Genomic DNA, 72,089 nt, shown 5'->3' on the forward strand with positions numbered 1-72,089 from the left:
GTGGAGAAGATTAGAATGTCTGTTCACAGCCACCCTGGTAGCATCTCTGGATCCCAAAGTTCACTCCTAACCCCTCAGACACTGTTCCCACCACCACCTCAACCAAGAGAAAGGGGGGGATCTCTTGTTGACCTACCTTTCCAAGACTTAAGCACCATTTCCATGTCTCTCCCCACCCCAGGACTACCTGAAAAGTCCAAGCCGGTAGGACGAGGACCACAACCACCGGACTTATCCCATCACAGAGGATCTGCTTCAGGTTACTCACCACTCCCATCACCCCCTGCCCTTATGAAACCATTTAGCTCAATACCTGGTCACGTTGTCCTATCGAGACAAACTTCTAAGTTGTCCATAACTCAGACTGGGTCCTCAGGTGGGTCACCTGTCCATGGATCTAGTGACAGGTCCACCCCTGGGACTCCAAGCTTGCATCCCAAACTCCCATCAAACTTGTGAGAATGGATTGCACCCTCCTGCGATGAGTGAGTAACGTTTTTTTAATACGTCAAAGACACTGACATTTCTCACCAGAGAAGGAGGGTGTATGTTCATACTTGGATTTCTATCGGTCCAATGACTTCCCTATTTGTTATGCCAAAAGAAGGAATGGACTAACAAAACTGACCGAAGAATGAAGGTGTGACTTAAATTTGTCTTCCAAGTTCTGTCAGTAATTTTGCAATATTATTGTCTGATGATAAGACTGTATAGGGATATGCAAATTATGACTTCCAAAAAAAACAACAAAAAAAAAACAAAAAAGTAATAATTCTAAGGGACGTATGTGTGTGTTTGTGATTGTGCGTGCATATGTGTGTGTGCGAGCGATTGCTATTGTCATGTTATAATAGTGTGCTCTCTTTAAAGGGGGGAGTTATGCTGGGTCAGGGAAGCAAAGCTACATTCTTCGCACTTCATCAGTCGGGCATCATCTGTTACTGTTAAAGAACATGCCGTACAGGTCTCTCCGGGCAGGTGGCACAGATATTTACACATATACAGGTGCACAGAAACATTCACACATGCACAAACAAGCCTAGCCCTCAGCATCCCAATTATCCAGACCTAGTATGATCTTTCCGCTAGACCTTGACCCCATACATACAGTTTAAGTCAAAAGTTAACATATACCTTGATCATACAAAATGCATGTTATTTTTTATTTAGTACTTATCTGAATATGATATTTCACATAAAAGATGTTTTCATATAGTCCACAAGAGAAAATAATAGTTGTATTTATAAAAATTAGGCTTCAAAAGTTTACTTTTTTTTTTAGTGATAGTTGTTCATGAGTCCCTTGTTGGTCCTGAACAGTTAAACTGCCTATTTTTCTCCAGAAAAATCCTTCAGGTCCCACAATTCCTTTGGTTTTTCAGCATTTTTGTGTATTTGAACCCTTTCCAACAATGATTGTATGATTTTGAGATCCATCTTTTCACACTGAGGACAACTGAGGGACTCATACGCAACTATTACAGAAGGTTCAAACACTCACTGATACTTCAGAAGGAAACACAATGCATTAAGAGCCGGGGGTGAAAACTTTTGAACAAAATGAAGAGATGTACATTTTTCTTCTTTTGCCTAAATATCTTCTTCTTCTTTTTTTTTTTTTTCATTTTGTGTTTTCCAGAAAACAAAATAAGTGAAATTTACCCGGATCTACAAATTCAAAAAGTTTTTACCCCCACGGCTTTTAAAGGAGAACTCCGGTGTGATATTGACCTAAAGTGTATTGAATCATGATACCGAGTGTGAACGTACCTTGCATATCTCATCTCGGTTTGTGTCCTGCTGTCCGAAATCTGGGGTTAGTTAGCCGATGCTCACAACAGGTTGTCAATGAGAGTCAACAGGGCATCGGAATAGCCATGTAAATAAATCACTGTTTTACGCCATTTACGAGGCACAAAGTAGCTCCACACTTCATTGGTAGACTTCCAAGGGCCCTGACATTTAAAACGAGACATTGAGAACTCAGAAAAAGCACCGGTAGTTTATTTACAATTAGATTTATACAGACATTTTCCACCAGGAACAGACCGGTCGCCGCCATCTTAAATGTAGTCACGATAAGTCGAGTGTCGAGCACGAAGAAAACTAAAACCTGATACGTTGATAACCTGATAAATTCCTTGGTGCTCGACACTCGACTAATCGTGACTAAGTTCAGGATGGCGGCGACCGGATTTTCTTTTCCAGGTACTGTCTGTATAAATCTTCTTGTAAATAAATTACCGGTGCTTTTTCTGAGTTCTCAATGTCTCGTTTTAAATGTCAGGACCCTTGGAAGTCTACCAATGAAGTGTGGAGCTACTTTGTGCCTCGTAAATGGCGTAAAACAGTGATTTATTTACATGGCTATTCCGATGCCCTGTTGACTCTCATTGACAACCTGTTGTGAGCATCGGCTAACTGACCCCAGATTTCAGACAGCAGGACACAAACCGAGATGAGATATGCAAGGTACGTTCACACTCGGTATCATGATTCAATACACTTTAGGTCAATATCACACACTCCTTTAATGCATCGCATTTCCTTCTGAATCATCAGTGAGTGTTTGAACCTTCTGTGATAGTAGCATATGAGTCCCCCAGTTGTCCTCAATCAATGTGAAAAGATGGATCTCAAAATCATACAGTCGGAAAGTATTCAAATACTGAAAACCCAAATAATTTGTGGGACCTGAAGGATTGTTTTGAAGAACAGTGGGCAGTTTAACTGTTCAGGACAAACAAAGGGATTCATGAACAACTACCACTAAAAACAAAAACTATTAAAAATGAAGTGTATGTAAACTTTTGAACAGGGTAATTTTTTTTTATAAATTTATCTATTATTTTCTCTTGTGGACTCAATGTAAATATCTTTTATGTGAAATATCTTATTCAGGTCAGTACTAAATAAAAAACAACATGCATTTTGTATGATCCCTCTGATTTTGGTAAAAATACAGATTCTGCAAGATGTATGTAAACTTTTGACTTCAACTGTACCTCCTTGCTGACGAAGAGGTACTGCTCAGTATCTATGGCCTTTCCTTTTTGTAACAATACTGCCTTAGTGTCTGGACACCAGGGAACGACACTCCTCACTTCCACAAGAGAACCGAGAATATTAAGAATGTTTTGCAATCATTTTGTATGTGCTTTGTATGTGAACTTGTGCAGTACTGAAGCAATAAAACTGTATGCTTGGTTTTTGTACGTGCACGGAGGTTGAACTGTAAATTGCAGCTTTCTTCCTGTCAAACAAAAGATACTGGGTGATTGTGACAATGGCAACGACACTACTAATAAGACGCAGTTATAAAAAATAGCCCACTGTGGTTACCAAAGCTTATGAGTTAACACCTGTTTGAATTTGGGTTTGTATGTTTCATTTCTGTTCAGATGCACATTTTGAATAATGCAGTAAGCCTATACCCCACAATTTGCATGAGGTTATATATGCTTTCTGGTTGTGCAATACATGTTTTGGTTACTATGTATTATATTTCATATCTGTGAAATTTAACATTTTTAACCAGACGTACAGCAGACTAAAATAACAAAAACAACACAATAGTTAGCCTAGCGCCTGCTATGATATGCCATATGTGGCTGGTGTTAAAAGGAGGAATAGTATTTTTTTCTAAGTGTCCTTCCTTTTGAGCAAAGCTTACACAGGTGGATCATGACAATTCCCTGCTTTGTCCCAGGTTATTATATATTGTATAATTTATATGATTTTCTAATACATGTCAATGTATATATCTATTTATTGTGTATGTGTTTGTTTTGTTAATCTATATATTCATAAATTAATCTATATACTGTCATCCTCAGTCTGCAGTTACTGTCATCATGCATCGCTCGGTCCTTCCGCTCTCAATTCTCTCTTCCATTCTTGCAATATGCATTTGATTATCATATCATTATTTTAATTTTCAGACCCTGAGTTAGCATTGAAGTCGGATAAAATTGCAAGGCAAAATGCAAATGAGAGTGGTATATGTGATGTTGAATATTAATGAGTTAAATATCAAAGCATCAAAGAGCTTTTTGTTAGTATTACAGAGCACACAATACATTACACTGTAATATTTCTCTTTTTAAGGTCTGAGTGTGTGTGCGCGTGTGTGTGTGTGTGTGTGTGTGTGTGTGTGTATTTATGTTGTAGCACTTTTAATAATATTCTGTGCATTTATTATTTATCATAACCAAAGTGAGGTATCATTAACAAGTGTTACAAAGTAGCATTTATAACCCCATAAACATAATTGGTAGCCTTTATGTGTTCATAAAAGATGCTCATTCCTTTTGGTTTTCGAGAATTGTAATAATCAAAAATTGATCAGAATTTATGGTCATTGTATGGCAAAATGGTTGTGCCGTATGGCATATCTATGATGGACAAGTTGTCATTATGCATCAGTCTACACTGCACTTTTTAAGTTCATCCAAAAAACTAAAAACAAAAAAAGGTTCTTCCATCCTAACCAGCTTCCTCCTGGAAAATGTCCCGTTGAGAACTCATTGACATATTAGTGCAATGTTTTCACATGGGATACGAACAACTGCCGTCAGTTATTATTTATTTGTTTATTTATTTGAGATGGAAGACGACCAGACTTGCCATATTTGGTCAGTGTTTCACTGTATCATGATTATAATAATGATAATTATGGTAACAATATGTAATATGACTAACATGCTTCAGATTCAAAATATTACAGAATATAATGTTCATCATGAATACTGAATAATCATGTATGTACGAATATTCATGAGTATAGCTATATGATATTTCATTTGAACTATGTTAATCGATGAATAATTGTAAAAAATTAAATTTTATTGTTTTTCTTTGTTACGTCCGTGTCCTTTATTTCTCTCTCGTCCTGAACAGGTTCCATCTTGTGTAAAGTTCCTCCCCATGTTTTATTATTTTACCACATTCATTGTTTTTCCTCTTTGTTTTAAATACAACAAACACTACCCAAAAATTAAAATGCACTGAAAATTAACTCACCCTTAGCCCATCCAAGATGTAGATGAGTTTGTCCTTCATCAGAACAGATTTGAAGAAATTCAGCATTGCATCATTTGCTCACCAATGGATCCTCTGCAGTGAATGGGTGCCGTCAGAATGAGTGTTCACCCTGCTGATAAAAACATTACAATATTTTACAGTTGATGTATACAATTCCAGTCCATCATTGACATCTTATCATTCAGGCATTGTAATTGTGTTTTTGCTTGTAAACGGTGGTTCATTTCTGCATATTTCTCTTCTGATTCAGACAAGACGACTTCTTCCACTGGAGAACGCAATAATATGGATATAATACAGAGGATATAATCTAGAGATGCAGCATTTCACTTCACAAAACATTAACTGATTTACTAGAGTCATGTGGATTACTGGTCAATGTTTTAATCAGCTATTTGGACTCTCAAGGTGCGTTTCCATTACAGATTTGTGCAAAACTTTTGTGATGTTTTATAAATGTTGATAAAAAAACTGTTACGAAATGACAGCGTTTCCATTAACGATGTTATGCGACTAAAGCTTATTTTTTTCCTCTCGCGATAAGTCATGGCGATGGATGTTTGTATGTTTTATGTATGTCGGAGCCACCGCACTAGCCGTTTATTTTAAACATAGAAGACGTAGACATCTATTTTACAGGAGAGCCGGCTCTGGGACACTTGGTATAAACACATTGACTAGAGTGGCCACCATCAGCTCCGTGGACTTGTGCAGTGTAAATAAAGGTTTATCCAAGCTTTGATGGCAAGGAAAGCCCCTTATTTAAGTGTTGTGTAGTCAATGCTTGTGTAAGTGGCCACATATGAGGGTTTTTTAGGTTATAGTACATTAAAGCATGATTATGTGGCGTTTATGTACGCAGGGTGAGCTGTAAATGCAGTTTACATTGCAGTTTTATGAAATATTCCATTTTTGAATTGCCTGAAAAATCACCTCATGAGAGCGTACAAACTTTTATGCGATATATGAAAGTTTTTGCGAAATTGATGTGTTTCCATTAGGCATATTTTCAATTCGCAAGTTCAAATTGCACATTTTAAGGGTAATGGTAACACAGCTTCATTCTGACGGCACCTATTCACTGCAGAGGATCTATTGGTGAGCAAGTGATGTAATGCTGGATTTCTCCAAATTTGTTTCTATGAAAGACACAAACTCATTTACATCAAGGATGGCCTGAGGGTGAGTACATTTTCAGCAATTTTTCATTTTGGGTAAACTATTTCTTTAAAGTAAGAGCAGGTGTGGACATTATTTAACTGAATTGTGTAAGACGTCTAAAAACAGTCTGTTATGTCGCTTTAATGTTGGAAACTGATATTTGTTATTTATCATTTATTGTATTATGTATTATTTATTTATAGCTATTAGTTATTCTTGGAGTTGTTTACCTAAAGAGGGGTTGCACTTATGTCACGATTTGGTCAGTTTTCCGGATGCGCAGCCATATTGGCGATACTCGGATGTAAACAACAGCATGCTAATATATGCTATGCTATCTAAACCGTGGAAAAAAATGTGGCTGCTAAATCATATAGAGGACTTAGTAAGCAGGAAAAGGCGCAATATTGTGACAAACTAAAGTTAATAGTTTGTAAGGATACATACAAGCAGTATTAATTAAGACATCAGTCTAATATTTCACCTACCTGACTGGAAATGATAAGAACAAACACAGTGTTGTCAAGATTCTTGCCCTGGAAATCCTGCTTCACTTTGGCCAACCACAAACGCCTTTTGTTCCCTCAGACAGGTTCTGCTTGATTTGTAATAACTTTTGCTAGTCTAGTATTCCAAATGTTTTTCCCGGTATAAATATTAAGTAAAGCCCAATACAGGACAATAATTGACCATTTTCAGCAGCAATAATCAGCAAAATATGCGAGTTTCGGTCGATTCAGTGGCACTGTTTGTGTTTACATTAAGTGCCCGATTAATGACGCCTAGTGAAAAGTAAACACTCTATTGAGGGTCAGAAAGCTCTCGGATTTCACCAAAAATATCTAAATTTGTGTTCCGAAGAAAAACTAAAGTCTTACGAGTTCATAATGTTGATATATTTTAATTATATTTCATAATAATTAATAGTAATAAATTAAAATGTTGAATCGATTGACAGCCCTAATTACTGTAGCATTTCTAGCATTCGCACATCATCTCAGGCACATGGCACAGAAGGAGAGAATCACAAGGTCGCGTCCTTGAAAACCAATGCTCTGTTCTCTCAGTTATTGAGCCTTGATTCCAGCGCTTCTGACACTTGATGTAGCTCCAGTGGGGAACTGAGATAGCATCGTTCACTTCCCTGAGACAGTAGTGGATCACTGTCTTGCTCTCCATCCCCCACTAAACCGGACTGTTTAACCCCTATCAGCATCATCGCGAAACAGAGCATCTAATCTGTATGTTTCGCTCAGCGCTCACCAGAGAAGTATTCTCCTTCCTGGCTCGTGAACGAGTGTTGACAGAACAAACCAAAGGCTATTATACTTTGTCCTCCGCACTGGAGCTGATATGCTTCGTAAGAATTCCACTCATAGCGGCTTGATGTCAGCGAGCCCTGCTGGCGAATCAAAGCCTGGCTAAGCCTCACCCTATTTGCATACAAATTGACCAGCTGATCCCTGTCACTCTGACAATGCAGCCAAGGTACACCCAGACTGCAAGCCCTTGCTAATTACAGCGCGATCCCGCTATATTAATGCCAAATGGATCCCTAGTCTGGAATGAAACCTGATGCTCTGAAGTTTCCTCTTATTGTCGGCCCTTGTGGAAACTTTGAAAAGTTACCCAGTATGTTATGAATTTTAATTGCGCATCAGGACTTGCTGACTCACTCTGCATCCGAACGGCTCCTGCACAGAAGATGAGAAGTTTTTATTTAGGTCCGTGCTGTTTTTTTTTATTCTCAGCACCCTCCTCTCGGAGGAATATTCAGGGTTTTTCATTGTGTCTTTTCGCTATCCAAATGAATTAAATAAATAAAATGAATAAATTATGAACGTTTGCCTTTTGGTTTTTAATAACGTGCAAATGCAGGGCCTTGGATGTCCAATTACACACTGACCCCTAGTGGTCAGTTTAAACCCTCGACTTGTTATTAAATTATCTTTTTTATGCTCTCAAGGGGTAATTTTGAACATTACAGCTAATTGGCTACAGACCTTGATAGGCAAACAAATCAAAGCTTTTAAATCCAAGCTATTAAATTCAGTTCGCTAAAAATAATCGATATTCTTCATTTAGCATCAGGTACTGTTAAACACATTAACACGGAGAAATGACATTGGACTGACCTAAATGTCGAGAATGTGTTTTTAATACAGTCCACGGGGTGGCGTTATTGTGATTTTGCCTTGGCTTTGACCTTAAATGAAAACACAAACGCTGAACAAAACGATGTGTTTAATCGTTTTAAACAAGAAAGAACTAGGATTAAAACATACAGGGAAAAATAATGGAATTCCACAATATCTCAGGATACAAAAAGGTCACTGTAAACACAGTACAGTGCTGGTGAAAATAATTTTCCAGTTTGAGCATGCGAGTCTATTTTTGGCACTTGAATATCTTCGTTGGAGGCTGAACAGCTGACAAAATGTTTGCGTGTGAAAATATACTGAGGGTTGGGGGTGCGGGGTACAGTTCATGAGGTTGAGCTCAAGGCACCACAACAATGCGCATGGTGTTGGTGTAGCCAGATCCTGGACGCCAGCCTGTGACAACGATGATAATGTCGCCAGACTTGAAGTACTTCCGGACTTTGCCTGAAAATCAAAATGTTGGATGTGAAAAAGAACTCAAGCACAAAGGTAAATGGTTATTAAACAGTCTTGATCACATCTAAACCCACGTTTTACATTAAAGGGATAGTTCACCCAAAAATGACAATTCTGTCATTAATTACTCATCTTCATGTTGTTACAAATCCGTAAGACCTTCGTTCATCTTCAGAACACAAATTAAGATATTTTGGATGAAATCCGAGAGCTTTCTAACCCTGCATAGGCAGCAACGCAACTGACACGTTCAAGGCCCAAAAAGGTAGCAAGGACATCGATAAAATAATCAATGTGACATTAGTGGTTTAACCGTAATGTTATGAAGCTACGAGAATACTTTTTGTGCGCAAAGAAAACAAAATCAAATGTATTTATTCAACTTCAACTGTCAAGTTCTGTGTCAGTCTTGGGCCTTGAAGATGTGAATTTGTGTTCCGAGGATAAACAAAGGTCTTACTGGTTTGAAACGACATGAGGGTGAGTAATTAATGACAGAATTTTCAGTTGTGGGTGAACTATCCAATGGTATAGTTTGTGATTTCAGTACACGTTAGCTTTCAGCTTCAGCTTTAAGGCTGTTCACACAAAAAATGATAACTATAAAGATAACAATGACGATAACTATATTAGCGCATATTCTGACTTAAAGTTACTTTTATTCAACCAGCTATTTTTTTTTTTTTTTTTGAACGGAAATGACACAGGCTTCTCCCAAAAGATAATAAGACAATGTACAAGAGGCATCATTGTGGAAAAAAAATTACATTTTACAATTTCTCAGCTTTCATTTACATTTGATCAAAAAGTGGCATGTCCAAAATTATTCATACCCTTTGTAAACTGTCACAGTCTATGAGAAAAATCCAAAGTTCTATACCATTTCAAATAGTCCAAGCTGTTCTAAAGCATCCTAATTACCCTGATTAATTGGAAACAGCTGTTTTAATCAACTTAACAGGTGAAAAACAGAAGCTCTCTGCTGTTGGTTTGTGGACAGTCATGGCTAAGACAAAGGAGCTCACTGAGGACCTGTGGCTGTGCATTGTGGCTGCTCACAAGTCAGGAAAGGGCTATAAGACCATATCTAAATGTTTCGAAGTTCCAGTGGCTACAGTGTAAAGTATTATTAAAAAATACAAGGCATTCTGCACTGTGACAAAATCTTAGAGGATGTGGTTGGAAGCCAAAAGTGACACCTGTGCTGGCCAGGAGGATAGTGAGAGAGGTAAGAAAGAACCCAAGGATCACCAAAGCCATCCTGATGAATCTGGGCTCTGCTGGTGGCAACATCTCAAGGCAGACAGTCCAACGGACACTGAACACCGCTGGGTTCCACGGACGCAGACCAAGGAGGACACCACTTCTCCAGATAAGACACACAAAAGCCCGCTTGGCCTTTGCAAATGCTCATCTGGACAAAGAAGAAGCCTGCTGGTCTTCTGTTTTATGGTCAGATGAAACAAAAATTGAATTGTTTGGCCACAATGATGGAGCCTTCATTTGCTGGAAAAAAGGAGAAGTTTTCAACCCTAAGAACACCATCCCCACTGTCAAACATGGTGGTGGGAACCTAATCACAGTAAACGGCACCATGAAAAAGGAGCAATACATCAAAATTCTCAACAACAACATCAGGCAGTCTGCAGAGAAACTTGGCCTTGGACACCAGTGGACATTTCAGCACAACAACGACCCAAAACACACAGCAAAAGTGGTGAAGAAATGGTTAGCAGACAAAAACATTAACATTTTGCAGTGGCCCAGCCAGAGTCCTGACTTAAATCCAATTGAGAATCTGCGGAGGGAACTAAAGATCAGGGTGATGGCAAGGAGACCCTCCAACCTGAAAGAGTTGGAGCTCATCGCTAAAGATGAATGGGCAAAAATACCAGTGGAGACATGCAAAAAGTTGGTCAGAAATTATAGGAAGCATTTGATTGCTGTAATAGCCAATAAAGGCTTTTCTATTGATTATTAAGAAGGGTATGAATAATTTTGGACATGCCACTTTTTGTTCAAATGTAAATAAAAGATGAGTAATAATTTTTTCCACAATGATGCCTCTTGTACATCATCTTATTATCTTCTGGGAGGTGTCTGTGTCATTTGTAATCCAAAAAAAAAAACTTGCTGGTTGAATAAAAGTAACTTTAAGTCAGAATTTGCCAGAGGTATGAGTAATTTCGGGCTTGATGGTATTAGGCATGAGATGATAACCGGTTTCAAGGTTTACCGCGGATTGAAAAAGTCACGGTTTCAAAACCGCAAAGAAAAAAGTTAAACCGTTCCTAGGATATATGCATTTTTTGTGTCAAAGTGAAAGCGCAGGACTCCCTACTAGGTTGTGTGTGTGCGTACCTGCAGCGAAAACAATGCAGCCCCTCCCCCAGCGGTTAGCGCAGCATGCGCGTGTCTGTGATTGTGCACGTGGGCCGCAGTCAGTGAGACTCAGCAGTAATATAAGTTCAGGACGGCCGAAGGAGGTGAACCCCCACAACTTTTCCCCTCCGTCAAAAAAGAAGTCAGCAGTGTGGGAATTTTTTGGGTACCGCAAAAATTCTGACGGCCACGGCTTGGAAGAGGAAGGTCAACGGACATCATGTTTAAAAAGAGTCGCATGCTAATTAATAAACATTAGCTAACATCAACTAATTTCCTCTTGCACATTACTTTACAGAGTGGGGAATAGCAGACTATATGTACTAACGTTACATTTCTGTGATTGAACATTAGTACAACAATTAAGTTAAGGTGAAATCACGTCTTTGCTTTAAAGCCTTCTGTCACGTTAAAGGTGCAGTGTGTAGATTGTTGCGGCATCTAGCGGCGAGGTTGTGAATTGCAACAGTCCACCGCTCACCCCTCCCTTTACAGAACTACGGAAGACCATACAGGATTAAAATCTCGCCGTTTTTGACAGCAACGAATAGTGAGATTTCTTTTAAAACTTAATTTCCTGTCTGGTTTATTCATCAGGTAAAATGGCAGATTCTGCATTATGATTGGTCACATCACCTGTCAATCAAACTCCAGCCGAAAGGTCAGTTAATCATGGCTATGTGTGAAGTATTGGCCAAGCAAAGCCATCAAGTTTTCTCTAGCTGCCGCCAGCCTCTCTTTAAAAGGTAAGCTGCTCTGTAAATGACTTTAACTAAATCAGTGTGCATCTGTTAGTGTCACACTAGATGAAGTGCTAGATTTCTCTGGATGTCTCATTACCGATCTCCAGGGCGAAGCTGACACGTAGATCCACATCCTCGGCCCATACATCATTAGCAGGCTTGGTGTAGAGGATGGGGATGACGCCGCGATACAGGTGCAGCTGCCGGGTCGTCTGGCCATTACGGGTCACGGCCATGATAGGAGAACGTGGCCTGTATCTGGACAGCAGCTGGGCAGACCTGAGGAGACAGAGACAGGTTGACACAAAATATTACGACAGAATTATTAAAGAACTAATAATAATAATAATATTATTAATATTAATAATTATAATTAGCCATGGATAAGATGAGCATTAATGTTACACTAATAAGCACAAATTGTTATTGCTAATAGAACAGGACTGTGTTTTATTGTTTTCATGAAGCATGTATTTTAATGGTTTAATGTGTAATACATTATAAAATATAGATAAAAAAAGATTATTTTTATTATTATTACAGTATTATAAAGTATTATTTGGTAATAATAAGTAATAAAAATTAAATGAAAATAAATAATAATAATACTAATATTCTAATGAATGTATTTTAATTACTATGAATATTTTCTTTGCTAATGCTTAATGGTTTAATATGAAACAACCATATTTATAATATCTATTATTATTATTATTATAAAGTTATAAAGGTAATAAAGGTAATAATAATTCAAGAATATTATTAATAATAATTATAATGTTATAATTAATGTATTCTAATTGATATTAATAGTTTCATTGCTAATAGAACATGACTGTTTTATTGTTTTCATGAAGCAAGTATTTCAATGGTTTAATATATAACACATTATAAAATACATATTTAAAAACAACCACAATAATAATTAGGTAGTAATAATAAGCAATAATAATTAAAGAATATAAATAATAATGATTTTAATAGTTTAATATGTAACACATTAAAAACTATATATTTTAAAACATCCACAATAATAATAATAATAATACTTATTATTAAATATTATTAGGTAATATAATAAGTAATAACAATTAAATAGTAATTGTAATAATAATAATAATATATTTAATATTAATATTTTCATTGCTACTAGAACACGACTGTGTTTTATTCTTTTCATGAAGCAAGCATTTTAATGGTTTAATATATAACACATTATAAAATACACATTTAAAAACAACCACAATAATAATAATAATAATTATTATTATTATTATTATTATTATTATTATTATTAGGTAATAATAATAAGCAATAATAATTAAAGAATATAAATAATAATGCTTTTAGTAGTTTAATATGTAACACATTATAAAATATATATTTTAAAACAACCACAATAATAATAATAATAATAATAATTATTATTATTATTATAAAATATTATTAGATAATAATAAGTAATAATAATTAAAGAATAAAAATAATAATATTAATTATAATAATAATAAATGTTATATTAATATTTTTCATTGCTAATAGAAAATGATTGTGTTTTATTGTTTTCATGAAGCAAGTATTTTAATGGTTTAATATATAACACATTATAAAATATATATTTTAAATTAACCACATAATAATAATAATAATAATAATAATTACTATTTTTATTATTATTATTATAAAATATCATTAGGTAATAAGTAATAATAATTAAAGAATAGAATAATAATAATAATAATAATATGTAATGTTATATTAATATTTTCATTGCTAACAGAACATGACTGTTTTATTGTTTTATATATATATATATATATATATATATATATATATATATATATATATATATATATTTTATTAACAGTAACAATAGTAATTATTATTATTGTTATTATTAGTAGTAGCATCATTAGTATTAGTATTAATATATTATTAGGTAATAATAATAATTTAAAAATATAAATAATAGTAATAATATTCTAATTAATGTTTTATCAATATTTTCATTGCTAATAGAACATGGCTGGGTGTTATTGTTTTCATAATAATTTTTAGCTGACATTTTATTTACATATATCTAAAACATTACAGAGCCTACTAGCATCATAAAGGAATAAAGGAAGAAATAAGTTCAGCTTTTTAAAAATTTTTACATCCGGAGGAGTTTTATTTTGCTATAATGACTGACTGACTGTACATTATCCCACTTAATTTGGCTTCCTACCAAATAAATAAACGCAAAAAGTTAAAATTGGAGTTACTTTTGTAAATTTAGGAAGTGACTATGGTTCGTAAGAGACATAAAACTTTGAAATTGTCAATTATATAATTTACAGTAGCTGCCATCATACAAAATACTTAACAATATAATGATGCAACTGAACAACCAGAATCAAGTATTCCAGACATATGTGCAATAAATAGACAAATTGCAAATGCTGGCTTGAAATTGTATCTTCTCTAGTTGGAGTCAGCCTAAAAAACATACTCCTGCATATGAGCCCCAATGAGGGTGCACTTTTGCCTCTCTGCAGCCTACTGTGGGACAAGTGAATAAGGAGTTTAAATTAGCCTACAAAATGTCAAGGTTCAGGCCTGCAAAGGTCAGACCATCTCGCTCCGTGCAACGGGATGCATTTCGATCAACTACTTGGCAAAATGGAAAATATATGTTAGTGAACCAGAGTCCGTGAGTAAATGCACCTAACTAACTCTACACAAATAATAAAATCGAGTGTAAAATATCAAACATAAATATAACTGGCATAAGAAGACGTGCGTCTTACAATGCATACATATGTTTTACAATCTCATGTGCACAGCACTGAGTTGAGGCCACTGTACCTAATATTAGAACCAAGTGTGAGTGTAAATGCCACTGTAAGCCTTTAGGGTTATTGAGAGTGTTTCTGACCTTCCACTTTTGGTGAGCACAATGATGGCACTGGCACAGCACTTGAAGGAGGCTTCCACTGCACCAATGGCCACAGACTCAGTGGGGTCACGGGTCAGATGGGAAGTACGGCGAAGCTCTTCAAATAACTGCCTGTGGAACATAGCAGCCTCGGCTTCACGGGCGATCTGACGCAATATGAAGAAATGAGACAAATGAGGAGACAAGAACCTTATTATTGTATTGCCATAGTATGTCACAGTCTGATACCATTCTGGTACCACCAGTGCACTTATTTTGATGGAACTCTATTCAGTTTGACAACATTAAAAACCTTTTGTACCCAATTAAAAATGGCACAGAAACAAGCACGTCAAAGCACAGAACTTGCAAGGGTAACAAGAAAAAGAATTGAACTTAAATTTAAATTAAATTAAATGACCCCATGATTTACTCACCCTCAAGCCATCCTAGGTGTATATGACTTTATTCTTTCAGATGAGTACAATCGGAGTTATAATAAAAAATGTCCTGGCTCTTCCAAGCTTTATAATAGCAGTGAATGGGTGTCCAATAAAGTGCATCCATCCATCATAAAAAGTGCTCCACATGGCTCCAGAGGGTTAATAAAGGCCTTCTAAAGCAAATTGATGCATTTGTGTGATAAAAGTATCCATATTTAAAACTTTAGAAACTGTAATCTCTAGCTTCTGCTAACTTTCAAATGCATCTTTACAAGAGAGTAGCGTTCCAGTGGATGACGTTGGACGTAGACGCAGCGTAAGCTCTAGTGAAAATATGCTAGTCTCGCGAGAATCAAGTTTTGTTTACAGCAAAGGAAAACCAGTCTCTCTTGGCTTTTATCGAAATTGACATTTTTCGTTTACAAATCCTCGTTTTATACTTCTAATTCTTGACTGGTGTTGTTTTGCTCTCTCTCTTACACAAACGCATCAATTTGCTTCAGAAGGACTTTATTAACCCTCCGGAGCCATGTGGAGTACTTTTTATAATGGATGAATACAATTTCTTGGACTTCAAAATAGGGCTGTCACAATTCCTCGATTGAATTCAATACTCGATTTTAAAAAATCCTTGATTGCATTTTGCTTGTGTTGAGTAACCAAACTTAAGTTAATAGGTGGTAAAGATACACACAAGCAGTATTAATTAAGATATTAGCCTAATATTTCACCTACCTGACTGGAAATGATAAGAACAAACACAAATGTTGTCAAAATTCTTGCCCTGGAAATCCTGGTTTAGTTTGGCCAAACACAAACTTTTTTTGGCATCCTCTGCAATCATTTGTTATTATGCGTATTGTACATTAGCTCTATGTTTATAATACATCATATATTTTAACAGTTTTGTTTAATAAAACCACATGATTACATGCTTTTAACACTTTATCTCAACTAATTATTATTGCTTCATTGCTATTATATACAGGGTTTCTGCAGATATGAACAAGTGAAATTTAAGACTTTTTAAGACCTTTTTAATACCACCTTATATGAAATTTAAGACCTAAACCTGTAATGGAAATAGATATTATATTACATGCATATATGTAATATTTAATGTGTTTAATGTAAAAAGTAAACAAAATTTCATGGCTGTCATAAATTAAATTTATTACTACGATATACAGTGAACTTTTCATATCAGCAGATACTATTCCACACAAAATATCCCCATACAAGTATCAATAGAAATATCTGATGTAAAAAAAAAAATGCGATCCTTGTTTGGAACTATTTCCGTTGGTGAAACAGAACAAAACAGTGGAAATATTTTGTCTAATATGTAAGTAACTACTTGACTAACTATTTGTTTATTGAGCTAAAATCAATGTAACATTTGTAATTGTGAGAATTTTCAGCAAAAAGCTCACTTGGTAAATTACTGAACTATATCATGTTATAAATAAACTATACATTTTAAATTTTTACCTCAGTGTGTTTCTCACAAATAGACCAGAAATACACTATCCATTATCAATTTCTGTTTACGTTGAATGTATTAAAATAGAAATCTTTCTTGCCTTTCTATGCTTCGCTAGTTGTTTTTGTCACTTCAGTTTTAATCAGGCGGTTTGTTCGGTCGGGCAAGAAAAAAAAACATTTTAAAAGTATCTCGAAGGCTGGCGGTCAGCTAGCTCGACCTATATTTATTATTATTATTGATAACATTATATACAGAAAAGGGTAGTTTGACCTGTATTCTGCTACTGCGATTCTGTCTGAAGACTGAATCTGGCCCAACTGGCCTTAGCCAAGCCCTATATTCATTTTTTTTTTCAAGCTAAGTATCGCTAAACTTGCACTTCCTCATAGCTAAAAAGTTAAATCCATTTTACTTCTGCGGTACAATCCGAGAGAGACTCGCGCCAATAACAGAAAGCTGATTGGCTATTGCATGTTGGTCTCATTTGTAGTTTAAATACAGTAAATTATATTTGGAATAGTGAAATAAAGAACTACAACACCATGGAAACAACAAAAAGAGAATTTAAATGAGCATTAGAGGTAGCGTTACATGGACATCGGAAAAATAAGACCTGTGTAAAATTATTTAAGACCTAGATCAGCGAATTTAAGACTTTTTAAGGCCTAAAATTGTGATTTTTAAATTTTAGACTTTTTAAGACTTTTTAAGACCCCGCGGAAACCCTGTATATATGTATTTTAAGTCATTTTAAAGGTTATTGTTTATTTAGGTCTATTTTATTACCTCAAACAAATTATAATTATAATTATAATTATCAGATTACTTGAATAGATTGTCTGAATAATCAACAGATTACTTGATTAACAAAATAAGTGTTAGTGACAGCCCTACTTCAATCTCAACAGCCATTCACTGCCATTATAAAGCTAGGAAGAGCCAGGACATTTTTTAATAATCTCTCAATGTATTCGTCTGAAAGAAGAAAGTCATAAACACCTAGGATGGCTTGAGGGTGAATAAATCATGGGGTAATTTTCATTTTTGGGTATCCCTTTAAGAGGTTTGGGGTACTGCTTAGGAAGCTAAACTTACAGTATATTATTGACATGTTAGTACACTCAGGCACCAGTCAGGGCAAAGCCAGCAAGTGGCACTCTTGATGGTACCTGGTGCTGTGTGCGCACAGACTCTAGAGGGTATTCACCCTTTGCGGTCTCTCCACTCAGCATGATACAGTCGGCACCGTCGAGCACAGCATTGGCCACGTCGCTGCTCTCGGCACGGGTGGGGCGGGGCTTCTTGATCATGCTCTCCAGCATCTGTCAGTCAAAGAGACAATCAGTTTGCGCTGGATGAACTGAACCACCTCACTTGCTTTTGCATGGTGTCTGTCCTGACCTGTGTGGCGCAGATGATTGGTTTTCCAATCCTGTTGCAGCGACCAATCATCATTTTCTGAGCCAGGAACACCTTCTCAGTTGGGATCTCAATACCCAGATCTCCACGGGCGACCATGATACCATCACTAGCCTCCAGGATCTCATCAAATCTACAGAAGTAATATAAATAAATATTTATTTATTAAATATATTAAATATTTATTTAATTTTATTTTATTTGATACAGTTGGGGTCAAAAGTTTAAATACACCTTGCAGAATTTTCAAAATGTTAATTATTTTACCAAAATAAGAGGGATCATACGAAATGCATGTTATTTTTTATTTAGTACTGACCTGAATAAGATATTTCACATAAAATGCGTTTACATATAGTCCACAAAAGAAAATAATTGCTAAATTTATAAAAATGACCCTGTTCAAAAGTTTACATACACTTGATTCTTAATACTGTGTTGTTACCTGAATGATCCACAGCTGTGTTTTTTTTTTTTTGTTTGTTTAGTGATAGTTGTTCATGAGTCCCTTGTTTGTCCTGAACTGTTAAACTACCTGCTGTTCTTCAGAAAAATCCTTCAGGTCCCACAAATTCTTTGATTTTTCAGTATTTTTGTGTATTTGAACCCTTTCCATCAATGACTATGATTTTGAGATCCATCTTTTCACACTGAGGACAACTAAGGGACTCATATGCAACTATTACAGAAGGTTCAAATGTTCACTGATGCTTCAGAAGGAAACACAATGCGTTAAGAGTCAGGGGGTGAAAACATTTTAAATTTGAAGATCAGGATAAATTTAACTTATGTCTTTTGGGAAACTTGTAAGTATCTTCTGTAGCTTCTGAAAGGCAGTACTAAATTAAAAAGTATGATATTTAGGCAGAATAAGAAAAATGTACACTTTCTGTTTAAAAGTTTACACCCCTTAATACATTGTTTTTCCTTCTGGAGCATCAGTGAGTGTTTGAAACTTCTGTAATAGTCACATATAAGTCCCTCAGTTGTCCTCAGTGTGAAAAGATGGGTCTCAAAATCAAACAGTCATTGTTGGAAAGGGTTCAAAAACACAAAAATGCTGAAAAACAAAAGAATTTAACTGTTCAGGACAAACAAGAGACTCATGAACAACTATCACTAAACAAAAACAAAAAAACAGCTGTGGATCATTTAGGTAACAACACAGTATTAAGAATCAAGTGTATGTAATCTTTTGACCCAAACTGTATTTATTATTTACATTATCACTCACTTGCGCACACCCTCATGGTTCTCCAGCTTGCTAATGATCTTGATGTCTTTGCCTTTCTCTCCAAGCACCTTCCTGACAGCTTGAACATCAGCAGCTTTGCGGATGAAGGAGGCAAAAACCATGTCGACGCCCTGCTCCACACCAAAAAGAAGGTCCTGAATGTCCTTCTCAGACACTGCAGGCAGGTCAACATTGGCACCGGGCAGGTTCACGCCTTTCTTGCTGCCCAACATGCCTCCGTTTTCAATCTCACAGTTTAGGAAATCAGAACCTGGAATGTTGAATAATATTAAAACAAGGTACTGAGTCCTGCAGTGATGTTTCAAAAGGTTGAAAACACTCTTAGATATAATTACGATAGGAGAGATTTGTAACTTACCAATTTCCTTGACCTTGAGTGAAATGAGACCATCGTCTACATAAATATGGCTGCCCTGCTGCACCACCTTTGTGATGTTCTTGTAGTCCAGCCACAGAATCTTATCATCGCAATTGTCCTTGAAGCTGTCATCCAGAGTGAGCTTGATTATGTTACCTTTGACAAGCTTGACCTCCTCAGTTCCGCTCTAAAGAAACCACATACGTACACGAGATCTAAAACAGAGTTTCTAATAACATCAGAAAAAAATGACACACTGTACTTACGCCCTTAATAAGTCCAGTCCTGATCTCAGGGCCCTTGGTATCCAGAGCAATGGCCACAGGTCGGTACTCAATGCTACCAGCTCCAAAACTCTCAGTGGCATCACGAACATTCTTGATGGTTTCAGCATGGTACTGTATAAAACATGTTATTTACAGTAGAATTGAGTGTGTAATATTTAAATGTTCTAAATATTAACTGTAAGTGAGCATAAAATTTTAATAAATATGCACAAATGGGGGAAAATAAGCATGAACGAGACGAATATACAATAGTGGCCAATACTAATTAAGTAAAAAAAAATCTCATATATAAAAAATCTCATACATATATATATATATATATATATATATATATATATATATATATTGTCACAAGAGGAACAATGCGGTTTTCGTCCTGGTCGTGGAACAATGGACCAGCTCTATACCCTTTTCAGGGTGCTGGAGGGTTCTTGGGAGTTTGCTCAACCAGTCCACATGTGTTTTGTGGATCTGGAGAAGGCATTCGACCATATCCCTCGCGGTGTCCTGTGGGGGGTGCTCTGGGAGTATGGGGTCCGGGGTCCTTTGCTAAGGGCTGTCCGGTCCCTGTATGACCGGAGCAGGAGTCTGGTTCGTATTGCTGGCAGTAAGTCGGACCTGTTCCCGGTGCGTGTTGGACTCTGGCAGGGCTGCCCTTTGTCACCGGTCCTGTTCATTATTTTTATGGACAGGATTTCTAGGCGCAGCCAGGGGCTGGAGGGGGTCTGGTTTGGGGACCACAGGATCTCATCTTTGCTTTTTGCGGATGATGTTGTCCTGTTGGCTTCCTCAAACCAGGACCTACAGCAGGCACTGGGGCGGTTTGCAGCCCAGTGTGAAGCGGCTGGGATGAGAATCAGCACCTCTAAGTCCGAGGCCATGGTTCTCAGTCGGAAAAGGGTGGCTTGTCCTCTTCAGGTTGGTGGGGAGTCTCTGCCCCAGGTGGAGGAGTTTAAGTATCTTGGGGTCTTGTTCACGAGTGAGGGAAGGATGGAGCGGGAGATTGACAGACGGATCGGTGCAGCTTCTGCAGTAATGCGGTCGATGTACCGGTCTGTCGTGGTGAAGAAAGAGCTGAGCTGTAAGGCGAAGCTCTCGATTTACCGGTCGATCTACGTTCCTACTCTCACCTATGGTCATGAGCTTTGGGTCATGACCGAAAGGATAAGATCCCGGATACAGGCGGTCGAAATGAGTTTCCTCCGTAGGGTGGCTGGGCGCTCCCTTAGAGATAGGGTGAGGAGCTCAGTCACTCGGAGTGAACCCGCTGCTCCTTCACATCGAGAGAGGCCAGTTGAGGTGGCTCGGGCATCTGTTCCGGATGCCTCCTGGACGCCTCCCTGGGGAGGTGTTCCGGGCATGTCCCACCGGGAGGAGGCCCCGGGGAAGACCCAGGACACGCTGGAGGGACTATGTCTCTCGGCTGGCCTGGGAACGCCTCGGTGTTCCGCCGGAAGAGCTGGAGGAAGTGTCTGGGGAAAGGGAAGTCTGGGTGTCTCTGCTTAGACTGCTGCCCCCGCGACCCGGTTCCGGATAAGCGAAGGAAAATGAGATGAGATGAGATTGTCATAGTTATGTCAGTTTATGTATTTGGTTTCTCCCATTGTCTCCCCCCGCTAATCTGTCTGCTTTGGTTTAGTCCTTGTTATCTGTATCACCTGTCTTTGTAATTAGTCACCCTTTATAAGTCTGTCTTTGAGTTCAGTTTAATGTCGGTCTTTGCTTTATGTTTACGTTTGGTGTGTGGAAATTCTTCGTGTTCCTGATCTGTCAGCTCCTTGGATTATATTAAAAGACTTTGTATTTGTTAATTAGTGTATCGTCTCGTCTTGTGCATCACCGCACCGTAATAGTGAATGACCGACCGAATACAGTTTTCACGGCGTTTTCCCCTGCTTTTTTTTCCGTTTTCTGCTCAGTGTTTGTTTTGTATTTTCGTTATGGATAACCCCGCCGTCCTCATCCTGCTCCTGGAGTCGGGGAACCGCTCTCTCGAGGACCACACCCGAGACTTTGTGCGACTCGTTCCACTCACGCACTACCCGGACAGCTGCCTGTGCAACTTTTTCCACAAAGGACTTAACACCTCCTCCAAAGCGCGGCTGTCCGGGGAGGGTCCTCGGGAGAGCATCGCCGAGTACATCAAGTGGGTGCTGGTGTCCTGTAGGACTTCGTCGACCGCGGAGAATGACACCAGCCCCACTTCAGACCCAGAGCCCAGCCAAACATCTCCCCGACATGCGGAGTGTGAGCCCGAGCGCACCGCAGAGGAACCTGAGCCGCGAGCGACAGAGCCAGAGTCCTGCACGTCGGATCAGGTGCGTGAGCCGGCATCTACATCCGCGACGGTGGATAGCAACGTGGAGCAAGTGAGGGCAATGGAGAGCCCTGCCCACTGCAACACCGCTGGTGGTGAGCTGGATAACAACTCTGGGGACTTAATTGATTTTTTTTCTGATGTTTTGGACAATCATTCTGAGGACTTAATTGATTTTTTTTCTGAAATACCTACCTGTCACGATTCATCTGTCAGTCAGAAATTCCCACCCACCCCCCCTCTTCTGTTCATGTCTCTGTCCGTCTGGCCACCGCTGTCCCCTGTCAGCCCCTCTGCTCACCCTCAGCACCGCACCGTTATTTATATATATATATACTCATATAATACTCATATTATTTATTGAAATGCTAAGTTTATATAGCTATTGCAATTCTGCCTTTTCTCAAAATTTTGAGCTTTTATCTCACAATTCTATCTCTGCTACGGAATTTTAAAAAAGTATATCTAGTGCCCTATGAAATCTGTTTTATTTTTTTTCCAAACTTTAATTCATTTTGAACATTTTTCTAGACTTTTAAATTATTAATCAAAAAGCATGTAATTAACCAAAATCATGAAACTTACACAATTTAACAGCAATTTATTAGAAGTTAACCAAACATTTACATTCTTAAGGCCCTATAAAATACATTTTATTTTTTTTACCAAAATTCTGTTTTATTTTTTAAAATTCCATTATTTTCCGTTTTGATTTTTCTGCACTCTGTTTTAATGGTTTAATAAAAAAATGCATAACAAAAAGCATGTCTAAATAACCGAAATCATGAAACTTACACAATTTAATAGCAATTTATTAAAAGTTTAACAAAAATATAGATTTTAAGGCCCTATGAAATCTGTTTTATTTTTTTTTCGAAATTCCATTTTATTTATTTTTTTAAAATTCCATTTTTTTTTCCTTTTAAATTTTTCTATACTCTGTTTTAATGGTTAAATTAAAAAAAAAATATTAATCAAAAAGCCTGTCTAATTAACCGAAAACATGAAACTTACACAATTTAACAGCAATTTATTAAAAGTCTAACAAAAATGTAATTTTTAAGGCCCTATGAATTCCATTTTATTTTTTCCCAAATTCCATTTTATTTTTTTTTATTTTTTTTTTTTCCAAAATTCAATTTTTTTACTTTTAAATTTTTCTGGACTCTGTTTTAATTGTTAAATTAAAAAAAAAAAAAAGGAATCAAAGAGCATGTCTAATTAACCTTTAATTAGAATCATGAAACTTACAAAATTTAACAGCAATTTATTAAAAGTTGAACAAAAATTAAATTAAGGCCCTATCATTTTTTTTTCTCAAATTCAGGTTTATTTTTTTACCAAATTCTGTGTTTTCCATTCATTTTATGGATTCATTTTAATGGTTTCATAAAATTTTATTAATCAAAAGCATCTCTACTATTTTTTTTTTATTTTATTTAATTCACAGACACTAGTCCTTATTGCATTTTGATTTAAGTGTACTGACCTACTTTTGATTTATTCATCTCAAAATTTGGCGTTATAAATTCCATTTTTATGACTGGATTTCATGATTCCATCCATGTTTTCTGCATTGTGGAAATCATAGGTCCCTATATATCTCTGAGAACTGCAAGATATAATATCAAAATTGCAGGATCAAGGCTTGCGCAAACAAGCAGGAACAAGCTTCCATTATATTATATTATATTATATTGCACCATTTTTTATCTCCTTCAGAAACATTAAAAACCCTTCTTAGACTATTTTTCCTTCTTTGTTCTGCTTGTACGCTGTTCTTGCTTTTAGAAGGAAGCTAAAGTTTTATCGATTGATGGCGTGAGCTCTGAGACCTGTAATACTCTACTGAACACGATGTTGCAAAAAAGAACAAAGTGAACATGTCTTTTCGCTGTAAAGTCTACAGCTCAGTCGGCGTGATAGTCTCTGTCCTGTGTGTCCAATCGCAGACTCGAGGCAGAGACAGAGAGTATATATATAGAATCAGGGAGAGACAGGTTATGTTTCCAGTGACCCACAGAAACATTTGACTGCTTCTGATCTTAAACTGTTAGTTTCAGTGAATAAGTATGACTGGTTTAACAGCTTTACTGATAGTTAAGTCAAAATTTAGCTTTGCTTGTGCAGCCTATATTTAACTAACCTGTGGTAACATTAAATAAAACAAGACAGAGCTTCACCTCGCCAGTTTTACTTTCATTCATAAAATACAATATGCATATGTAACATGAATCGCCATAACCATTCATAAACACTCTAATTTGTATAATAACAACAACATTTATTGCAACCGCTCCATTGCAGAGCCTTTAAAAAACTCCAACGGCTCTGCTCCATCATTACTTCTAACTGGTGACACGGTGCGCAATGACAGTTGGGTAGTTTTCCCCGTCCACTTCCTGTGAAGTGGAGTACCGATGTTCCCTTATTCCCTATGCCGTTCGCAGTGCCCTTTGAACTGAACATGTTCGCTCCCTTCGGTTTGGAATCTCACTTAAGATGGCGGAATACCCTGTGAAGTCCACTTCGCAGTCCACTTACGGTCGAATGGAACGCACCTTAACTGTCCTATTTAGTCTCCCTGTGTTTGCTGTTCTTGGCTGGTTTGTTATATGTTTGACGCTAGTAGATGTAGAGGTTTTGTTACTGTTAGCTTGTTCTTGCTGTGCCCCATCCTGGCCAGCCTGTTCGTTTTCCCCCTTGAGGTGGTTTTTTGGTGTTGCTTTGTTTTATTTTTCTAAATAAAGAGCCTATACTTACTGCATTTGAGTCCTCACCTCATCTTTCCAATCGGACCGTGACTGAACAAACCAACCAAAATGAGGACTCAGCAGAGAAAAGGTTTGCATCGTTCACCAACCTCTAATGTTCACAGTCCTCTCTGCGAACGCATGCTCCAGCTCGAAACCTTGAGATCCCTCCATCAACGGGGAAGGGATCTAAGGGAATTTGCCCTGGAATTCAGGAGTGCTGCAAAGGGGCTGGGCTACAATGACTCTGCTCTGAAAGACTTGTTAAATTATGCCCTTGATGAGCCCATCTTCTGGGCAGCCCAGGCTGAGACGCAGTGTGGAGGATTCTCCACTTTTTTCGGTAAGAGCTGCAGCGCCCGCTCACTACGTTCCTGAGGCGGCGGCGCCTGCTCACTACGTTCCCGATGCGGCGGCGTCCACTCACGGTGTTCCCGAGGCGGCGGTGTCCGCTCACTATCCTTGCAAAGCGGCGGTGTCCGTTCACAATGTTCCCGAGGCGGCGCCGTCTGCTCACGATGTTCCCGATGCGGCAGCGTCCGCTCACTGTGTTCTCCAGGCGGCGGTGACTGCTCACTATCCTTCCGAAACGGCGGCGCCCGCTCACGATGTTCCCGATGCGGCAGCGTCCGCTCACTGTGTTCTCCAGGCGGCGGTGACTGCTCACTATCCTTCCGAAACGGCGGCGTCCGCTCACGAGGTTCCCGAGGCAGCAGCGCCCGCTAACGAGGTTCCCGAGGTGGCGGTGTACGCTCACAATCCTCCTTGAAGCGGCAGTAGCTGGTCACGATGTCCTCGTACCGGTGTCCATGTACCTCATACATGTTCCCGAGGCGTCGGGTCCCGCTCACGATCTCCCGGGGCAGTGCCTGCTCCTGAACTCTGCCCTGTCCCTCCCTGGTCATCTGCCAGGGTTCCGGAGCCTCCCGATCCCCCCTGGCTTAACCCACCCTGGCCTGTTTTCCTGGTTTCGACTCTGACCCACTATCCCTCCCCCTGTTCTGTCCTCTCCACCTCTCTCCTGGACTCTTGTTTTGTGCCTCGGACTCTGGAGCGTCTGGAATCCACTCCTTAGGGAGGGGGTTCTGTCACAGTCTTCCGCTGGTGTACCAGGGATGGCCACCAGAGGACACTGTGTTTATGTTTGAGCACATGGCTTGTAGTGTGTTTGTTTGTTGCCATGTGCTCCTATCTGTTGTCGGACCCCGCCCATCTTGTTACCTTGTTATTGTTTCAGTGTTTCCACCTGTGTCTCCCCCATTAACTGTCCTATTTAGTCTCCCTGTGTTTGCTGTTCTTGGCTGGTTTGTTATATGTTTGACGCTAGTAGATGTAGAGGTTTTGTTACTGTTAGCTTGTTCTTGCTGTGCCCCATCCTGGCCAGCCTGTTCGTCTTCCCCCTTGAGGTGGTTTTTTGTTGTTGCTTTGTTTTATTTTTCTAAATAAAGAGCCTATACTTACTGCATTTGAGTCCTCACCTCATCTTTCCAATCGGACCGTGACATTCACAACCATATCTCAACACGTATAACAGTGGCTAACTGTAACAATGCTATATTTAAAAAAAAGTAAATTATTTCAATAAGTAACATATAATTTAGAGTAAAATTATACAAAAGGATGCCGTATTGTTACAGAGTGTGAATTTCAGGTTAAATATAATAAACTTACAGTGATCTCAGATCCAAATATGATATTAGTAACAAATAATAAAATAAAAACTAGTATTAATGTTAGTATTAACAATTATTAACTAATTATAAGATGATAAATACGATGTTAAAATAAGAAAGTCCTATGAAATACATTTTATTTTTTTCTCAAATTCTGTTTTTTTCCAAATTAGATTTTTTCAGTTTACATTTTACAGTTAAAATAAAACATATTAATCAAAAAGCATGTCCAATTAACCAAAATCATGAAACTTATACAATTTAAATGCAGTTCATTAAAAGTTTAACAAACATTACTGTCACAAGGATGGTCTGAGACGAGCGGATCCATATGCAGCATTTAATTGTACAGGCAAACAAACACAAAGGGCAGGCAGCAGAAATCGTAGTCAAACACAGGCAGAATGGTCAGGGCAGGCAGCGAGAATCAAACACGGGAAGGAGTCCAGGAATCAAAACACGGGAAAACAAACACGGAAAGAAACGCTCAGAAATGCAGCCGGGGCAATACAAGACTTCGCGAAGAAGCTGTGTGTGTGAGTGGTTTATGAACAGTCAGTGTGATGAGAAACAGATGCGTGCAGCAACCAGTGCAGTGGGTCACGAGGAGCAGGTGTGAGCAGTGATTGGTGCAGTGGCTTGTGGGGGATGAAGTCCATGATGTGTAGTGCAAGAGTTTGTGATGACAGGACGACGGAGGCTCAAATTGTGACAGAGCCCCCCACCTAAGAGCGGCTTCCAGACGCTTCAAATACCTGTTTCGGAGAGTGATGGAGTGGGCATTGCACAGAGGCATGAATGGAGGCCCCGGTCCATGTGCAGGTGGGAGAACCAGGAGACTGAGGCGGAGCCGACGGAGGAGAAGCCATGGTGGAGGAAGGGTTGGCTCCTCCATGGGGCCGACCGACAGAGGTGGTGGAGCCGGTGGAGCCCGAGGCGGAACCGGAGAGTCGAAGGTCATGGGCGACACCGAGGATCCGGAGGGCCAAGGCGGGAACCCAAGGCTCTGGCGACCAAGGCGGAGATGGAGGTCCGGAGGTACACGGCGGAGCCGGAGCGACAGAGGACCAAGGCTGTGCCCGCGGGAGGGAGGAGGTCCACAGAGCCGGTAGGACGGAGCGAGACGAGGCGCAGCCGGAGGAGTAGGAGTCCAGAGGCGAAGGTGGGGGCGACGACCGACCTGGGCGGAGCCGGAGGGACGATGGAGCCCGGTGGAGCTGGTGGACCGACGGCCGACAGCGGAGACGAGGGAGCAGAGAGCCGTGGTGGAGCCACAGGGTCGGAGGGCCGAGGCGGAGTCCAGGACTCTCTGAGGCTGGAGGCGATGGTGAGGATCCTCCAGCCAGGGCACCGATGGAGACTGGCAGTCCCACGGCAAGTCCTCTGCACCGAAGGTGGGTTGAGGTTAGCAGAGGGACTGTCAGGAGACAGAGGTGGTAGGACTGGGGCAGTGGGGAGGGTGGGTGGGAGACCTGACAGTCCATACATGGCCTCCGTGGCCAGAACGGGAAAATATACAGTCCATAAATGGCCTCCGTGGCCTGAACAGGGCAGGACAGGAATCTCAGGACGGCTGGACGGAACAGCGGAGGCTCTGGAAGGCTGGGCGGAATCAGCGGAGGCTCTGGAAGGCTGGGCGGAACCAGCGGAGGCTCTGGAAGGCTGGGCGGAATCCAGCGGAGACTCTGGACAGCCGGGCGGGATCGGCGGAGACTCTGGGAGGCTGGACGGAGCCATCTTGGCCGGGGACTCAGGGTTGGTGGCCATCTTGGCCGGGAACTCAGGAACGGCGGCCATCTTGGCCGGGGACTCAGGAACACGGCGGCCATCTTGTGTGCAGACTCTAGCGTGGCAGCCATCTTGCGTAGTGGCTCTGAGCTGGATTTTACTGTGGGAACATTGTTGTCCTCTTCTTTGATTCCCACAGTAAAAGGAGAGCCACTTATTTGCAGAGCAATGTCAACATAAATTTGTAAAGTCCAGCTAGGTTCGATCATAGGCATCAGTGAAGCCAATGGCTCTAAGAGTCCTCCACGGAAGAAAATCATCAGGCATACATCATCCATAGTAGACTGATTAGCCAATTCGATGAAGTCCATTCGCATTACTCCTCAACAGACCGCTCACCTTGTTTGAGACGCATGATCTGTACCGTGGAGTTCGTGCTGGAACCGGATGACACCATACTAGCTGCTGGATCCTTGTAATGGCGAAGTCTTCTGTCACAAGGATGGTCTGAGACGAGCGGATCCATATGCAGCATTTAATTGTACAGGCAAACAAACACAAAGGGGCAGCAGAAATCGTAGTCAAACACAGGCAGAAAGGTCGGGGCTGGCAGCGAGAATCAAACACGGGAAGGAGTCCAGGAATCAAAACACAGGAAAACAAACACGGAAAGAAACACTCAGAAATGCAGCCGGGGCAATACAAGACTTCGCGAAGAAGCTGTGTGTGTGAGTGGTTTATGAACAGTCAGTGTGATGAGAAACAGATGCGTGCAGCAACCAGTGCAGTGGGTCACGAGGAGCAGGTGTGAGCAGTGATTGGTGCAGTGGCTTGTGGGGATGAAGTCCATGATGTGTAGTGCAAGAGTTTGGTGATGACAGGACGACGGAGGCTCAAATTGTGACAGAGCCCCCAACCTAAGAGCGGCTTCCAGACGCTTCAAATACCTGTTCGGGAGAGTGATGGAGTGGGCATTGCACAGAGGCATGAATGGAGGCCCCGGTCCATGTGCAGGTGGAGAACCAGGAGACTGAGGCGGAGCCGACGGAGGGAGAAGCCATGGTGGAGGAAGGGGTGGCTCCTCCATGGGGCCGACCGACAGAGGTGGAGCCGGTGGAGCCCGAGGCGGAACCGGAGAGTCGAAGGTCATGGGCGACACCGAGGATCCGGAGGGCCAAGGCGGAACCCAAGGCTCTGGCGACCAAGGCGGAGATGGAGGTCCGGAGGTACACGCGGAGCCGGAGCGACAGAGGACCAAGGCTGTGCCCGCGGGAGGGAGGAGGTCCACAGAGCCGGTAGGACGGAGCGACGAGGCGCAGCCGGAGGAGTAGATCCAGAGGCGAAGGTGGGGCGACGACCGACCTGGGCGGAGCCGGAGGGGACGATGGAGCCCGGTGGAGCTGGTGGACCGACGGCCGACAGCGGAGACGAGGGAGCAGAGAGCCGTGGTGGAGCCACAGGGTGAGGGCCGAGGCGGAGTCCAGGACTCTGAGGCTGGAGGCGATGGTGAGGGGATCCTCCAGCCAGGGCACCGATGGAGACTGGCAGTCCCACGGCAAGTCCTCTGCACCGAAGGTGGTTGAAGGTTAGCAGAGGGACTGTCAGGAGACAGAGGTGGTAGGACTGGGGCAGTGGGGAGGGTGGGTGGGAGACCTGACAGTCCATACATGGCCTCCGTGGCCAGAACGGGAAAATATACAGTCCATAAATGGCCTCCGTGGCCTGAACAGGGCAGACAGGAATCTCAGGACGGCTGACGGAACCAGCGGAGGCTCTGGAAGGCTGGGCGGAATCAGCGGAGGCTCTGGAAGGCTGGGCGGAACCAGCGGAGGCTCTGGAAGGCTGGGCGGAATCAGCGGAGACTCTGGACAGCCGGGCGGGATCGGCGGAGACTCTGGGAGGCTGGACGGAGCCATCTTGGCCGGGGACTCAGGGTTGGTGGCCATCTTGGCCGGGAACTCAGGAACGGCGGCCATCTTGGCCGGGGACTCAGGAACATCGGCGGCCATCTTGTGTGCAGACTCTAGCGTGGCAGCCATCTTGCGTAGTGGCTCTGAGCTGGATTTTACTGTGGGAACATTGTTGTCCTCTTCTTTGATTCCCACAGTAAAAGGAGAGCCACTTATTTGCAGAGCAATGTCAACATAAATTTGTAAAGTCCAGCTAGGTTCGATCATAGGCATCAGTGAAGCCAATGGCTCTAAGAGTCCTCCACGGAAGAAAATCATCAGGCATACATCATCCATAGTAGACTGATTAGCCAATTCGATGAAGTCCATCGCATACTCCTCAACAGACCGCTCACCTTGTTTGAGACGCATGATCTGTACCGTGGAGTTCGTGCTGGAACCGGATGACACCATACTAGCTGCTGGATCCTTGTAATGGCGAAGTCTTCTGTCACAAGGATGGTCTGAGACGAGCGGATCCATATGCAGCATTTAATTGTACAGGCAAACAAACACAAAGGGGCAGGCAGAAATCGTAGTCAAACACAGGCAGAAAGGTCGGGGCTGGCAGCGAGAATCAAACACGGGAAGGAGTCCAGGAATCAAAACACAGGAAAACAAACACGGAAAGAAACACTCAGAAATGCAGCCGGGGCAATACAAGACTTCGCGAAGAAGCTGTGTGTGTGAGTGGTTTATGAACAGTCAGTGTGATGAGAAACAGATGCGTGCAGCAACCAGTGCAGTGGGTCACGAGGAGCAGGTGTGAGCAGTGATTGGTGCAGTGGCTTGTGGGGGATGAAGTCCATGATGTGTAGTGCAAGAGTTTGTGATGACAGGACGACGGAGGCTCAAATCGTGACAATTACATTTTAAGGCCCTATGAAATACGTTTATTTTTTCCCAAATTCCGTTGTTCTTTTCTAGACTTTTAATGGTTAAATTAAAAAAAATATTAATCAAAAAGCATGTATGTAATAAATTTAAATATATTTTGTAAATTACACATTTGTAATGATAAAGTTACACTTCTTTAGGACATTTAAAATAAATTTAAATAAGTCTCTTCTGCTCACCAAGCCTGCATTTATTTGACCCAAAATTCAGCAAAAGCAGTGATATTGTGAAATATTTGTACTATTTAAAATAACCGCTTTCTATTTTAAAATATTTTAAAATGTCAAAAAACGTCAAAGCTGAATTTTTAGCATCATTACTTCAGTCTTCTAATTAACCAAAATCATGAAACATAAAAATAAATACTACTATTAATGTTAGTATTAACAACTAATAATTAATTATAACAATTAAAAATTAGTTATAATGATTAAATGTAATAATTAACAATAATCATAATAACAATTAATAATTAGTTAATTATATAGAATAGGATGGTAAAATAAGAAATATTTTAAAATTAAAAATAAATGCAAGTTATAAAATTTATATTATGTTATACTAAACGCATTAACATTAATATTTAATATTTCAATCCTGATTTTCTACTTTTAAAACAGTTTTAAAAGATGCTTATTAATGCTCACTGGAACTCTCAATGAACTGCATGCTCATATTAACTCGTCCTATACAAGAAGCAACTTTATTAAAGACGAACATGAGCTTTTGACCTTCTCAATCCCACAGCCAGAAATATCATCTGCTTCACTTCATGATAGCTTACTGTAGTAATCTCTGGCAATGGTGCCATGCAAAAAAAGGTAAAAAGCCATGACTTTTAAAGGGGAGAGGTCAGTGGAGTCTAAACTCACGCTCTGGCATGAGCCCAAGATGACTCTACTCAATGTATCGACCACACAGATCAGAGCGGCTAACACGATCAGCTTACAACTTCTGACATTTGAAGAGGCACGAAGGAAATGCCACAATAATGGAGGATCTAAGATGGTACGAACGTCAAGGTTCTACTTGAAGAACTCTTATTACAAGATTAATAAACTCCTATTTATTTCAGTAGAGGTTAAGTGCTAACGGATTACGTTTTTAGAATGGATAAGATCACGTACCTCGTGAGTACCATGGGAGAAGTTCATACGTGCAATGTTCATGCCGGACTTGATCATCTCCTTCAGTGTCTCCACAGATCGGGAGGCCGGTCCTGCATTGAGATAAAGTGAAATTCTGAAAATGTTGCCTTTTTGAGGGATAAGATGTAGATGGGTTTGTTTCTTCACAGTACCAGATCTGGAAATTAGCATTAGGTCACTTGCTCACCAACGGATCCTCTGTGGTGAATGGGTGCCGTCAGAATCCGAGTCTAAACAGTTGATTAAAACATCACAATAATCGACAAGTAATCCACATGACTATTACTGTGATGTTTTTATCAGCTGTTTGAACTCCCATTCTGACGGCACCCATTCACCACAGAGGATCCGTTGGTGAGTAAGTGATCTGGTGACAAACAAATTTGGCCTAAGGCTGAGTAAATGTTCAGCAAATATTCATTTTTAGGTGAACTATTCTATTAAAGAAACACTCCACTTTTTTTGTAAATAGGCTCATTCTCCAACTCCCCCCGAGTTAATAAGTTGAGTTTTACCATTTTGAAATCCATTCAGCCGTTCTCCTGTTCTGGCCATATCACTTTTAGCATAGCTTAGCATAGATCATTGAATTCTATTAGACCAATAGCATCGCGTTCAAAAATGACCAATGAGTTTCGATATTTGTCCTATTTAAAACTTGACTCTTCTGTAGTTATATCATATACCGGCGGAAAATGTAAAGCTGCGATTTTCTAGGCCGATAATATTAGGAACTACACTCCCATTCTGGTGTAATAGTCAAGGAAGATTGCTGCCGTAATATGGATGCAGCAGGCGGAGTAATATCACGCAGCGCCTGATTATCGGCCTAGAAAATCGCAGCTTTACATTTTCCGCCGGTATTAGTACACGATATAAACTACAGAAGAGACAAGTTTTAAATAGGACAAATATCGAAACTCGTTGGTCATTTTTGAACGCGATGCTATTGGTCTAATAGAATTCAATGATCTATGCTAAGCTATGCTAAAAGTGATATGGCCAGAACAGGAGAACGGCTGAATGGATTTCAAAACTGTAAAACTCAACTTATTAACTCGGGGGGAGTTGGAGAATGAGCCTATTTCCAAAAAAAGTGGAGTGTTCCTTTAAGTTCCTTATGTGGTTCACTGACCGATCGTGCAGACGATGCCCGTGTTGCGAGCCATCGTAGGATCGGAGTCGATGTCCAGCAGACACAGGTGCTCCAGGAAGGTTTCCGCCATAGCAGCAGGCATCTGCTGTGTTTGAATGAAGCCCGTAGTCTTTGCCTGAGACATGGCTGGAGCTGTGTCTGTGACTGCTAGAAAAGTCCTAGAAGAAATATGGAGAAAGCAGACTTAGATGACTTATGCAAGGAGGACAGTGATTATTTTGAGAGATAATCCTTAGGACAGGATGTCAAAAATGCAAAAATTCCCCACCATAATTTCATACAAGACTGCCCTTAAAAAAAGAAGTACACTTTAGCATACACTACCAGTCAAAAGTTTTTGAACAGTAAGATTTTTTTTAAATGTTTTTAAAAGAAGTCTCTTCTGCTCACCAAGCCTGCATTTATTTAATCCAAAGTAGAAGTACACTTTAGCATACACTACCAGTCAAAAGTTTTTGAACAGTAAGATTTTTTTTTAATGTTTTTAAAAGAAGTCTCTTCTGCTCACCAAGCCTGCATTTATTTAATCCAAAGTACAGCAAAAACTCTAAAATTTTGAGATATTTTTACTATTTAGAATAGTTGTTTTCTATCTGAATGTATTTTATTGTTTTATTGTTTATTGTGTAATTTATTCCTGTTATTTTTAAAGCTGAATTTTTAGCATTATTACTCCAGTCACTGATCCTTCAGAAATCATTTTAACATTCTGATTTGCTTCTAAAACACATTTATTATTATGATTGTTTATTATTATTTTGAAAACCCAGTAGAATTTTTTTCAGGTTTCTTTGATGAATAGAAAGTTCAGAAGAACAGCATTTATCTGAAATAAAAATCTTTTGTAACATTATAAATGTCTTTATTGCCACTTTTGATCAATTTAAAGCATCCTTGCTAAATAAAAGTATTAATTTATATAAGGTATTAATTAATTATATAATTCACTTTTATTTTAGAAAATGCTGATCTTTGGATCTTTCTATTCATCAAAGAATCCTGAAAAAATGTACTCAACTGTTTTAAATATTGGTAATAATAATAAATGTTTCTTGAACAGCAAATCAGCATATTATTATTTTTTAATGAATTACATTTTTAAATATATTCAAATAGAAAGACATTTTTTAAATAGTAAAAATATTTCACAATTTTACTGTTTTTGCTGTCCTAGAGATCAAATAAATGCAGGTTTGGTGAGCAGAAGAGACTTCATTAAAAAAAAACATTAAAAATGTTAGTAGTCAGTAGTTGGTAGTGTACTTTGAAAAACAGTATTTATTGTTAAAACAAATAACACTTATTATTTTGACATTTAACAGCAGGTTAATTGCAGTTAAATGAAAATTTAAAGTAGTTAAAAAAATTAAATGCAAATAAAATGTACTGACAAACATTTGTTGTAAACTTATAAATATGATTTCATTTCTATTAAATCTTGTATGTAATAAATTTGAATATAATTTGTAATTACACATGTGCAATGATAAAGTTACACTTACAAAGTATTTTTAAAACATGTACATGTGTACACTCAAGTGGCATTTTCATTCATTTTACATTATGTGCAAGTACAGTTTATAATAATAATTTTAAGTAAGTACACTGCAAATGCGAGATTTTCAGAGAATAATGGCTTAAATTTCATTCTGATCCTTGCACAAAGCTATCATAAGGTTTCACATGGTTCACCAGAGTAAATGAGAGCCACTGTCAGCACTGCCTGAGCCAGAAAGGAAGAGTGTGTTTAAATGCATGACTGCACACACTCACTTTTACACACATCACACACACATTCCAGCAAACTGTGATCTCAGAGTACAAAGACAACTTGTCAAAGTAATAAAATATAGTGTATAAATATAATAATAATCAATATCATGTCAATAAACACTAGAGCTATGTTATAGTTTGAACTAAACTGATTTAAATCAATTACCTAAATGCATCAAAGCTCCAATTCCCCACAGAAAATGGCGGGTTAATTTTTTTAATTACATGGACAAAAATATTTCTAATCATATTTAAGGTTCAAATATACGTTTATTTAAATATACTCTCGGTATCTATTTTCATCTGCCCTTTTTAAACGGTCTGTTGAGTACAGTGCCTCCTACCTCAAAAGATGAACGCCTGCAAGAACTTCTGATCGTTCCCACCGCCACTGTCTGAACTTATCCAGTCTGAACTGACCGGAACTACTTCACACAGCTCAGCGTGTTCTTCCGACAGGGTCTGTATAATCCAGTATTTTAAAATAAACGCATATTATTACATTAATAACATTAATACTACGATATCTTGAAAACATTGGTATGTTTATGATATACATTGGGGACTATTTCATAGTTATGTAGGAGTGAGTGTGATCGTTTCATTTTACAAACAACACATTTTGTCGTATAAATTCAGATTTGCATAAAAGTAGACATTGTATTTAATTTTTATCGCTATTTTTTATAGTATTGTACGATTCTGTCACTGTTTACTAAGAGAGAATAGCAGGCCTGCATATGACTTTCCCCAACACCCTCATCACTCCTTCATGTCATTTCATAAATACCAGCCATTACAGGCATCTGGAGTACTAATAATAGCTCAAGGCCTACAGCTGAAACTTTGATGCCCATGATAGAAGTGCTGCTTGTTTGATTTGTTGCCTATTTTGTATGCCATTTCCACAGAGCAGCAAAGGTCAGATCATCTGACACTTTGCATATAGTATATCCAAATAATGTTTGTCATAATTAGTCTGTCATTAAATTCACTACACATACTTACCCTTCAGTGTGCAAACTAGAAAGTCGCCACTTGTGTTGCAGACATGGGTAACTGTATGAGTGACCTTTAAAAATGCATAGTCCATACAGTTCTGCCCGCTAACAATCATGTTATGAAATGTAGAATGAAAAATGCTGTCTTTTTGATTCACTTCTAGGGAGGCTGTAAGTCCATTTCTGTCTTCTGGTACAGTATGTTCTCCATGTCAAAAGGCAAGTCTCAAGGAAACCCTTGACATAAGAATCACATCAGCTAAGCTCTTAAAATACATCTGGCAGGAATCTACACCTTATAGGTATGGGTTTGCTTTATCATATCATTTATTAATCTGAATTACAGGTTTGCAATACATACTTCACAAGCTCCATGTACTAAAATGTATTACATATTACACTACCAGTCAAACGTTTTTTGAACAGTATGATTTTTAATGTTTTTTAAAAAAGTCTTTTCTGCTCACCAAGCCTGCATTTATTTGATCCAGAATATGGCAAAAGCAGTAATATTGTGAAATAGTTTTACTATTTAAAATAACTGCTTTCTGTTTTAATATATTTAAAATTAAATTTATTCCTGTGACTTCAACGCTGAATTTTTAGCATTATTACTTCAGTGTCACATGATCCTTCAGAAAGCATTCTAATATGCTGATTTGCTGTTCAATAAACATTTGTTATTATTATTATCAATATTATATATATAGATCAGCATTTGTCTGAAATAAAAAGCTTTTGTAAAATTATACATTGTTTTAATATTTTATTTTGCAAAGATTTAAATTGATCAAAAGTGATGATAAAGATATTTATAATGTTACAAAAGATTTCTATTTCATATAAATGCTGTTCTTCTGAACTTTCTATTCATCAAAGAAACCCCCAAAAAATTACTCAGCTGTTTTCAACATAATAATAATAATAATAATAATAATAATAATAAATGTTTTTTAAGCAGCAAATCAGAATATTACAATTATTTCTGAAGGATCATGTGACTGGATTAATAATGCTAAGAGTTCAGCTTTGAAATCACAAGAATAAATTACATTTTAAAATACATTCAAATAGAAAACTGTTATAAATAGTACAAATATTTAAAGTATTTTTGCTTTACTTTGGATCAAATAAATGCAGGCTTGGTGAGCACAAGAGATTTCTTTTTAAAAATAATTACAAATCTTACTGTGCAAAAACTTTTGACTGGTAGTGTATAAGAAGTCATTATTAACATATGAAAAAAACTAAAAAAAGAAAAACTAAAAAAAGGAAAGAGGGATTCTAATGGGTTGCTACAGAAAATAAATATGAATAATTTTTATTGTTATTTAAAAATGAATAAATAATGATTGCCAGAAATATTTGCTTTCTGAAAGATTTATGGTAAAATCAGATTTTTCTTTTACCCATTTTTCTTTGAGACACAAAATGAACCACAAATTATAACACTCTTTTCTCTCTTCTGTTGATGTTTCTAGGAGTAAGACAACCACTATCTCCCTCTAGAGGACAACAAACAATACTGAACACATCAGGCTAACTCCATGGACAACTCATGTCTGTAAGTGTGTCCTGTCTTTACATGCAGAGGTTATATTATATACAGTCGTGGCCAAAAGTTTTGAGAATGACACAAATATTAGTTGTCACAAAGTTTGCTGCTCAACTGCTTTTAGATCTTTGTTTCAGTTGTTTCTGTGATGTACTGAAATATAATTACAAGCACTTCATACGTTTCAAAGGCTTTTATCGACAATTACATGACATTTATGCAAAGAGTCAGTATTTGCAGTGTTGGCCCTTCTTTTTCAGGACCTCTGCAATTCGACTGGGCATGCTCTTAATCAACTTCTGGGCCAAATCCTGACTGATAGCAACCCATTCTTTCATAATCACTTCTTGGAGTTTGTCAGAATTAGTGGGGTTTTTGTTTGTCCACCCGCCTCTTGAGGATTGACCACAAGTTCTCAATGGGATTAAGATCTGGGGAGTTTCCAGGCCATGGACCCAAAATTTCAACGTTTTGGTCCCCGAGCCACTTAGTTATCATTTTTGCCTTATGGCACGGTGCTCCATCGTGCTGGAAAATGCATTGTTCTTCACCAAACTGTTGTTGGATTGTTGGAAGAAGTTGCTGTTGGAGGGTGTTTTGGTACCATTCTTTATTCATGGCTGTGTTTTTGGGCAAAATTGTGAGTGAGCCCACTCCCTTGGATGAGAAGCAACCCCACACATGAATGGTCTCAGGATGCTTTACTGTTGGCATGACACAGGACTGATGGTAGCGCTCACCTTTTCTTCTCCGGACAAGCCTTTTTCCAGATGCCCCAAACAATCGGAAAGAGGCTTCATCGGAGAATATGACTTTGCCCCAGTCCTCAGCAGTCCATTCGCCATACTTTTTGCAGAAGATCAATCTGTCCCTGATGTTTTTTTTGGAGAGAAGTGGCTTCTTTGCTGCCTTTCTTGACACCAGGCCATCTTCCAAAAGTCTTGGCCTCACTGTGCGTGCAGATGCGCTCACACCTGCCTGCTGCCATTCCTGAGCAAGCTCTGCACTGGTGGCACTCCGATCCCGCAGCTCAATCCTCTTTAGGAGACGATCCTGGCGCTTGCTGGACTTTCTTGGACGCCCTGAAGCCTTCTTAACAATGCAGTGGAAAAAAAATTTCGGGATTAAGTTAATTTTCATGGTAAAGAAGGACTATGCAATTCATCTGATCACTCTTCATAACATTCTGGAGTATATGCAAATTGCTATTATAAAAACTTAAGCAGCAACTTTTCCAATTTCCATTATTTATGTAATATATATATCTGTAATCTATATATCTGTGCTGAAGGCTCACCCTACTTTCAATGCAGTCAGCACTTCTCTTGTGAAAAGTCATTTTCCCTATACTCAGTTTGACACATCCTCTATTCATTCGTATATCCAGACATTGGGAGATAAAGTTTGTCATGTTAAATTGTACATTTAATACAGTTTTTAAGTGCTAATGCTACATCTGCAGTACCTGCATTAGTCCAACATTAGGTGCCTGAGAACAGGATAATTACAGATTAAGGCCAGGATGTTGTGTCTGAGATCACACAAACTGCTTAACTTGCGTATTGTTTTTATTAAAACCAATGATTTTGGTACTGATTTCTATACTGTAAAGATAAATGTTAAAAGAAATCACCCTTGGTGTAAAGTGAACATGATAGAAATGAGATGGTTTGGGCTGTTAGCAGGCTAAGTCCTTGTATGTTCATGTACCTTTTCTGACAGTTATATGGGTCACACTTCATCTCTCACACGGTGTCCACCGCCATCCATCTCTTTCAGATCTCCTGTGTTGTTCCCCACCCACTGGAATGACTAAATGATGAGGTACTGTCACAAAGCATCCTATTTTTATCCGCTCAAAGTTCTTGTTAAAATGATAAATTATGAAAATGACTTTGTTGAAAGCTTAACACACCTGAAACAGGATGTTTTTGTTGAGGACTGAGGGCCCGTCAGGACAGTTCATGTGAATATTTTATAATCTTTATAATATAGCAGACATTGTAACTGTAAGATGTAATGCTTGTCTATGCTCCATAGTTTATTTTGACAGCAAATTCATTTTAAGTGTAACAACAATGCTCAGTGATTTGTTTTAAGGAATAGAACAAAATTGGATTAAACAGAATACAGTAGACGTAATACCAACACATAATAACAACAATAGTATAAAATATAACTTTAAATTACAGAACAGTACACAACAGAATAAAATAGAACTCAAAACAACACAAAAAAAAAACAAAATAGAATATAATTCATTTCACCACAAAAGAACAAAATAGAGTAAAACACAACTCAACAAAATAGAACACAACAAAAGAGAACAGAACTCAACACCCTGCATAAGAAGAGAATAGAATACAGAATAAAATTCAACTCAGCAAAACACAAATGAATAGAACTTAACACACCGCAGAAGAACAAAACACCACACAACTTAGCAGAATAGGATAAGATAGAATTGAACTTAACACAATAGAATAGAATTCATCACACCAGAAAAGAACAAAATCAAACAGATCACAGAATGGAATTTAACTTACCACAAAAGAACATAACAGAATAAAACCCAACTCAACACAATAAAATAGAACTTGACACACCATAAAACAGAATAGAATAAAACAATAGAACAAAACTCAACATACCATAAGAAAACAAAATAAAAAAGAGCATAGTATTAAACTCAAAACAAAAACCTAGCATAGAATAAAACTCAACAAAATAGGCTAGAACACAACAGAACAGAACACAGAAACAGAAAAACAAAATAGATGAGAACACATGGAATTCAACTCACCACAACAGAATAGAATAAAGTAGAACAGAATTGAATAAAATAAAGCATAAAAGAACTGAATAGAAAAAACAACACAGAAAACAACATTGCAAAGATAAATAGAATGAATTAGAGCAGAATATAGAATAGAAAACAAAACTCAACACAATAGACTAGAACACAACAGAATAGAACTTAACACACCATAAAAGAACGGAAATGGAATAAAACCGTGCTTTAAAACTGTTAAAAAGTTGAGAACACATAATGGAATTCAACTCACCACAATAGAATAGAATACAACACATCTTAAATAACTGAATAGAATAAAGCAGTAGAACATAACTCAATAGAATAAAACACAACTCAACAAAATAGTCTAGAACACAACAGAATAAAACCTAAGATACCATAATAGAACAGAAATTAAATAAAACAGTAGATTAGAAGTCAACATGAAACAAAAAATAATAAAAAAAATAGATGAGAACACATGGAATTCCACTCACCACAATAGAATAGAATAGAACAGTACACAACACAGCATAAAAGAACTAAATAGAATTAAACAAAATAGATAACAACACTGCAAATGTGAATAGAATGCATTAGAACGGAATATAGAATGGAAAACAAAATTCAACACAATAGACTAGAGCACAGCAGAATAGAACTTAATACACCATAAAAAATCACAGTTGAATAAAACAATAGAATAGAACTCAACATAAATCAAAAGACCAAAACATACAAAAAACACAGAATGGAATTCAACTCACCAAAATACAATAGAATAGAACAAAGCATAAAAGAACTGAATAGAATAAAACAAAATGTTAAAGAACACTGCAAAGATAAATAGAATGCATTAGTACAGAATATAGAATAGAAAACAAAACTCAGCACAATAGAACACAACAGAATAGAACTTAACACACCATAAAAGAATACAGTCGAATACAACTATAGAATAGAACTCAACATAAATCAAAAGAACAAAACAGACAAAAAACACAGAATGGAATTCAACTGATCAGAATAGAATAGAACATAGCATAAAAGAAATGAATAAAATTAAACAAAATAGAGAAGAATACTGCAAATATAAATAGAATGAATTAGAACAGAATATAAAATAGAAAACAAAACTCAACACAATAGACTAGAACAACAGAATAGAACTTAACACACCATAAAAGAACACAGTCGAATAGAACATTAGAATAGAACTCAACATAAATCAAAAGAACAAAACGGACAAAAACACGGAATGGAATTCAACTTATCAGAATAGAATAGAACATAGCATAAAAGATATGAATAAAATTAAACAAAATAGAGAACAATACTGCAAAAGATAAATAGAATGAATTAGAACAGAATATAGAATAGAAAACAAAACTCAGCACAATAGACTAGAACAGAATAGAACTTAACACACCATAAAAGAACACAGTCGAATACAACCATAGAATAGAACTCAACATAAATCAAAAGAACAAAACAGACAAGAACACGAATTGAAATTCAACTTCAGAATAGAAATTCAGAATAGAATAGAATAGAATAGAATAGAACAGAACACAGCATAAAATAACTGAATAGAATTAAACAAAATAGAGAAAGATAAATAAAGATAAATAAAATGCATTAGAACTGAATATAGAATAGAAAACAAATAGAAAACAAAACTCAACACAATAGACTAGAACACAACAGAATAGAACTTAACACACCATGAAAGAACACAGTCGAATAGAACATTAGAATAGAACTCAAGATAAATCAAAAGAACCAAACAGACAAGAACACGAATTGAAATTCAGTTTATCAGAATAGAATAGAATAGAATAGAACACAGTATAAAATAACTGAATAGTATTAAACAAAAAAGAGAACAACACTGCAAAGATAAATATAATGAATTAGAACAGAATATAGAATAGAAAACAAAACTCAGCAGAATATATTTTATCACAACAGAATAGAACTTAACACACCATAAAAGAACCCAGTCGAATACAACCATAGAATGGTTCAACATAAATCAAAAGAACAAAACAGACAAAAACACAGAATAGAATTCAACTCATCAGAATAGCATAGAACAGAATAGAATAGAAAACCTAATTTAAAAACATTATAAAATAGCATGTAGCACACTGCACAGACAAATATAATGAATTGGAATAGAGTATAGAATAGAAAACATAACTCAACAGAATAAAAGAGAGCAACAGATCTGTCCTTTATTAAATGAATGAAACACACAGAGTCAGGCGGTGTGTAACACAGCATGCATTAAAAGATGAATATATCAGGTCATGGACATGCAGGGGGTTGCATTTGATCTTCTGTTCCATGATCTACCAGGCATGTCTTTTCTGCTCACCCCCTCCTCCCCTCCTGCTACTAGCACACTGGCTGTCAGCTGCCGGTCTCATGACCCGGACGGCACGCACTGAGCATGCCCGAGCTGTCGTGTGTTGTCAGGGAGAAAGCAGACAGCGAGAAAAGCAACCCATGAGAGGAGCCAGACAAGAAACAGCGATGGCTAGACAATAGGGGTACATTTCTAATTAAGATTTTTTTGTGTCAGCTGACTCACTTTATATATATATATATATGCTTCCTGGTGTGGGGTATTTCAGGACGCTTTGTTAAGGTTATGACAACAGACCTCGTTCAAAGCATCTGCCTTGTCTTCAAGAGGTAAGACTGGAATTTTCTATTATAGTGCAGCACTAACACAAATGTAATTGAACTAGTTTAATATTAATATTATGTTTCATTCATTCATAGTTTTGATCATTTATTGTTTCATTTATTGTATCAGAGCATCCAACAGGTGTACAGAAAAAAATGTCTGCGTTTAATGTTCACATTTAATTCTTAAGTTTAAATCTGAATATAAATATACTGTATTTAAAATAAAAATATATTCAAATTCAATTTAATTCACCACATCAAATACATACATGCAGTAATTGTACATTACAAGTGTTTTATAATGTATGCCACATGCGGAGTCAATATGTGGTGACACAAATTAACAAAAAATGGACATTTAATAAATTGCCACTCTTGCATTGTGTTGTCGCAGGTTGCCATGGAGATGACTTTGCTAATGCACCCCAGAAAATGAGCGCAGCCCTTCCGTTGGCTTTGTTCAACCTGTGTTGACTTCCCAAACCAGCCAAGCCAAACCAAACTGAGCTGGAATGGATGAATGTAGCAGAGAAATCTCACTAGAGCAGCATCTATGAACAGCATGGTATGAAAAGCACACATGCTAACCATAATCTACTGCATTGTAAGCAAATAAGGTGCTTTGACGGACAGTATAACCAGACCAAACTGATGGTCTAAGATGTAGGCTGCCCTACTGACACAGTCACCCCGTTGAGTAGATTACAGACTGGCTGATAAGGGCTATTCAGTGTCTAATGAATGGGGGATGGGTAACGCATTACCGCATCACAGGGGAAATTAGCTGTGATTGACCTCTGATAACTTTTCCAGAGCATCGGTGAGCAATTCTGGAGCGACGAGGACTCAGATGGCGACAGCGATGGTGAGGAATTCTTCTACGGCGCCCAGGTTAGCATATTACTAAACATGAAGCTAATTTGCTCATTTTCTTTCATTCTTGTGTTTTATCTATTTATCTAGGTGTGTTTTATCTATTATCTGTTTATTTTGTCATACTACATTGGCTGAATGTAGAATATATTGGGGTTACCAAAGTGCATTGTGGGGTTTTCAGGGATTAGTGTAGGTTTATGGGTGGCTCCCTATTATGAGGAGAAGCAGATTGCTCCAGTTTTTCAGATTATCTGAACTTGCTTCAGATTTCTTGCCAAAACGTAGAGTATCCGTGTTTTGTTCATTAATAACAAATGAAGTAATCATTCATAGAAGGTTATATTATGATAAAAAAACAGCCTTTAGCGCAATTACTTATCATTAGTGGATACATATAGAATATAATAGAATAGAATAGAACACTGTATAAAAGAACTGAATAGAATAGAATAGAATAGAATAGAATAGAATAGAATAGAATAGAATAGAAAATAACATTGCAAAGATAAATAGATTGAATTAGAACATAGAATAGAAAACAAAACAAGTAAAACAAATTCCAATTCAAATAAAACAATAGAATGGAACCCAACATGAATCAAAAGCACAAACAGAATAGAATAGAACACAGCATAACATAATAAAACAATAGAACAGAACAAAAAAAAAAAAGAGCCCAGAATGTAAGTCAATTCGAAACAAAAAAACAGCATTGAATAAAACACAACTCACCACAACACAATTGGCTAGAACACAGCAGAATAGAACTTAAAGGAGAACTCCGGTGTGATTTTGACCTAAAGTGTATTGAATCATGATACCGAGTGTGAACGTACCTTGCATATTTCATCTCGGTTTGTGTCCAGCTGTCTGAAATCTGGGGTCAGTTAGCCAATGCTCACAACAGGTTGTCAATGAGAGTCAACAGGGCATCGGAATAGCCATGTAAATAAATCACTGTTTTACGCCATTTACGAGGCACAAAGTAGCTCCACACTTCATTGGTAGACTTCCAAGGGCCCTGACATTTAAAACGAGACATTGAGAACTCAGAAAAAGCACCGGTAGTTTATTTACAAGAAGATTTATACAGACAGTACCTGGAAGATAAAATCCGGTCGCCGCCATCTTGAACTTAGTCACGATAAGTCGAGTGTCGAGCACCAAGGAATTTATCAGGTTATCAACTTATCAGGTTGTAGTTTCCTTCGTGCTCGACACTCGACTTATCGTGACTAAATTTAAGATGGCAGCGACCGGTCTGTTCCTGGTGGAAAATGTCTGTATAAATCTACTTGTAAATAAACTACCGGTGCTTTTTCTGAGTTCTCAATGTCTCGTTTTAAATGTCAGGGCCCTTGGAAGTCTACCAATGAAGTGTGGAGCTACTTTGTGCCTCGTAAATGGCGTAAAACAGTGATTTATTTACATGACTATTCCGATGCCCTATTGACTCTCATTGACAACCTGTTGTGAGCATCGGCTAACTGACCCCAGATTTCGGACAGCTGGACACAAACCGAGATGAGATATGCAAGGTACGTTCACACTCGGTCTCATGATTCAATACACTTTAGGTCAAAATCACACCGGAGTTCTCCTTTAACACACCATAAAAGAACAGAATTTGAATAAAACGGTACATTAAAACTCCATATGAAAAAGACAAAAAACAAAATAGATGAGAACACATCATGGAATTCAACTCACCACAATAGAATAGAATAGAATAGAATAGAATAGAATAGAATAGAATAGAATAGAACAGAACACAGCATAAAATAACTGAACAGAATAAAACAATAGAATAAAACTTAACATACCAGAACAAAACAAAATAAAACGGAGCACAGAATAAAATTCAACTCAAAACAAAAATAGCATAGAATAGAAAACAACTCAACACAATAGGTTAGAACACAACAGAATAGAACTTAACATAAAAAACACAGTCAAATATAACTATAGAATAGAACTTAATGTAAATCAAAAGAAGAATCGAATAGAAGAACTAAACAGAATAAAACAAAACAATGCTGCAAATATAAATGGAACAAATTGCAAAAGAATACAACAGTATTTACAATAGAACTTCACACACCATAAAAGAACACAGTCGAATAAAACTATTCAATAGAACTCAACATAAATCAAAAGAACAAACAGAATAGTATAGAATAGAATAGAACAGAGCACAGCACAGCACAGCATACAAGAACTGAACAGAATAAAACAATAGAACAGAACTCAACACACTAGAACAGAACAAAATAAAACAGTACTTGATGGATATCAAAATGGAATAGGATGGAAAAAATAGAATAGAACTCAACATAAAACAAAAGAATGAATAGAATAGAATAGAATAGAATAGAATAGAATAGAATAGAATAGAATAGAATAGAATAGAACACAGCATAAAACTAAACAAAATAAAACAATATAACTAACTTAATACACCAGAACAAAATAAAACACAGAATAAAATTCAAATCAAAACAAAAACATATAGCATAGAATAAAACACAACTCGAAAAAATGAAATAGTTTAGTAGTAGATTAGACACAGAAAAAACTAAACAGATAGGAACATATAATGCAATTCAACTCACCGGAATAGAATAGAATAGAATAGAATAGAATAGAATAGAATAGAATAGAATAGAATAGAATAGAATAGAATAGAATAGAGCACAGCATAAAATAACTAAATAGTCTAAAACTAAACAGAAAACAGCACTGCAAAGATAAAAAGAATGAATTGGAACAGAATATAGAATAGAAAACAAAACTCAACACAGTAGACTGGAACACAACAGCATAGAACGTAACACACCATAAAATACAGTTGAATAAAACAATAGAATAGAACTTAACATCATAGAACGCTATCAATAGAACAAATAAAATAGAATAGAAAATAGAAAACAGAATAGAATTCAATAGAATCGCAAAAAATAGCAAGAATTGACACTTGCAATGTGTTCAAAATGAACACCACAAGGATGTTTCATTCAGTAATTCATAATTAACTCAAATTTAAAATAAAAAAGGCAACAAAAAATGTCATTACTTGCAATAAAATAAACATTAACTCAATTAAAATGTAGAGAAACAAGTTACAAAGGCAACATTTGAAGTATGAAGTACTAAAATACCTAAAACTAGATAAAAAATACAAAAACATAACACAATTCCTAAAACTAAAATTAAAATGAAAACAGAAATTATTAAAAAATGTATTATTAAAATTATTAATCAAATTGAATTAATCAATTTAGTATCATATATCAAAGATACTAAAATAACATTCATAAATAATTAACATTTGCTGAGCAAAAAAATATATTTGATAAAAAATTACATTTGAAACATATTTTTTCTGAAGTGATAGTGTAGAAATACATTTAATACAGTTATATATAGAAATTAAGACATTTCAAAAACAGACACTGCAAAAACTGGGACATCTGGACAATTTCAAGCAAACTGAAACAGGATGCACAAAATATTTTGTGTAAGATTATGCTTTCCCTTAGTGATTTCATATTTCTGAAGAAAATAGTTAAAAAAAATGTAATTATCATTAACAGACATGAAATGTAAATTGACTCTTATGCAAAAGCTGTACATGTTTCTTTGCAGGGTCATTATGTCACTGACCTGAGTCGACATCCACAGCTGGACATCGATGTTGGTGCAGTGAGGGACATCTATTCTGAAAGTGCCGTTTCTGTCAGGTACCTTTAGACTCACAAGCGCCATGAAATGCTAATATGTGAATAAAAGGAAATCAGCTGAGCTTGCATATAAGGGTTATGTCACTTAATGCGATGATCATTATTACACTTTGAATTCTCTTCATTTGGAAGTCTTTCCCCAAAAAAAACCTCCTCTAACTGTGGACTTTTTGTCTGCTGTCTATATTTCAGAGAGTATGAGACCATTGATGATGTCGATATTGATCTACACATTAACGTCACCTTTCTGGAAGTAAGAGACCCTCTGATACTGCAGTATTTTTAGCTAGATTCTACCTGCCACTGAAAATACATAAGTGGATATGCCAACTCACATAGCGAAAAGTTCACATCCTCTGTGTGTTTGCATTGTGCAGGAGGAGGTGGCGTTAGCATGGAAGGTCATGAGGACAGAGCCAATCATTTTACGCCTTCGTTTCTCACTGTCCCAGTATCTAGATGGACCAGGTGAGTAATAAATGTCTATTTCAGTTATAAAAGACAGGAAGTGACTCAACTGAAACATCTCAACCTCTTCCAGAACCCACTGTGGAGGTGTTCCAGCCAACTTGTAAAGATGGCTTCTGCCTTGGGGTTCAGCTTAAAAGGTAAACGATCTTTCTGTTCTGTTTTATGCAGCGTGACATACTGCATATGCCTCAGCAATAATGATTACACCAACAAATATTGATGTCTTCTCCCAGGATTCTCAGCACATTTATATCTAATCAATGGAAACATCTCAGTAATGAGTTCCTGAACGCCCAACAGAGGAAGAGACACAGCTGGTTTAAGGCTGGAGGAACCATCAAGAAGTTCAGAGCTGGACTTAGCATCTTCTCACCAATAACCAAGTAAGCTTTAAAATACTCTACAGAATAAATGTGCAAGATATGCTTCTAATAATAATAAAGAATTCACCCAAAAATGAAATTCTGTCACTAATTACTCACCCAAACCCCTAAGACCTTCGTTCATCTTTGGAACACAAATTAAAATATTTTTAATGAAATCCAGGAGCTTTCAGTTCCTGCTTAGACAGAAAAAGGGCTAAACTTTAGATATAAAGTAAATAAAAAACAAACAAAGTACTTTTTTGTTCCTCAGGTGCTCCAGTGTTCCTCTGATCCAAGGTCCTGGGGTTAAGACAAGCCCTGCAGGACAGGAGTTGAGAGTGACCCGCATGATGAGTCGTTCCATGTCCTGCACCAAAGGAGAACTGCACACCTCCAGCCCAATTGGACAAGTATGTTTGAACATGCCTATGTATTAAAATTACCCCATATGTATTGTTTAGACTTTGGGGTCAGTAAAACTTTTTAATGTTGTTAAAATTATGTCTTTTATGCTCGTTAAGGCAGTAAAATCTGTAATATTGTGAAAAATTATTGCAGTTTAAAATAACTGTTCTTGGTTTGAATATATTTTAAAATGTAATTTACTGTGAGGGTTGCTGATTTTGTGCGTTTGCCCACTGACAAAGAAATGATCGGTCTATAATTTTAATGGTGGGTTTATTTGAACAGTGAGAGACAGAATAACAACAAAAGAAATCCAGAAAAATGCATTTCAAAAAAGTTTAAAAGTGAATTGCATTTTAATGAGTGAAATAAGTATTTGATCCCTTATCAATCAGTACGATTTCTGGCTCCCAGGTGTCTTTTATACAGGTAACAAGCTGAGATTAGGAGCTCTTAAAGGGAGTGCTCCTAATCTCAGCTTGTTACCTGTATAAAAGACACCTGTCCACAGAAGCAGTCAATCAATCAGATTCTGAACTCTCCACCATGGCCAAGACCAAAGAGCTGTCAGGGACAAGATTGTAGACCTACACAAGGCTGGAATGGGCCACAAGACCATCACCAAGCAGCTTGGTTTGAAGGTGACAACAGTTGGTGCAATTATTCGCAAATGGAAGAAACACAAAATAACTGTCAATCTCCCTCGGTCTGGGGCTTCACAAGATCTCACCTTGTGGAGTTTCAATGATCATGAGAACGGTGAGGAATCAGCCCAGAACTACATGGGAGGATGTTGTCAATGATCTCAAGGCAGCTGGGACCAAACAATTGGTAACACACTACGCCGTGAAGGACTGAAATCCTGCAGCGTCTGCGAGGTCCCTCTGCTCAAGAAAGCACATGTTCAGGCCCGTTTGAAGTTTGCAAATGAACGTCTGAATGATTCAGAGGAGAACTGGGTGAAAGTGTTGTGGTCAGATAAGACCAAAATCGAGCTCTTTGGCATCAACTCAACCCGCTGTGTTTGGAGGAGGAATGCTGACCCCAAGAACACCATCCCCACCGTCAAACATAGAGGTGGAAACATTATGCTTTGGGGGTGTTTTTCTGCTAAGGGGACAGGACAACAAAGGGACGATGGACGGGGCCATGTACCGTCAAATCTTGGGTGAGAGCCTCCTTCCCTCAGCCAGGGCATGTGGTTGGGTTGTGGATGGGTATTCCAGCAATGGCGATGAGCCAAAACAATCAGCCAAGGCAACAAAGGAGTGGCTCATGAAGAAGCACATTAAGGTCCTGGAGTGGCCTAGCCAGTCTCCAGACCTTAATCCCATAGAAAATCTGTGGAAGGAGCTGAAGGTTCAAGTTGCCAAATGTCAGCCTCGAAACCTTAATGACTTGGAGAGGATCTTCAAAGAGGAGTGGGACAAAATCCCTCCTAAAATGTGTGCAAACCTGGTGGCCAACTACAAGAAACGTCTGACTTCTGTGGTTGCCAACAAGGGTTATGCCACCAAGTACTAAGTCAAGTTTTGTGAAGAGGTCAAATACTTATTGCACTCATTAAAACGCAATTCACTTTATAACTTTTTGCAATGTGTTTTTCTGGATTTTTTGTTGTTCTGTCTCTTACTGTTCAAATAAACCTACTATTAAAATTATAGACTGATAATTTCTTTGTCAGTGGGCAAATGTACAAAATCAGCAGGGGATCAAATAATTTATTCCTGTGATGCAAAGCTGAATTTTCAGCATCATTACTCGAGTCTTCAGTGTCACATGATCTTTCAGAAATCATTTTAAATCATTTCTTTTTGCTATCAATGTTGAAAACAGTTATGTTGCTTAATATGTTTGTGGAAAAGCAATTTATGTCAAATGATTGCTGTTTCAATAGAATGTGGCCGTCCCAGGCTCAAGATCCACTGTGCACATCACCACCAGGCAGCTCATTCAGCTCTTCTTCTCCTCACAAGCTCTTATTCACTGCAAGAGCATCCCAACCCTGGAGTACGGCTTCCTCGTACAGGTAAACCTCAACAGAGTTAAATGTAAAACACTTTTTATATTTGCATAATGAATTGCAATTAGTCTTCTTCCTTGAATTTATTTCCATACTTGATTGTGATTGGCTGTTACAATTTGACATCTATTTAGATTTCATACATTACATAAAATCTTACCTTCTCTTTAAAGGGCATACTGTAGTTTACCCAAAATTAAAAATCCTGTCATTAATTACTCACCCTTATGTCGTTCCAAACCTGTAAGACCTTCATTTACCTTTGGAACACAAATTAAGATATTTTTGATGAAATCTGAGATCTTTCTTTAACAATGTATCCCTGTAGCAATATTACAACTTAATTATCAATTTTTTGTCTTCTAGGTTATGAAGTATTCAGAGCAAAGGATCCCCACTCTGAACGATTATTGTGTGGTCTGTGATGAACAACATGTCTTTCAGAACGGCTCTATGCTCAAGGTACAACAATTTCTTGGAAAACTCCATTAAAATGCACCAGTAAATCCATAAAAATATCATCTCAGTTTCTTTTGTGTGTATGTTCCGTTTAGCCTGCTGTTTGTACGAGAGAACTGTGTGTGTTCTCCTTCAACACTCTGGGTGTCATGTCAGGAGCTGCAGAAGATGTAGCTACTGGAGCTGAGGTATCACACACATTTATATAGCTATATAATGATATACCAGAGACTTCTACTGATTTTATATAAAATTATTTTATATAATATTTTATATACATATAAGATAATATTTTTATACAGGTAGTAGACCTGCTGGTGGCAATGTGTCGTGCTGCACTTGAATCTGCCCGTAAAAGCATTATCTTTGACCCTTACCCTTCTGTCGTTGACCCTCATGACCCCAAGTCTCTGGCCTTCAATCCGAAGGTAGATACTTTAACAGATGAGATGAATAAAATGTTTCTAATGTCAGTTTTAGAATTTTTACATTTCATCTTTGGAAAGACTCTGTGACCTTCTTCATTCATTTTCCATTATAGAAAAGAAGTTATGAGCGGCTACAGAGAGCACTAGACAGCATCACATCAATCCGAGAAATAACACAAGTGAGTAATTCGAATTGCGAAAAACAGAATTCTGATATGTAATCTCAGAATTCAGAGGAAATGAGTCTGATTTCCGAGATGTAAACTCAGAATTTCAAGAAAAAGTTTGAATTGCAAGATGTAAACTTTCAATTGCGAGTTAACTGGAGTTAATATTAATGACTCACAATTCTAAGTTAATAACTTGCACTTCTGATGAAAAAAGTCAAAAGTGCCAGATGTGTCAGAATTCTAAGAAAAATCTCAGAATTGTGAGATGTAAACTAAGTAAGAAAACAGTCAGAATTATTAGATGTAAACTCAGAATTCTATAGAAAAGAGTTAGAATTGTGAGATGTAAACTAAGAATTCTAAGGAAACAGTCAGAATTGCAAGATGTAAATTTAGAATTCTAAAGAAAAAGTCAGAATTGCGAGATGTAAACTCAGAACTCTAAGGAAAAGTCAGAATTGCAAAATGTCAACTCAGAATTATAAGAAAAAAGTCAAAATTGAGAAATGTAAATTTAGAATTCTAAAGAAAAATGTCAGAATTGCGAGATGTAAACTCAGAATTCTATAGAAAATTCAGAATTGCAAGATGAAAACTCAGAATTCTAAAAAAAATTAAAAATTCCGAGATGCAACTTAGAATTCTAAGAAAAGTCAGAATTGTGAGATGTTAACTAAGAATTCTATAGAAAAAAAGTCAGAATTGCGAGATGTAAACTAAGAATTCTAAGGAAAAAGTAAGAATTGTGAGATGTAAACTCAGAAATCTATAGAAAAAAGTCAGAATTGTGAGATGTAAACTAAGAATTCTAAGGAAAAAGTAAGAATTGTGAGATGTAAACTCAGAAATCTATAGAAAAAAGTCAGAATTGCGAGATGTTAACTAAGAGTTCTAAGGAAAAAGTCAGAATTGCGAGATGTAAACTAAGAGTTCTAAGGAAAAAGTCAGAATTGCGAGATGTAAACTCAGAAATCTATAGAAAAAAGTCAGAATTGCGAGATGTTAACTAAGAATTCTAAGGAAAAAGTAAGAATTGTGAGATGTAAACTCAGAAATCTATAGAAAAAAGTCAGAATTGCGAGATGTTAACTAAGAATTCTAAGGAAAAAGTCAGAATTGCGAGATGTAAACTAAGAGTTCTAAGGAAAAAGTAAGAATTGTGAGATGTAAACTCAGAAATCTATAGAAGAAAGTCAGATTTGCTAGATGTTAACTAAGAATTCTAAGGAAAAAGTCAGAATTGCGAGATGTAAACTCAAGAATTCTAAGGAAAAGTCAGAATAGCAAGATGTAAATTCAGAATTATAAGACAAAAAGTCTTAATTGCAAGATGTAAATTTGAAATCACAAGTTAATAACTTGCAGTTTTAGGGAAAAAAGTCAGAATTGCGAGATGTAAACTCAGAATTCAAAGGAAAAAAGTCTCAGTTAGAAGATGTAAACTTGCATTTACAAGTTAATAACTTACAATATTAAGGAAAAACAGTCAGAAATGCAAAATGTGAAATTGGAATTCTAAGAAAAAGTCTCAGTTGCAAGTTGTAAACTTGCAATTACAAGTTAATAACTTGCAATTCTAAGACAAAAAGTCAGAATTGCAAAATGTAAACAGAAATTTAAGGAAAAGACAGACTTGCAAGATGTAAACTCAGAACTCTAATAAAAAAGTCTCAATAACAAGATGTAAACTTGTAAGAAAAAAGTCAGAATTGCGCAATGTAAACTCAGAATTTTAAGAAAAGTTAAAATTGTGTGATTTAAACTCAGAATTATAAGAAAAGAATTCTTCAGAATTCTGAAGAAAAAGTCATAATTGTGAGATATAAATTCAGATTTCTAAAGAAAAGGTCAGAATTGCAAGATGTAAATTCAGAATTCTAAGAAAAAAGTCTCAAATGCAAGATGTTAACTTGCAATTGCGAGTTAATAACCATGTCTTGACATTATTATGACCAACTTTGAAGTGATTCAGGTAAATATAAGACCCACTTCCTGTGGCGCTATGACTGTGATTCACAATAACTGCATCAATCTTCACTTCATATAGGAAGTACATAGTCTTGGTTAAGGAAATGTTTGACACCTAATCTCATATTTTACAGGGCCCTTATGTTGAAATAAAGAAACAGATGGACAAACTGGACCCGCTTGCACATCCTCTGCTGCAGTGGTGAGTGAAACTGTTTCCTTTAATGAAATTCTCGGGTTTTCATTATGTTCCTGTTATCATAATGACCCTTAATCTTCTTTTTCTTCCCAGGATTATATGTAGCAACAGGTCTCACATTGTCAAGCTCCCCTCCAGCAGGGTAAGGGCGTTTGATCACATTATCTTTCAAATAGCAGTGTGACTAAACCTTCATTTTCTCTGTTTCACTCCTCCGTATTTTGCTAACAGCAACTGAAGTTCATGCACACCTCCCATCAGTTCCTGCTCCTCAGCAGCCCTCCTGCTAAAGAGGCCCGCTTTCGCACCGCTAGGAAACTCCACGGCAGCACGTTCGCTTTTCAGTGAGTTTGAGTTTAGTATCATTTGATAATTTATGATTACTGATTAATCACCGGTTCTCTGTCCTCAGTGGTTCTCATATTGAAAACTGGCACTCTATTCTAAGAAATGGACTTGTAAACGCCTCCTACACGAAACTGCAGGTATCACGGATACTCTTAATGTGGTGAATGAACAACTGTAGTGTGTTGCCTACAGATTAGCATATTGGGCCTTGGCCAATCTTCCTTCTTGTTCTCTTTGACACAAGCTGCATGGGGCGGCCTATGGGAAGGGCATCTACCTCAGCCCCATCTCCAGCATCTCATTTGGATACTCAGGTAAGAGTTTTTCAAGTTTTTAAAGTGCAGTATTTAAAAAAAAAATCTGCATAGGTTCAGACATTTTGAATTTTTGGTCATATTATTAAATGAACCACAATAAATATAAGTTGTTTATAATTTTCAGAATAAAAACTGGTAAGAGAATAAGAGATTAATCAAAATAAATATAAATTATGTATAATATATAATTATTATATTATTTTCTGAAAAACTGGTCAGAGATTGTGAGATTAATCATAGTAAATATGTTATTAAAATTTTTTCTAAAAACAGATAAATCTGAATTCTAATCTCAGAAAAAAGTCATAATTACAAAATGAAAACTCAGAATTCTAAGAAAAAAGTTAGAATTACGAGATTTAAACTGAGAATTCGAAGAAAAAAGTCAGAGTTGTGAGATGTAAACTCGGAATTCTAAGGAAAAATCTGAATAGTGAGATGTAGATTTGGAATTCTAAGAAAAAAAGTACAAATTGCGAAATGTATACTCGGAATTCAAACGAAAAAGTTTGAATTTTAAGTCAGAATTGCCAGATGTAAAATTGGAATTCCAAGACAAAAAGTCAGAATTGCTAGATGTAAGCCTAGAATTCTAAGGAAAAAGCCAGAATTGCGAGATGTAAACTTGGAATTCTAAGGAAAAAGCCAGAATTGCGAGATGTAAACTTGGAATTCTAAGGAAAAAGTCAGAATTCCAAATTGTAAACATAAAATTCAAAGAAAAAAATTTGAATTTGCAAGATGTAAACTTAGAATTCGAAAAAAAAAAAATCTAAATTGTGAAATGTAAACTCAAAATTCTAAGAAAAAAGTTAGAATTGTTAGAAAAACTAAGGAAAACGTCAAAATTGCAAGATGTAAACTTGGAATTCTAAGAAAAAAAGCTGGAATTCAAAGAAAAATGTCAGAATTGCGAGATGTAAATTTGGAATTCTAAGGAAAAGGGCAGAATAGCCACATGTAAACTCAGAATTCTAAGGGAAAAGTTGGAATTCTAAGGAAAAGGGCAGAATAGCCACATGTAAACTCGGAATTCTAAGGAAAAAGTTGGAATTCTAAGAAAAAAGTCAGAATTGCAATATGTAAATTTGGAATTCTGAGGAAAAGGGTAGAATTGCCAGATGTCAACTCGGAATTCTAAGGAAAAATCTGAATAGTGAGATGTAGATTTGGAATTCTAAGAAAAAAAGTACAAATTGCGAAATGTATACTCGGAATTCAAACGAAAAAGTTTGAATTTTAAGTCAGAATTGCCAGATGTAAAATTGGAATTCCAAGACAAAAAGTCAGAATTGCTAGATGTAAGCCTAGAATTCTAAGAAACAAAGTCAAAAATGCGAGATGTAAACTTGGAATTCTAAGGAAAAAGCCAGAATTGCGAGATGTAAACTTGGAATTCTAAGGAAAAAGCCAGAATTGCGAGATGTAAACTTGGAATTCTAAGGAAAAAGCCAGAATTGCGAGATGTAAACTTGGAATTCTAAAAAAAAAAAACATAATTGCGAGAGGTAAACTCAGAATTCTAAGGGAAAAGTTGGAATTCTAAGGAAAAAGGCAGAATAGCCACATGTAAACTCGGAATTCTAAGGAAAAAGTTGGAATTCTAAGAAAAAAAGTCAAAATTGTGAGATGTAAACTCAGAATTTTAAGGAAAAAGTTGGAATTCTAAGAAAAAAGTCAGAATTGCAATATGTAAATTTGGAATTCTGAGGAAAAGGGTAGAATTGCCAGATGTCAACTCGGAATTCTAAGGAAAAATCTGAATAGTGAGATGTAGATTTGGAATTCTAAGAAAAAAAGTACAAATTGCGAAATGTATACTCGGAATTCAAACGAAAAAGTTTGAATTTTAAGTCAGAATTGCCAGATGTAAAATTGGAATTCCAAGACAAAAAGTCAGAATTGCTAGATGTAAGCCTAGAATTCTAAGAAACAAAGTCAAAAATGCGAGATGTAAACTTGGAATTCTAAGGAAAAAGCCAGAATTGCGAGATGTAAACTTGGAATTCTAAGGAAAAAGCTAGAATTGCAAGATGTAAACTCGGCATTCTAAGGAAAAAGTCAGAATTCCAAATTGTAAACATAAAATTCAAAGAAAAAAATTTGAATTTGCAAGATGTAAACTTAGAATTCGAAGAAAAAAAAATCTAAATTGTGAAATGTAAACTCAAAATTCTAAGAAAAAAGTTAGAATTGTTAGAAAAACTAAGGAAAACGTCAAAATTGCAAGATGTAAACTTGGAATTCTAAGACAAAAGGCTGGAATTCAAAGAAAAATGTCAGAATTGCGAGATGTAAATTTGGAATTCAAAAAAAAAAAATCATAATTGCGAGAGGTAAACTCAGAATTCTAAGGAAAAAGTTGGAATTCTAAGGAAAAAGGCAGAATAGCCACATGTAAACTCGGAATTCTAAGGAAAAAGTTGGAATTCTAAGAAAAAAAGTCAAAATTGTGAGATGTAAACTCAGAATTTTAAGGAAAAAGTTGGAATTCTAAGAAAAAAGTCAGAATTGCAATATGTAAATTTGGAATTCTGAGGAAAAGGGTAGAATTGCCAGATGTCAACTCGGAATTCTAAGGAAAAAGTTGGAATTCTAAGAAAAAAAAGTCAGAATTGCAAGATGTAAACTCGGAATTCAAAGAAAAAAGTCAGATACCCAGTATGTAAATTCAGAATTCTAAAGAAAAAAACAGAATTGAAATAAACAGATATTTGAATAAAATAATCATTATGTATGATTTATATATTCAAGTACCATTGATACTCCCAGATTACTTTTTTAAGCAAACTTGAGTATTCGACTGAGCATTCAAAATAATTGTTTAATGTTTTACTGCAGTGTTCGTTTCTATATCCATATAGCACTGCTATAACTGTTTTCACAGTAGACTGTATTTGTGTGCAGGAATGGGAAAGGGACAGCACCACATGCCTACTAAAGAGGAATTAGTACAGCACTACAACCGGGTCAACACTGTCTTACAGGTATTAACTCCATCTGTAGAGACTGGACTGATAGGGATGTATTACAGGTGCAATCTGTAGTTAATCAGACTAGGCGAGTCAAACCTGACTAGAAACAATAGAAGCTGAGTTATATAAGAATTTGCATTTGTGAGTGCACTCATTTCACTTAATATTTTGTGTTGTATCGCTACTAAAATGTGCCATTACTCTTTTGCAGTGTCGACCCACACAGTCAAGGTTTCTTCAGAGTCGAAATCTAAACTGTGTTGCTCTGTGTGAGGGTAAGTTAATAATACTAGAAAATAGAAATTATGTCATTCAAACCATTAGCCTTTTGGTTTGTTTGACTAATTAAAGAAACAGTTCACCAAAAAATAATGTATACATTTGTGCACTATTCCTTTTGAAGTTTTGTATTTCTCTCAACAGTAATAACTTCCAAAGATCTACAGAAACATGGAAATATTTGGGTTTGCCCGATTTCTGATCACGTCTGCACACGCTTCTTTTTTGTGTGAGTATTTTTATGCTTTATCATATTCGTATTGCAAATTATACATCTTTTGGCTCACAATATGTCCCACAATTGCCTATCATTCCTCAGGTACGAAGACGGCCAGGTAGGAGATGCTAACATCAACACACAGGACGTCCGGATACAGAAGGAGATATTGCGGGTGATTGGGGGACAATCAACCTGACTGACCCGTTTCACCACTGTGACGCTTCGAGTAATTTTACAAGGAAACATATGACCTGAATATGGAAAAGAATTACCTCAAACTAGGTGTTTTCGACGACGCTAGCCTACAGTCAAGTTTGTCTTTACGTGGAGCGAAGGGAAAGCCGTTTTGTAACTTTTTTGATAAACATTTTATTAATTTTTTTCTCATTTAGACACGTTCGCTGTTTTCTGTCTTTTCTACGTCCGTTGGAGAAAAAAAGTGTAATTCCCATTTTGTTCACCGGGGGTCTCTATTGCCTAAGAGAATAAAAACATAGCATAAACTAACTTGGGAGTGAAATATGAAAGGCTTATGATTCTATAAACCTGCCGTTTTAAAGTGTTTACATCTACCACATTATTAAGTACTGTTTGATGTATGTATACTAGTGTAATGCAGCATGTCCATCAGTTCATTCAGTTTATTTTCATACGAATGTTGTGACGCTAGTTATTGTGGATCGTAATTTAACATGAAATGTTAATAAGTTTGGTGCTGTGCACTAGAAGGCATCGTGTTCTCATTACTCCTCAGAGAGCTTCAAGCAGAGAAGACTGCCAATAAACGACACGTAACGACGCATTACAGGTGAGAAATGTCCGTATGATTTTGTTGATGTCGATCTGAGGACGTTAAACTAATCTGAAGGTGGGTCATGGTTTCATACGGCATGTCGGCAATTTTTCAATAAATTAGAGCATGTTACGAATGAGTTCGTTTTGTAATGATGACAGAAGAATGAATTGTGACTAAATGTTTCCACAATGACATGAAAACTAAAACCACATTATGAAAACTTTTCAACGGCCCTAACAATGAAAAACAGTTTATGAAGGTACTGAATAGTGTCTTAATTAAAATCTAAACTTGACAAAACCGTTTTATAAAGGGCTGGTGTGTGCAGGGCCGCTGCTGGCCAAATGGGTGCCCTAAGCAAAAATTTACTTTTGTGCCCCTTCCCCCAAATATTATGGAAGTAAAAAAAAAACACCTACTATAGGGGCCAAAATAGAACTTTATTCAAATAAAAGTAAATACATAAATAAATTGTATCATTTATAAATTACAATTGTAGCTCTACAGCAAAAAATACAAACTAAAATTACACTTTAAATAAAACTTTTAAAAATGTGAAATCTTAATAAAATAAACAATAATAAACTGAAATAAAATCAACACTGTCATCTGCTGGAGCAGTTCAAAATTTACAATAAAGCAGAATTTGACAATAAAGCAGACAAGGGTTATGATGTCAACATATTTTTGTTGAGGAAATGATAGGAAAGCATATGTGGATATTTTAAATGTTTGGTCAATATTAAACAAGGAATTTTATCATCATGTAAGTGTAACAACTGCATTTACCAGGCCTTTGGTGCCCTTTGCAGGCATTTCTATTAAAATTGTAATGTAAACTGTTAATTTTGTATTAGATGGGACGTTCTAAAACGCTTAACGTGAAAAACGCTTAACGTGGCTTAACGTACGTAAAAAACGACCAGGAAACACCACATTTCTGTCAAACCTTACTTGGAACAAACACTAACTACTATCAAAAGAACGAGCCCTTATTCCACAGATAAAGTGAATAATATCACGTTAAGCGTTTTCTCCCCCATAGAAGTCCATTATAAAAAACATGTTAAGCTTTTTCCTTAATGGAGTTCTATAGGGAGAACACGCTTAACGTGATATTATTCTTTTGACAGCAGCAAGTATTTATTATAAGTAATATTTGACAGAAGTTTGTTTTCCCCCAGTCGTTGTTAAGATACGTTAACGTGATATTATTCACTTTATATGCTGAATAAGAGCTCGTTCTTTTGACAGCAGCAGGTGTTTATTATAAGTAAAATTTTACAGAAGGTTGGTTTTCCCCGGTCGTTGTTACGATACGTTAAGCCACGTTAAGCTTTTTTTTAATGGACTTCTATGGGGGGCGATCACTTTATATGCTGAATAAGAGCTCGTTCTTTTGACAGCAGCAGGTGTTTATTATAAGTAAAATTTAACAGAAGTTTGGTCTTCCCTGGTCTCTGTTGAGGTACGTTAAACCACGTTAAGCTGTTTCCTTATAATGGGCTTCTATGGGGGAGAAAACGCTTAACGTGATATTCTTCACTTTATCTGAGGAATAAGGGCTCGTTCTTTTGATAGTAGTTAGTGTTTGTTCCAAGTAAGATTTGATAGAAATTTGGGGTTTCCTGGTCGTTTTTTACGTACGTTAAGCCACGTTAAGCGTTTTAGAACGTCCCGTATTAGATTATGTATTTTAACACTGTTATTTAATGACACCATATGGTCATTATTAATCAATAATCATAATTGCCTCTGTGTTTTAATATAATGCATTTTAAGTCACTGTGTTTACTTAGATCTGCTTGTATTCATATTAAGAAAGACGCGTTAGTCGTGAAATTATTACCGACATTAAAACACATCATTAACGTTGACAGAATAAAATAAAGTTTCACAGGATTATGAACGCAGCTGAAAGTGATACACGGGCTTCATCTTGGGCTTTTTTTTTTTCTTTCGTTTCTCGGCGCCGGACTGTTGATGTCTCTTTCCAGGACCAGGCATATTGTTCATCAATTATTATCATCATTTTTGGCCAAATAGGCAGCCGTAAACAGAGGTGAGGGCGCGTCGTGGCGCAGATGCTGCGTGTCATCACATGTGCTTACTAGCCTACTCTGCGCTTACCGTAAAATGCAATATATACGTTTATATTTTTATTCATTTGTATATGTATATTATTAATATTAATTTATTATTATAATATATAAAAACGATTTTTTTTTAGCAGCTGGGATGGTGCCCCCCTGGGAGTTGGTGCCCTACGCAGACTGCGTACTCTGCGTATAGGGAGCGGCGGTACTGGGTGTGTGTCCTAGAAATGTAATTAATTTAATGTACAGTAGATGTCAATGGAAAGTCCCCATAATGATGTCGAAACGCGTGCACGCGCATACGAGTCTGTTGTCAAGCTGTTATCTGTCACGACCCTTAAAAAAATTAATAGTGTGTTGCATCGCGCCAAAGTCCCAGAGGACATTTTGACTTCTCGGTTTAGCCAGCGGGGTCTGTTCTCCTCTGGAGCGGAAACACATAATAATTCATAACAGTGCGCTGCATCCACACGAGCCCCGCATCTGCTCCGAGACCCCTTATCCTCCCCTTCTCACATTTTAGATACATTGTATTATTTTCTTGTAGTTATAAAAATGTAAGTTATGAAAAGATAATAAATTTATGTTAAAAATTAAATATTTATATTTCATAATATAAATACATAAGCATTCATTAATGATATATGCAATCTATACTATACCTATATAGAGAGAGAGATAGATATACACAGTTATTTAATATATTTTATTTAATATTTCTGACATATATATATACATATATATATATATATATATATATATATATATATTTATTTTATTTTATTTTTTTTAATTTATTAATTTATTTATTTTTATACAACAGTTCATTCTGGTTCTCAAATCTGATTGGTTGAGAACCGTGAGATATTCTACTGGTATCGTTACAGGAACGCCCTTTCACAATTTTATCACTCCACGTGTTCTAGCTGAGTGTCATGGCGGACGTCCAAATCCCGTATCCGTATCATTTTATAAATATTACTCTTTTTGTGTCACGGAATGTAGTTTTAAGAGGATTTCAGGCGAGAATGTACTTTTTTATAGTTCAAATATGCAGTTTGTTAATAAAGATAACGTCTGTTTGAAAATTTGCTTCGTCGTTTTCGGACGTGCGAGAGCCATATCGCCAGGGAGCGTTCTGCACTCATCAATCCGCTCAAGAGCGCTCTCACCACGGCCAGATCTTCAGGAATTTACCGCTGGCTCTGCTCTCTGTAGTGGTTACACATGACATGTAATTCGTTATGGGTAAATCTAACGGGCAATCTTTGATCTCATTAATCTATTATTTGTTCCAGAGAAGAAGATAGTTCATCTAGCATGTAAGTTTATGTAAATTCAATGCTGAATGCTGCCTTTACTCTTGACCGAATTGCCTAGCAACTTTTTTGATGCCTGTTTTTGTTGTTATTGTTTATTAAATATTATTACTCAATAAATAAAAATGTATATAAACTATATTTTAAATAATGTATTTAATAATAGTATTTAGTAATGAGAAACAATGGTGAATTTAGTTAATCTAACGGGCAATCTTTGATCTCATTAATCTATTATTTGTTCCAGAGAAGAAGATAGTTCATCTAGCATGTAAGTTTATGTAAATTCAATGCTGAATGCTGCCTTTACTCTTGACCGAATTGCCTAGCAACTTTTTTGATGCCTGTTTTTGTTGTTATTGTTTATTAAATATTATTACTCAATAAATAAAAATGTATATAAACTATATTTTAAATAATGTATTTAATAATAGTATTTAGTAATGAGAAACAATGGTGAATTTAGTTAACGTTTCGCCTTTAGATGGCGACAAGAGACCGTGTTATGAGTGAGCAGTTATTAGTGACTTTGGGACTTTTAAAATGAAAAGTTAAGCGGAAGTTATTTTTAGCTTCAACAACAGTTGCCACAGCGATAAATGCACTGAGCAGCAAAACCACCCATAACAGATGAACGGATTTAAACGCTTTCTTCAGTAAACATTCAAACTAATGTCATATCATCATGAATATGAATAATGAATGCTCTATCAGATGCAGGTACGTTAATCACTCGCTCAGAACTACGTGCCCCGGCTGCTCACACTGTCCCGCTGCCGGACCCCCGCGCCGCCGCCACTCGACTGCTACCCAAACTGACCGCAGATGATGATATTGAGGCTTACCTCAAGATGTTTGAGTCTGTCGCTCGCACAGAGGGTTGGGCGAGAGGAAATTGGGCGGCGACATTGACACCGCTGCTTTCTGGTGAGGCCCAACGGGCGTATTTTTCACTGCCAGCAGCATCGCAAAATAATTTTAATGAATTGGAACCCCCTTTATGTCCCGGCTAATGGCTGACCTCTGCCGGCTGCTGAAGGTCAAACAGGTGAGGACTTCGGTCTACCACCCTCAGACCGACGGGCTCGTCGAGAGGTTCAATCAGACCCTGAAGCAAATGCTGTGACGGGTGGCCGCCGAAGATAAAAAAGACTGGGATCTGCTACTACCATATGTGCTGTTCGGCATCCGGGAGGTTCCTCAGGGCTCCACAGGGTTCACTCCCTTCGAACTCCTCTTCGGCCGGCAACCCCGTGGCCTCCTCGACGTAGCCCGAGAAGCCTGGGAGCAGCAGCCGGCAGCGTACCGGACTGTCGTGGAGCACGTCCGGGACATGCGGGACAAGATCGACCGGGTCATGCCATTGGTCCGGGAACATCTGGTGGTATTTTTGAGCAAATGGTATTTTTGAGCACTTCCTAGGTTGACCTGCCTCCTTAGGACGAATCACTTGTTGCATCCCCAATTGTAAGTCGCTTTGGATAAAAGCGTCTGCTAAATGAATAAATGTAAATGTAAATGTAAATCTGGTAAAGTCCCAACAGGCCCAGCAACGTCTCTACAACCGGGCGGCCCAACCGCGGGAGTTTCAGCCTGGAGATAGAGTAATGGTCCTGGTCCCCAACGCAGCGTGCAAGTTCCTGGTCCAGTGGCAAGGGCCATACACCGTTGAGGAACGAGTTGGCCCGGTCAACTACCGGGTATGACAGCCCAGGCGCAGAAGAGTGAACCAACTGTATCACGTTAACCTGTTGAAGAAATGGGTCGGGGACCGGGACCAGGTGGCTGCCCTCGCCTCCCACGACCCCGCGGTTGTAGATGTCAACTCCAACCTGTCGGCCACACAGAAGACGGAGCTGCGGCACCTGGTCGGTCAGTTCCTGGACGTTTTCTCCGACAGCCCCGGCCAGACTAATGTCTTGGCACACGACATCCACACCCCTCCCGGCGTCATCGTCCGGCAACGGCCCTATCGAGTTCCCGAGGCCCGCCGGCAGGCTATAGAGGAGGAAATCCAGAAGATGCTCAAGCTGGGGGTAATAGAGCCATCACGAAGCCCATGGTCCAGCCCGATTGTCCTGGTCCCGAAGCCCGATGGCACTCTGCGGTTTTTGCAATGACTACCGACGCCTGAATGAAATCTCCGACTTCGACAGCTACCCCATGCCCCGAGTGGATGAGCTCCTGGAGCGGTTGGGGAGGGCTCGGTACATCACGACGCTCGACCTCACCAAAGGCTACTGGCAAGTCCCCCTCTCAGCCGACGCCAAGCCTAAGACGGCATTCTCTACGCCCTCGGGGCACTGGCAGTACCGGGTTCTCCCCTTCGGCCTGCATGGGGCCCCCGCGACGTTTCAACGTCTAATGGATGTGATCCTCCGGCCCCATCAGGCATACGCCACCGCGTACCTCGACGACGTAGTCATCCACTCGGAGGCGTGGGAGGACCACCTGGAGCTTCGTCGGGCTGGACTAACCGCCAACCCCCGGAAATGTCACCTGGCCACGAACGAAGGCAGGTACCTGGGCTTCAAAGTGGGAAGAGGACTCATCCGGCCCCAGGAGGATAAGGTCAAGGCCATTATGGACGCCCCGAAGCCGTCCACTAAGTCCCAGGTACGTGCCTTCTTGGGGTTGGCGGGTTATTATCGGTGTTTTATCCCCGGCTTTTCCTCTATAGCGGCCCCCCTGACAGACCTGACCAGGAAGGGACAACCGGAGCGGATCCGCTGGTCTGGGGAAGCCGAGGAAGCCTTCCGGCGCATCAAGAAGGCTTTAACCACCGAGCCCATCCTACGTGCCCCAGACTTCAGTTGTCCCTTCCTGCTCCAGACGGATGCCTCCGACACGGGATTGGGGGCCGTGCTCTCCCAGGTCCAGGAGGGAGAGGAGCATCCGATCGTGTACATCAGCTGGAAGCTGTCCAAGGCCGAGCAGAACTACGCAGCTGTCGAGAAAGAAGCTCTCGCCATCAAGTGGGCAGTCCTGGAGCTGAGGTATTATCTGTTGGGCCGCCATTTTACTTTATTTACAGATCACGCACCACTACAATGGATGGCCCGGGCCAAGGATACCAACGCCCGGGTCACGAGGTGGTTCCTCTCGCTCCAGGACTTCCACTTCGATGTGCGCCACCGGGCCGGATCCAGCAACTCCAACGCCGACGGACTCTCTCGGTCTTGGGCAGCATATGCAGGTCTGTCAGGGGTCATTCCCCTCCCACCCCCTGTCTCCCCTTTTGTTTCTGCCACCAGGACCAGGACGTCGCTTGGGGGGGGGGAGGGAGTGTGGCGGGGATCCCGATGCACAATCAGCGTCGCCCTGGCAACTCATACCGAACACCTGGATCCACTCACCACGAGCCAATCGTTCACGGACGCCGCCCCTACAAAAGCCGGTTGCTTATCACAGACAGATGAGAAACTGTCTCCGATGAGGTTGAAGCTTACCTGCTCTCTGCTCTCGTTTCCCCCGCAGATTCACCGTGAACGATTGGCGCCGTCACTTCCTGGACACAGCCACCGCAGCGATCTCACTCCCAGCACTTACCTGCTTGTGGACACCTTCCCTGGAAACCTGCACGACAAGGACTTCACCTCTCACGGAGCACCGACGCACGATCACCTGCCTTCTCACCGTCTGCACTTAAGTCTGTCAATAAAGCTCACCCTCCGGGGCTCACTAAACTGTCTTGTCTTGTCGTGCTGTTCCCCGCCCGGCCACAATACACACACACACATATATATATAAATTTTTGTTTTTGTCACCTGCTGTAATTTGTCGATTATCCACTTTGACTAAATTGCCTCTTCCCAGACTAAATGTTGTTTTGACTCCCGAAAGCGTTTTTGTATGATAATATGCGTATGATTTTTCTTCATCATTTACTCCAAAGTGCATCGGTTTTCTTCTGTGCAAATTGGATTTATGCTCAGCACATCTTTCATTAATGTAGACATCACTACTTTGCTTAAACGATCCACTTTCTCTCCCCTTTTCCTCAACTCTCGCTCTACCCTCGGCTAAAAGTGTGCTTATTATCTTCCTCTGGAAACATCTGAACGCTTTGACCCTCACAAATGTTTTACAAGTGCAGATCACGGCTGAACACACCTCAATACAGCCCAGCTCCAGCAGTTCTGACACCCTCAGCAGAAAGTGTGCAAAGAGCGCTCGGACCGAGCCGTGAGGGAGAAGAACCGTTCCAGAACGCAAGCGAGGCATGAAGGAGCCCTTTTCCCATTTTTCATCAGCGAGAAAATTAGCCGGGCAGTTTTCAAGCTTGCATATTTCTCGCTACAAGGGAACTTGCTGTTCCAGTCTGTTTTTGAAATGCTCTTGACTGCCGCCCAATTTATCCTTCCACAGCGGCGTACGTGAAGTAAAAGCGAATTCCTCTCATCCCTTTGTAAGCGAGATTGCCTCCTTAACCGAAGTTCTCAGTGAAGCCCTACTCGGTCTCCTCACACCATTAAACAAACTTCATTTTGACTTCATTTCCCTGTGGGTGTTGCAATCTGCAGTGCTCCTCTTTGAGACCTAATTTCCCTTTAATTAAATTAGTAAGACTTCCAAAGAAATCCGCCAGAGAGGGCCTGCGGCTGGCTTTCTGTTGTCGGGCAGATAACGGCTGTGAGTGTGTGTCGTCTATGGAGATTGATAAAGTAATTGAAACAGTAATTGTCAACATGTTGCCTTTTATCTGTTCTGGGAGCTTGCTAAAATAAGAGCGTCTGCTAGGCAGTGCACTTGAAAGGCCCAGTTTTGCCAGCAGATCTGTAAACGGTCCTGTAGCATCACTGAAATGTGTCCACTCTGCAGATAAATACACTTAAGATCATGTGCACGCTGTAAAAATGTGACAGAAAAAATAGCCTAAACATGTTAAAAATTACTTATATTATGAATTATATATTCACTAATACATTAACTATTAATTATAAAGTAGTATTACATAACATTAATGTTAATATTATATATTGCTTTTTTAGAAAGACATAATTTGTACCTGTAAAAAGCAAAATGTAAAATTTATATTATTATTATATAAATATATAAATTATATATAATATTATTATTATATTTAATTCTAAATATATTGTCATTTTTACATGTAACATACTTGACATGAAAATGTATTTTATTTAATATTTTATTTAATATTTTTTATATATTTTTGGTATATTTAGTATATTATATTTTAGTATATTAATTATATTATATATAAATATTAATTATATATAAATAATAATTATATATATATATATATATATAATTTATATTATATATAAAAATATATTTAATTCTAAATTATAATGTAATTTTTACATGTAACATACTTGACATGAAAATGTATTTCAAAGCAGTATATTAACAATATTGTTATTTAATACATATTAAATTAGTAATAAAAGTTTGCAGTAAATTAATAACTAAATAGTTTCTTACAAGTAAATATTTTTAATTATTTTATATAAAAAATATCAAATATAATTATTTTATATTTTTAATTAAAATATGTAATATTCTACATAACATTAATATTATAAACTGCTTTTTGCAAGTACATAATTTGTGATTGTAAAAAGCACAATGTAAAATGTATATATTTTGTTATATTATTATAAATTCTATAATATATATAAAAATGTTATTTCAAGGTAGTATAGTAACAATATTGTAATATAATACATATCAAATTATTTTTAATAAAAGTGTGCAGTAATTTATACTAATTTATACAAATGACTAAAATATTGTTATAATAATTTCTTTTAGATAAATATGATTAATTCTTTTAGATGAGAAATATATAAATATGTAAAAAAAAAAATATATATATATATATATATATATATACACACACACACACACACACACACACACACACACACACAATAATTTAAAGTATAAAATATATACATTCACTATTTATATATTATTAAAATTATATATTGATTTTTTTACAAGTACATATTTTGTACTTGTAAAAAGCTAAATTTATATATTTTATTATCTTATTATTATATATAAATTATATGTAATATTATTATATATAAAAATCTTATATTTCTAAATTATAATTATTATAAAATAATTTTTTACATGTAATATACTTGACATGAATGTGTACTTAATAGTATATTAACAATATTTTAATTTAATACATATTAAATTATTAGTAATAAAAGTTTGCAGTAATTTATACTAATTTATACAAATTAGAAATGTATATAATGCTTAATAAGTTTCTTACAAGGACATATTATGATTTATTTTATATAAAAAATGTATAAAAATGTAATTATTTTGTATATATTATTTTATATTATTAATCCTTATATATTCACTAATACATTCACTATTATGAAGTAACATTCTACATAACATTATTGGTAATATTATAAATTGCTTTTTTACAAGTACATAATTTGTACTTGTAAAAGGCAAAATGTAAAATGTATCTATTTTATTCTTTTATATATATATAAATTATAAGGTAATTTTTACATGCAACACTTGACATGAAAATGTACTTTGAAGTAGTATATTTTAATTTAATACATGAATTTATTAGTAATAAAAGTTTGCAGTAATTTATACTAATTCATACAAATGATTCATTTAAATATTATTAAAATAGTTTCTTACAAGTAAATATTATGAATTATTTTATATGAAAAATATGTTAAATGTATATTAAAATATAATTACTTTAAATATATAATTTTATATCATTAAGTCTAATAAATTCGCTATTAATTATAAAGTAATATTCCCACATTAAATGTAAAATTAATATATTTTAGTATATTATTATATTATACTATATTATATATAAAAATATTATATTCAATTCTAAATTATATGTAATTTTTACATGTAACATACTTCACATGAAAATGTAAAGGTAAAATTAATATATTATATTACACAAATTATATATTATTATTATATTATATATAAAAATATATATTTAATTCTAAATTATAAGGTCATTTTTACATGTAACACTTCACATGAAAATTTATTTAAAAATAGTATATTAACAACATTTTAATTTAATATATATTAAATTATTAGTAATAAAAGTTAGCAATGATTTATACTAATTTATACAAATTAGTAAATTAAATATTGTTATATTAGTTTCTTGCAAGTAATTTTTATGAATTAAAATAGAAAATATATTAAAATATGTATATTAAAATATTTATCATTATTTACAAAATACACACACTTTTACAGTAAAATCATTTTGGAATTATATTTTTTATATTATGAACTTTTTTCAAATTTAAGGTGTATTTTTATTTTTGTTATCGGTTATGTACATTGGAGTGTTTCATGTAAAATTATTCATTATATTATATCAAAAATATATATTGTAAAATACAATATGCAATATTTTGCAGTAAAATATTTTTAAACTATGACTCATTAATTATGACGAAAAACTTCTGCATGAACCATCAATATATAGCTATCAGTTTAAAGTATACAAATAAACTTAATAATTTAACATAATTTAAATAATTATGTTAGATTATTATAATTATATTAATAAACATGAATTAAATAAACTGATAAATATTAAATTATATTAAATTATTAGTATTAAAGTTTTTGACAAGTAATTTTATTATAATATATTCTTGAAATATTTTCTTACACATAAAATTATAAATTCTTTTGTATTCTTATTTTTTATTAATTTAATGTATTTAATTTCAAACTATTAATATTTACAGTCAAAAGTATACATATATTTTTTAAATTATGAATTGCCTTATATATATGGAGAAATACATCCCTGCATGAACCATCGCATTTATATTCATAGTTTAGTTTTTAGTTATGTGCATCATTGGAGTGTTTAATGTTGTATTTGATATTATATAGTCAATACTTACTGCATTATTGTTAGTGTTGTGTGTAACCGATGCTTTTTGTGCTTTGTGTATACATTCACTGCAGCAAAAGCAACTTATGGCGAACTTTAAATCATCATGTCCATCCATTAATCAAACTGCATACAAAAAGTATTTAACAGTACATTTTTACAGTGTATAATCATGCTTCCTATCCTTCCGCTCTTTGTCTCATTGAACAGAGCTCTTGCCTTGCCTTCTGTCAGCCCAGTCTCTAAAATGTTGGATGCTCCCCTTCAGGATACAGACTGTGTATTTTGTCAAGCAGAACCGCATGGCCTTCTTCTCTGATTGAAATCACAGCCTCGGGGCTCAAACACTTCGAGAGCGTTCAGCAGCCACACAGGGAGAAGATGCAGAAATAGACCTGACGAAACAGCCACCTTTGGACAACACTGAAATCCTCCTCGGTAAATAGCAGTTTCTTGACCCACATTAACGTGTGCCGTATCAATTTAGCATGCAAGTTTTATAGTTAAACACAATTTCGTAATTTAATAAGTTGGCCCGAAGCCATGTTTAAAAGCAGATGCCTGGCATAAGTCAACTGTGCTTATGAAGATAATTGTTTACTGTCTGCATTGTGCTGTCATGCATGAGAGGACGTGTTTTTAAACTCTCAGCCTTAATCAGTCACGCATGTTAATCAGCCACAGACACGCGCTGATTGACGGGACTTCATTAAGACTTTTAAAGGAGGATTCGGGAAAGCATTCGCCTGGATGAATTTTGAAAATGTGTGCAGAGCAGTTGGCAGACAGAGGGACTGTTCCTTTAAGAGGTGCTCTGGCTCTCCGCCCCTCCCTCTCTGTGTCCCTCACAAGCGCTCAGATTGGGTCTTCAGTGCATTCTGGAGTGTGGCAGGCACCACTTAAGAGTAAATAAGCGAAAGGTCTTCGATTATGACCACACGTCAAGGGTGAAAAGCGGCGGCAGATGAAGAAATTCAGCTTACGGCGGAACTCTCTGAGAATTCTTAAGAGTGAAAAGGTAAATGCATCACTAAAAGATTTTCTAAATCAGTTTGACATTGATTTATTCTTGTTCCATAAAGTTGTTTTGCATTTTACATTATTATTTTATTTTATTATTTTTTTAATTCTATTTATTTATTAATTAATTAATTTTTTTACATTTGGCTTTTGTGTTAT

General features: G+C 37.1%; 4 protein-coding genes across 6 annotated transcripts in view; 3 read left to right on the forward strand and 1 right to left on the reverse strand.

Annotated features, from left to right (window-relative positions):
- The window catches only part of hcn4l (hyperpolarization activated cyclic nucleotide-gated potassium channel 4l), a 47,154-nt gene extending 45,302 nt beyond the window's left edge, over window positions 1-1,852 (forward strand). Inside the window, exon 8 of the mRNA XM_073831813.1 lies at window positions 1-1,852. This exon is cut by the window's left edge and continues 1,091 nt beyond it. Within this exon, the coding sequence (XP_073687914.1) occupies window positions 1-459 (459 nt within the window). The 3' untranslated portion in view covers window positions 460-1,852.
- A 6,579-nt stretch (window positions 1,853-8,431) lies between these two features.
- Window positions 8,432-35,889, reverse strand: pkmb (pyruvate kinase M1/2b). Of its 2 annotated transcripts, none has more exons than XM_073831763.1 (11): window positions 35,851-35,889; window positions 33,713-33,891; window positions 32,557-32,648; window positions 20,092-20,223; window positions 19,826-20,012; window positions 19,447-19,717; window positions 18,195-18,345; window positions 17,963-18,115; window positions 14,865-15,031; window positions 12,045-12,226; window positions 8,432-8,810 (listed from the first exon to the last, which is right to left on the reverse strand). In XM_073831763.1, the coding sequence occupies exons 2-11, from the start codon at window positions 33,855-33,857 to the stop codon at window positions 8,704-8,706; spliced, it is 1,587 nt and encodes a 528-aa protein (XP_073687864.1). In that variant the 5' UTR covers window positions 33,858-33,891; window positions 35,851-35,889; the 3' UTR covers window positions 8,432-8,703. The 2 variants fall into 2 exon arrangements, with proteins under 2 accessions (XP_073687864.1, XP_073687863.1); XM_073831762.1 differs by lacking the exon at window positions 35,851-35,889 and adding an exon at window positions 35,673-35,770.
- Window positions 35,890-43,342: 7,453 nt separating this feature from the next.
- On the forward strand, window positions 43,343-59,725 carry parp6b (poly (ADP-ribose) polymerase family, member 6b). Of its 2 annotated transcripts, none has more exons than XM_073831770.1 (23): window positions 43,343-43,556; window positions 43,948-44,118; window positions 44,367-44,444; window positions 48,075-48,169; window positions 48,362-48,422; window positions 48,547-48,637; window positions 48,711-48,777; window positions 48,874-49,023; window positions 49,277-49,415; window positions 51,308-51,439; window positions 51,800-51,895; window positions 51,988-52,080; window positions 52,195-52,320; window positions 52,434-52,499; window positions 54,593-54,660; window positions 54,751-54,799; window positions 54,889-55,001; window positions 55,070-55,142; window positions 55,250-55,319; window positions 58,230-58,309; window positions 58,509-58,572; window positions 58,721-58,805; window positions 58,896-59,725. In XM_073831770.1, exons 2-23 carry the CDS (start codon window positions 44,107-44,109, stop codon window positions 58,990-58,992), a joined length of 1,905 nt encoding a protein of 634 aa, XP_073687871.1. In that variant the 5' UTR covers window positions 43,343-43,556; window positions 43,948-44,106; the 3' UTR covers window positions 58,993-59,725. The 2 variants fall into 2 exon arrangements, with proteins under 2 accessions (XP_073687871.1, XP_073687872.1); XM_073831771.1 differs by having other exon boundaries at window positions 49,286-49,415.
- A 12,065-nt stretch (window positions 59,726-71,790) lies between these two features.
- rpp25a (ribonuclease P/MRP subunit p25, a) overlaps window positions 71,791-72,089 on the forward strand; it is a 3,248-nt gene continuing 2,949 nt past the window's right edge. The window contains exon 1 of the mRNA XM_073832262.1: window positions 71,791-71,928. The gene's annotated coding sequence lies outside the window, so the exon portion shown is untranslated. The remainder of the gene's footprint in view (window positions 71,929-72,089) is intronic.

The sequence above is a fragment of the Garra rufa genome, chromosome 25 (assembly GCF_049309525.1).
Source record: "Garra rufa chromosome 25, GarRuf1.0, whole genome shotgun sequence".
In the NCBI taxonomy this organism is placed as follows: Eukaryota; Metazoa; Chordata; class Actinopteri; order Cypriniformes; family Cyprinidae; genus Garra; species Garra rufa.

Excerpts from the sequence above, each read along its gene's own strand:
- pkmb (XM_073831762.1), bottom strand. The coding sequence starts at position 35,755 with ATGATTAGAAATATTTTTGTCCATGTAATTAAAAAAATTAACCCGCCA. Across the intron at positions 20,224-32,556 it reads TCTCCCATGGTACTCACGAG|TACCATGCTGAAACCATCAA; the intron begins GTACGTGATCTT and ends TGTTTTATACAG. Across the intron at positions 8,811-12,044 it reads CAGCTTCGCCCTGGAGATCG|GCAAAGTCCGGAAGTACTTC; the intron begins GTAATGAGACAT and ends TTTGATTTTCAG.
- parp6b (XM_073831770.1), top strand. Across the intron at positions 48,423-48,546 it reads TTAACGTCACCTTTCTGGAA|GAGGAGGTGGCGTTAGCATG; the intron begins GTAAGAGACCCT and ends TGCATTGTGCAG. Across the intron at positions 54,800-54,888 it reads TCAAGCTCCCCTCCAGCAGG|CAACTGAAGTTCATGCACAC; the intron begins GTAAGGGCGTTT and ends TTTTGCTAACAG.